Raw genomic sequence first — 72089 nt, forward strand, 5'->3', positions numbered from 1 at the left:
AACTGTCTGTCCTTGGGAGCAGTTTGTAACCTGTTAAGGATGGTTTGATCTGGGAGGTGGGATTGCTTTAATAGTCAACATGCATTTCCCATAGATGCTTGCCTGAGTATACTTGGGACTTGTCCTCAGTGGGTTAAACAGGGAGGTGGGCTCACCCTCCTCTTTTGAAGTAAAATCTGCATTAAATGGCAGTATACATGCCATCACATTTGAGATCAAATGCAAAGAACGCACACTCAGTGATGTCACAATAGCTGAATATTAAAAACTATGATGTTACTTGCATAAAATGTGCATCACGCTATCAAATTAAAGACTCTTTCGATCTACCACTCATATTCGATATAACCACACGTGTAGTATCAATTTGGTTTAGGAATTTGCACAGTGCGGATTTGCAGATTCCACTCCCTGATATTTGTTGTGCTATTTGCAGGCAAATGTCAAACATGGGGCAAAGCTTCATATCTTTTAAAATCACAGCTCACTGCAGGTTTTATTTGCCTCTTCTAATGTACTTTGAATGCCATAGAAAGAGGAAGTGATTGCATATATACATCATGCAACAACACTGACATATATGTTCCCTTGGAATTAAAGGACAAGTGCAGCTTTATATACATGTGGATTAAGTGAATGCAGCAATATTAGTAGAACACATTGCAGTGAAAGTTTGGGGAAAATCAGTCAATCCGTTCAAAAGTTATGAATTTTTAAAGTATCTGTGCAGTCACTGCTGGATGAGAAACGGTGTACTACAGTGTATGATGTCACATGTGTAGAACGATATACATGTAAGGAAAATATAAAGAGAATTTCACAAAATTTTATTTTTTGAAAAAAGTACACATTTCCTCAATTTGTCACTGATGCATGTTAAGGGTAATATTATTCCCCCTGCCCTCTGAAAGAGGCATGTCAAGTGTTCTTTTATTATGCAAGAAAAGTGAAAATATGTTGAATTTCCTTTAGATGTACATTATATCGTTCTACACATGTGACAAGCTGTAGTAGTCTTCTCATCCAGCAGTGACAGCAGAAACTTCAAAAATTCATAACTTTTGAACGGATTGTCAAATTTTCCTCAAATTCTCGCTGATGTGTTCTAATTGCTGCATTCACTCAATCTACATGTCTATAAGGTGAACTTGTCCTTTAAGATACATTCATATACTGTACTGTATATAATATGTACACGTACGTAGTATACTCCAATCTGATTAGTCGACATTAAAGCTAATGACGATCAAGCTTTGCAAATGTGAGGGCGATTTTGTCCCGCAGAAGATATCAATAAAGCATTTGATGTGTTTGACCGATTTCATTTGATTTTATTTGCCTTCATGTATTCAAATATTGACTTAAACCGGAGCTTTACTGTCAGGCCAAAGTATGCTGTTTGAATGGGGCAAATTGACTTCAGTGACATGTGCAACCTTTGGAATGAATTAAGTCAGGTTTCGGTGAAATCCCCCCCCCCCCAAAAAAAAAAAAACAAAACAAAACAAAACAAAACAAAACAAAAAAAAACAGAACAAAACATCAATCTGTGAAACCAACTGCAGGACACATACAAAGTAGTTGCATGCTATTTGCAGCATCTAAAAATTATCACTTTTCTCTGCATTTCAAAAAAAGTCTCTCTTGCAGTTGCCATTCCAGTGCAGTGATGAAGTGGAGGATGAAGAAGAAGAATATAAGAAGGAGGAGAAGAGGAAGGAGATGATAACAAGATGAAGAAAAGGATGGAGAGATAGAAGAAAGAGAAGGAGTGAAAACCTTCATTCGAAGAAAAGGTTTCGAGTCTGTTCAAGTTTTGAGTTTTGCCCCGTATGTAAAAGGCTGCATTTATCTAACTTGACAGAGAGAATCACGTTTCAAAACGCAATTGGAATGATGTTTGCGAACGTGGTTTGAAACGGCATTGCATTTACCTACTCGCAGAAAGGTGATCATGGTCTCAAACGTGTTTCATAATGCCCTTTGAATGGCATTTTAAAACAGTGTTCCTAAATGCGTTTGAAAACACAGATGCATTTATCTATGTAACCCCAGAAAATGCCTCAAACATGTTTAGGATGGTGATTCTGCCTCAGAAAATTTTTAGATAAATGCACCCTAAGACAATACATGTACCTGACTCCTTCCTCTGTGAAATACATAAATGCCCAGCCTATTGTAAAGTGTGAATGTTTCTCTCTCTTCTCTTATCGCAGGCTAATTCCTGAAGTTGTGAACTTTTCCTGGTCGCTGCTTATCACTATGACACAACGCAACTGACTGCACAACTCTGAAGGCGTGATACAGCCCTACAGAAGCTGTTTGTCAGTGCTTCCATGGTGTCAAACTACTGAAAAATTCAGAGGGCTTTGATGTTTCAGTGATCCAAGTGGAGGGAGAGATTCAGCGATGAACGGTAGGTGGAATAGTTATCATTCTCAATGTTTGCAGCTGCAATATTTTTGTATTCCAATTTGGTTGCAGTGATAAACCATTTGTACAAAGACCTTTGCCTATACATTCTGTGGACTTGTAGTGAGAAGACATTTGGTGAAAACCTTGATTAAGAATTAGGTCATTTGCTGTAAAGTTTCCTGGTTCCATGGCACAATTTCCTGGAATGATTGCAAGTGACGTTGGAGTGGTGTGGTTCACAGTTTAGAAGATTGTGCTCTGAGAAGAAAGTTGCATGGCTGGCATGTGATTCTTCCGAAGAGTTCCTTCTTTGAAAAATGAATTCAAAATAGGGAAGAGTATTGTCCAGTTTTATAGGGTGATGGACGTAGCACTGGTGGCATGTTAATTGCAGTTAAACTTTGAATAAAAAAAAAGAAGTATATGCACTATAAGAAAACCTGCAAAACACTTTGATGACTGCATTCATCATTGACATCATTTTTTTATGAATGCATAAAGGAATCTAAATTTTGAAAATGTTCTTACTTTGGTCTGATCTTGTGGCATGCTCAGTGTTTTATTTGATTTTGATGTGTTCAGCTGAGCTAAACTGCACATGAGGACGATTTCTCCTTTAATTTTCTGATAATTGACTATTTGTATATATATTACATCACATACTGAGTATCTCTCTCATGGTGTCTGGAAAGGAGACTATTAGTATGCCACACCCCCTTTTTCCGGAGTGAGAAGGGAGGAGACCCACTTTCTCCTACTCTTCTCTGTGGTAGATCCATTCTACCCCCCTTGTTTAGACTTGTTTTCCAGACCCCATATCAGCTTACTAGTCATACCTGTGGAGAGTCTTTAACAGACTTTTCTTTTCCCCCCAGTGGCAGAAAAAAAAAAGGGGGGGGGGGTGTTGAAATAAAAGAAAGGAAAATAAAAAATGAAAGGGGTGCCTGCACCCCCTTTATTCTTTATTATTTTTCACTCCCCACCTCCCCCCCCCCCCCCTTTCCGGAATTCCTGGATCCACCCCCTGTTTCCAACCCTCTCCTTGGATTGGAACATCTTCAAATTTGCTTTGCGAAGGATTCATCAGATTGTAATGAATGAAGAATTAAACTCATAAAGAATTCATATTTTTCTCCTTTATTATTTTTCTCATGGATTTCAGGAACACAGTAATACATTGGTTCATCACTTTTGATTGCCCGTCACTTTTGTGGATACTGTAAAAGTGGATATTTTCGCGCAACTAATTTTTCGCGCTTGGCCCGGTACGAAGAGTTTCGCATCTTTTTAATTCCGCGGAATCAAGACATCACGCACAGGAACATATGGCAAGCAAAAATATTCGCGTGCTCTTATTTTCGCGCTAGTTTTTGGTTGCGCGAAATGCGCGAAAATTACAACACCGCGAAAATGTCCACTTTTACAGTAGGCCTATATACTGTCTATTTTGTTTATATTTTTTTCTAACAGTAGTAGTCTGCCTCTTTTCATCCACCTCTTCTATCATTACTGTCATTCTCTTCTTCATCATCCTCATCTTAGTATTTGAAGAGTTTGTTCGCAAGAACCGATAAGTCCATTTTTGAAGATTTTGATGTACCGTCTCTCTTATAATGTACAAAATAATACCTTTTAAATGATATATTGGTCACTACATTTAAAGGCACATTTTTGAAATTATGGTCAAGAGAAGCAAAAATTTTCTTATTATTCTGTTTATTTTTCTTGACCTTTATTTGCAAATATCTCCATTTGGCAAATATGGACTTATCGGTTTTTGCGAACAATCTCCAGGGATGCCAAGTTCAAAAAAATTTTACGAGTGAGATTTTCATGACTGGGCATCTCGGCATGCGAATGTGCATGCGAGCGAGGGTGTGGGAGGGGTTTCCCCCCCCCCCCCCCCCCCCCTGTGGCCTCCCACTGTAGGGAGCTTTTTCAATTTTTAGGGTGCGATCAGGTGCATACTTATAAGTGACTATTTTTTACTTATTTTGAAAGACAAAAGGGAAATATACCTTCATTTGCAACTATCACTTTAATCTTTTGAGCTATGCTTATTATTATAGGCCCAAGTTGCAGACTTGGCCCGATGCATGAGAAAAATGGGTGGCATGCGTGAGATCGTGAGATTGCCCCTAAATGCTTGAGTCTCATGCAGAATGCGTGAGACTTGGTAGCTCTGAATCTCTTCATTTCTTTCCAGTACTTTTGGTAGTGTTTGTCTGTTGGTCCACCTTCAGTTAGGACTCATTGAACATCATGCCTGGCAACATTGTCACCCCCTGTGAGTGTGAGAATTCAGATCGTTTGAACTTAAGATGAAAGTGTGCTTGGCGGGCTAGACTACATACATCTCTTATTTTGCAGACACCAAAAATATCCAGCCCCAGGTATCTCTAGGGGGACTTCATCATGGACACCACCCACTCACTGGCACACACAGCCACACACACAAACCAAACATGCATCTACAGCACTCCTAACAAGCAGGAGCTGGCATCAGCAGCAGTCCACAAACAAAGCCTGCCCCTGCACCACTCTCACTTCACTGATCACCTCCCTGCACTAGCCAACCCCTGCCCTGTTTCATCAGGGGTGGCTACTTTCCCCCACCTCCCTGTTCCACGTACCACTAAACCAGGCTTATGGTATGATATTAGCAGGAGAGATGGCCGATCTGTGAACGTTGATGTGAAAGTGATATACGGAAACCCTGCTGCTACAGTCTGGTCACTGTGTCTTATTTTAGATTTTTACTCCCCTCTTTTGGAAGCAGAAGGCTGTTGGAAGCTCCCTTGTGACAGTTTATCCTAGGAGTTTTATCATGCACAGTTTATCAACAAGCTGCCAGCCAGCAGCGAGTGAGCGAAAGAACTTTACCAACACACCACACCACTGGGGTGTCCTACTCAAGCTCTGGTGTCTGGTTTTGAGCAATTTGAGGAGCTAGGAGCGTGAGTGGATAGTGTGTGCTTGTCAACTTGTACAACTAAACCTCTTGGGACAATATTGGGTTTCTCTCACTTCCCTGCATGGTAGCAGGTATCATCTGCTTACAGAATTTTGGATCTTCTCTTGTCGGACAGGTATGTATGAACTTCAGAGTTGCCAAGTTTCCCTGATTGTGCAGGAGGTTCACTGAAAATTGTTTTAAATCTCTCTTCATGTTCTGCCAAGAGAAGTAAATTACAAAGCCTCCATGGTTTGGAAGCTACGATTGCCCTCTGAGGTGCGTGTAAGAAAACACCAGGGAGGTGGAAACACCCTTACCTAGCTTCGTGGTTCACAAAAAGATCGGTCTGTATCTTGTCGTTGGGGATATATGTTCCGTGGAGATTATGTGGTAATCATGTAGAAATGCACACCATGCACACCTACCATTTCCTTCGATGAAAACTTATTGTGGCTACCAGAAATGTCAAGATGGACCATATCTGACAGTTTCATGAGATTTCATAGTCAATTACAGAAGAAAAGTGGCTAATTTTGACTGAAAAGTACGCCGATCGACGGCCATGTCAGCGTAGCATGATGGATGATCGATTAAGTGGAAGAGTGATATAACGATGATAATCGATCTATGTAGTCTGTAATACAGCTGTTTGTTTGGTGTATAACCAGGTGTATAACGACAATAATTACGTCGGCTCGACAGTAAAATGTGGAAGAAAGAAAGTGATCGTGATGCGTCTGATTTTTATCGTTTTTGTTTAATTTTCTCCTGCGTGTGATTGTATATCTTTCAACATTTTTTGCTGACTAAATGATGGACGGATAATATGTGTACAAAACAGTAAAAGATATGAAAAAATGGGAATTATCCATCATGAATATTGCACAATAAAATGGATTTTTACTATAAAACAAAAGCAAATACTGGGGTTGCAGTTTTTGTATAACTTATCAATCAAAAACATATTACCATTTCAATTTAAATATTCTGTTTCTTTTTAGGTAAAATGAGCACTTTATGAGAAGTCCACAATATTAATACATGATTGTATAACATACACTTTTTGTAATACTATTCTCATTAATTCATTAAATTAGGCCTATAAATTATAAAGATTACTAGAAACAAATCCCCTTTGAATTCAACTTCCTTCTCATCTTCTTTTCTCTCTCTTTCTCTCTCCATCCTAATAGCCCAACCTTTTTCTTCCACTTTTCCTTCAACCTCATTCTATTCCCTTCAACACTATTCAATTTAAATTATTATGATCAACTTTTGTCATGATAAAATCAATACTTGCCACAATTTTTAAAGAAAGGATCGATGTCTTAATCCTGGTATGAATAATCGTATCAATAATTTGAATAGTGATAATCATGATAGTGGCAATGGAAACAAAGAACTATCACAATGAATAGCTCACTTGAGCCTTCGACTCAGGTGAGCTAACAATAAGAAAAAAAATATGAAAAAGAAAGTAGGGGCTACACGTATTGCACGAGTCAAGTTCGATATTGTTAGTAAGTGGCTAATTAGAGACTACCAGAATCGATTATAATCGTTGACATCGTTCCCTGCGAAATCGGTGCACTCCTAATATGTCGGAGACTATGTTCGCGACCGACGTACTTTTCAACTTCGATTTCTCAGTTTTCTTACCTTTTCGGCTTTCTAATTCCATGAAAATTCTTGGATATGGTTCAATTAGCATCTCCAATAGCTGCACAAAATTTGATTGACAAACAGCGATGCGCACAATAGGTGTGCATTTCTACATGATTACCGATTATGTCTGGATTCACAGAATCCCCTCCAGTTAAAGTAAAACAAAAATGATTAAAAAAAAAAAACTCCCGACAGACAGATTTGTCTATCCAGCTCTGGGGTCACCGCCGGTTGACTGAAAAATCAGTGTGGGCCTATGTTGTTGGGAACATGTTCCGTGGAGACTACGTCTGGCTGTACGGATCAATCTCTCTTTTTAGAGGAGGAGAACCGTACTTCTCCAAACAGAGAGATTTTTCTGTCTACTGTACGTCCCTGATTGCTTCTTGGGACCACCCTGTTGTTCTTTGACAACCCAGTGCATGTATTTGAGCCTCTCTTGGGACTATTTGGAAAGTTATGCCTCTTTTTGAATGGTTTACGGAGACACGAGTGCCGATAACTTCAAGTATAAGTTTGCTATCTCACCAGGCTGTTGCCAAGTGACAGGTGAAAAAAATCTTTGTTTGAAGACAGTGAATGTCAATAAAATGTAGCTCAAGCTGAAATTCGAAATAGGATACACAAATGCCAAAGAAGAAAAATCACATTGAAAGTCAATATACAGTAGGCCTATCTCTCTGTGATCAATAAAAGGAATATCACTTCCAGGATGTTATGCTTATGTATCAGACGCAAGTGATGAGTACAGGTCTATCCTGGAGAAATTCGAGGATGACTACTCTACCTTTGTATCCTGGTGTGACATTTTATGTCATAATGATTAAAGCATATTGACATTCAAGAGGTTAAATCATTTCTTTATATGCCATCAGACTTTGCTCTGATACTATTTTAGTAGTTTACAACTTTAATATAATTCATACTGTCATTTATAGCACCTTTCTCACTGATCATAGTGTATGGTGTTAGAATTCAGGTTATTATATCTTTTCTGAATCCTCCCAATTTCTGCATTATTTTTTTCATTTTTTTTTTTTAATTGGCATGCAAAATGTGAAAGACAGGACTGTTTGAATAACAGACCTGATTTTCATCATTGAAGATCAAGAGTAGATGTTATATTCAGTCCCAGAAAAGTGATCAATACAGAATAATTCAGAAATCAATTGAAGTGAAATGTTCATGTCATATAGTAGAAAGAGCTAGTGTATAAACTCCTTGTCCCTCCACACTTGTGACTACATATCAGCAGGGAGGTTAGTAAGGTTTTGTAAAGTCTGTGCTTTTATCTACATTGTGTTACACTTCTGTATTTCAACACCTATACCTGCACTTGTTTGATGTCAGATTTAACAGTTACAACATTTTCAAATCAATTAAAACGAGTAAACCAACAAGAAGAAATGAACCTTTGTTGTGTATGTTTATTCAAAGGTGTTGCATACTTTGTGGTCACCACCAGAACCGTTGTATTTGAAGGATATTGCATGCATGATGTTTTAATTCACATTTGACAGCAAAAGAAGTTTATTCAAACAGTGAACTCCCCCACAATATTCTTACCACAAACCAATATAATAATAAAACAACAAGTCCAAACTGTGTGCAGACTTTGATACAATAGTTGCTCCCAATCACAACAAAGGTGGATATCTATATTTTCAAATGTATTTTTATGGAATATAATTGCCATGTTGTCTGACATACACAATGTATCACAAAATGAGATGTCTATATAAGGTAGTCATTTTTATTGTGCGAGGTTAAATTAGCAAAATCACTGAATAAAGAACCACAGTGACAGAATGAAGAATTGATTACTATTCCTCTAGGTGGGTCTTCATCAGCTCGAGCTTGAAGAATAGCGAGCTTATGGGGGATCAGAGAAATAAGCCCGAAGTCAGCTGAAATGTGCAATCGCATCTTCACCAGCTCGAGCTTCAGGCACGGTCGGGTTTAAAAGCTCGATGCTGGCGCATGCGCACTTAAACGAACGGTAGCGGCGTGAACACACTCCGACCTGACTGCCTACGTTCCTGCGTGGTGCGCAGCGCATGCAGTGCCGATGTTTAAGCTCGAGCTGATGAAGACGCGTTAAGATTAGCACGCTACTTTGCAAATTAGCTGGCAATTCTGCAAATAAGTCCAAGATTTCTTTGGCTTATTTTCCAATCGGAATAGCGCGCTATTTCGGTCTTCATTGCAAAATTACCAGGCTATTTTCTGATCGGGCTAATTCTTTGGATCAGAAATATTGCGTTATTCTTCAAGCTCGAGCTGATGAAGATCCACCTAATAAGGGCTTTTTACACTTGTAAAATTTTGCTTAGCCCCGGACCAACGGTGGGGCTAAGGGGGGGCCTTAGCCCCACCGTTGGTACGGGACTATCCTTAGCCCACTTTCTGTTTACACTCGTTTTTGCCAAAGTGGGCTAGCCCCACCGATAGTACGGTACTATCTGGCCCTGCAAAATAGCAGGGGTTAGCACCGCAATTGCGGTGCTAGCACCGCAATTGCGGTGCCAAGCAAGTGAGTGTAAACAGAACGAAAAAATAATCCTGGGCTAAGCGACGGAGACGAAGTCCGACCCTCACTGACCAATCAGAAACGAGGTCATCAAGTGCTGCCGGTGCGTGCGTGTACACAGCGTAATTATGAATATTCGTGTGGTTTGGAAAGTCCTGGGCTAAGAAATACGAGTGTAAAAAGGTCAGTTTTCTCCTTAGCCCCGGACAAGAGATAGTACGGGACTAATTGGCGAGTGTAAAAAGCTGAAAAAATTGGTACGGGACTAACGATAGTCCTGGGTCAGAGAAAGTCCGGGGTTAAGAAACACAAGTGTAAAAAGCCCTATAATAACCCTTTTTGTGCCAGGGACTTTGAACGGTATGGTGTATGCCTACAAGGCTATGAGATTTACTGTACCAATTGGCACTCAAGGTAACAAAGGGTTAAGAAGCAAAGTTAAGGATTCCCTGTTGTAGAGGTAATAGTATTAAATTGTGATTGTGTTGCTGGGGGCAACATTTTAGCATGTTATAGACCGATATTTCATGAATTGTATGCATTGTAGGTCAACTTGGTCCACAAAATCAAACCACTTTGAAATTTATGGCATATGTACAGTACCAGTAATAGAAACAGGTGGACTGGCTGGGACCAAGTAGCTTATTTATAGGTCCTGATGGAAAAGAAAAACAAATTTGAATACTATAGTTACGTTCAGACGACAAGCCTTAACCTCGAGGATTCGTCGTGTGGACGCAGGTCGAAGTTAGGGGGCAAGAGCTTAACCTCGAGGTTTCCTAACCTTGAGGTTAGGGCTTCTGTCTGAACGTAACTATTAACAGGATGGTCCACAACTTGAAATTTGAGCATGTTGCAAGCTCAGAATCTCAGAATATTGCAGAAATTGTATGAGCGCGGAGTGCACATCACGAACATGTAGTAAGCAATATTATTTGCAGCTTATCTATCTTTGTGATGCTTACATTCAATGTTCTCTCTCATGGTTTGCACACAAATATCACCAGATAGTTTGATGTTTTTGATATGTTTTGCACATGTGTTCCACATGTTTGAATACATTTTCTATTGAGCTTACATCGCAAATTCTTGAGCATGTTGAACAGCATGTTGCTGGCTTTTTAGAATGTTGCACAAGAACTTGAGCATGTTGCAGCGACATGCTAAAACCCCTTGTGGACCTTATTGTTTGATTACACGGCCACCACCTCACACTCAGTAGGTCTATGAGAACATAAATATTTACCACACTGTGGCTGTTATACTGCCCACACTTTCAATTACGTCACAGGTACACAGGTTTTTCTCCAGCTGTAAGGACTCCATAATGCATTACCCGCCCACTTTTCTCATTCCACACGCGGTGATGTCATCAGCTTGGAACACAAACCTTGACATTCAAACAAATTCTGAAAGCACTGCCCACTTTTTCCCACTTTCTCATTCAGTGAGAGAAGCCGCATTCATACGCACCTGAAATGGATGGTTTTTGACAGTATTAGCCTTTTGTTTTTGTTATGCGATGAAATAACTGTTTGATTAGCTCTTCTTGTTTGTGGACACTCGCACAAAAAAAGGGGGGTGAAGCTTGGGTCTCTTGCTGAAATGTCCACATGGGCAAGTTGGAAGATATGATTTGTACGGTATGTCCTGCAACATAACAATGGTATAGGACCTAGGCCTATAGTCCCATGTAACTCCTGCAGTGTAACTATCACCACACTTCTTTTCTTTGGGGGCATTCTCTGGTCTTGAGTTTCTGTGGATTAAACAAAGAAAACACATGAAAGACTCAAGAGAGAGAGAGGCAGGTTTAACAAAAAATAATGCATAGGCCTACCTGTGTCTGCAAACACAGACTAGCCTTGTGTTTCCTGTGGGACCATGGGATTTGGCAAGAGGAGTTTCACACTTACACAGAACAGATTTGTCAATGTGACTTTTAAGGAACATTGTATGCTACTTCAGATACATAAATTTTGTCTTAATGCAAAATTTGATCATGATTCTTCCAAGTAAGTTCATAAAATCCCATCGGGGCGAATCCGAAATCTTTTGAAACCCCTCCCACGTGGCGTACGATGAAAATTATTACTCACAACTTTGTGTATTGTTAACATGCATTGTAGGCCCTACTCATCAGCTTGTAGAATACATCTGACTCATTTTACTTCAGTGAACATGGTTGTACTTCCAAAACCCAAACACATGTTGTAGAAATGCTAATGGGAAATGTGAAAATTACCAAAGAGTCTGCTTGTAAGTGTGAAACCTTCTCCTGGTAGGTTGTGGGCTGCTGGGACCAGAACTAAACATAAACACTCTTTTATCACCTCCCCTTTCACATCCACCCCTTGGTGAGCACTTATTCATGGGAGATGCTGTATTGTGTGTGGTCTGTGTTTTACCAGGGAGGTGGACTTGGAGAGAGATTCCACCTCCCTGGTTTTACCATGTAGGCTACAGGCAGTATGGAGTTCACTCTGTAAACTACAAAGTTGTATATTTTCACAACATACAATTGTAGATAACAAGGTTTATTGGTCATTGCCAACAGTGTTTAGCTAGCCACTGCCAACAATGTTTAACTAGCCACTGTCAACAATGAAGGACAGTTAATGTGTTTGCCACTGAAGGTAGTAGCATTGGTAGTGACCACCCTTTTAATAAGTTTGGCATTCACCTGAGAAGGTCAACACCCCTGAAATAATAAGGGGTAAAGGAATTAATGGGCAGTTGGTTTATTGGTAGTTCTCTGTCTATCTGTACTATACCAAATGAGCTATTTTTTGTATGGATTGGATCAAATGATTTGTGATCCTTCAGCAGGAATTTGTGCCAAGCAAAATTTCTGAAAATTAGTTTTTTTTCCTCTTTCTCTCTTTAGTATGAAAGACAATATAGGCTAGTTCCAAAACACCTGAAAATCCTCCTCTGTAAAAATCAGTATTTTGCAATACTACTCCCCCTTTCCTTCAGCCAGACCTGTTTATGATCCCCATACCCTCAATAAATCAAGTTCACATGACTGGGAGCAATAATGTCCCCACCTCACAGGCACTTTTTACACCAGTACAAGGATATCAAGGCCCGAATTCACGAAGGTGGTTTAAATTTAAACCATGGTACAAATTTAGACCATGGTCTAAAATAAGCGTTAAATAGGCGTACCAATACTTGCGCGCATCAATGCACGTTTTTTTACTGGATGGCTGTTAGCGTACGCAATCTGTCAATCATAAATACGCAGAAGAAATATACGTAAACCATGGTTTAAATTTAGACCACCTTCGTGAATTCGGGCCCAAGGGTCCTGTTTACCTTTGGGAGCAGTGATTTAAAAAATGTTCAACATGTCACGTTTGATGCATAGGTCTGTTGTATCACAAAACATCCTACCATATATCATATTTGCAATAAAGCCTAAAATACAAGGAGATATCACTATTTTTCTCATTAAACCATAACTGTCGACGGTTTAGTCTGGGAAATTTTGTATTGTATTTATTGTTCACATTTTGTATGTTTAACATCATTTAACATCGATTATACTTATTCAAATTTTTACATTGGTTGTTTCTATTCCCCACTCACATTTTAGACCTATTTTGAAGCACTAATGCTGTGTTTTTGTTTCATCTGCAAATGGTAAATTATGCCTTTAAACTGCTAGCGAGGTGGGATAAACACCACTTATTTTGAGTGTGAAAGACGACTAAAGTTTTATGGTGTCTTAGCCCTCTATAAATCAACTTCGCGCCACTGGGGAAAAGCGATTTCCCATCTCACATGCAATTTACACCAGATCGAAAAGAAGCCATGCCATGTGTTGCCATACCATGTTCAAGTTTAAGTTTATCTTGGAAGTAAAAATCAAAGATAATGTGTCCATTTAGAAACCCTGAATCATACGTATTTTCACTTGATCTCAATAGACACATGCTGCATAAGGCATGATCATGTTATGATTAATATTTTCAGTCAAAGTCAATAGAGTATTGCTTGTATAGAAGCCTTGTTCACACTTTATAGGGAATGAATCCTTTGACCATGATTTATTAATAATTCAAGTTTGTGCTTGTCTTCATCAAATTGATAGGTCCCTATGGACTTATCATAGACTGAATATCTGAATCTGAAATATTTGGGCATGCAACCCTCCTCGCTCTGAAATGTGAAACTGCAAAATGTGCGAAGACTTCCTCAATCGTGTGTACGGATGATAATTCTAATAGTAATTTTATTTGTAATTGTAATTCTGCATTGCAATCATTTTTCTTGACCTATAAGAAAACAGCTATAGGTTGTTGTTGTTGTTTTTTTGCCACTGCCTTGAATTCATTTGTAGTAGCTGTACGACATATCCAGAGGATATGAAGAGTTTGTTCGCAAAAACCGATAAGTCCATTTTTGACGATTTTGAAGTACAGTCTCAGTCATAAAGTACAAAATAATACCTTTTAAATGATATATTGGTCACTACATATAAAGGTACATTTTTTAAGTTATGGTCAAAAGAAGCAAAAATTTTCTTATTATTCTCTTTATTTTTCTTGACCTTTAATCGCAAATATCTTTATTCGTCAAATATGGACTTATCGGTTTTTGCGAACAAACTCTTCATATATATGCTAGGGTCAACATTGATATTTGACAATAACTTCCACAATTTGGCTGTCTCTTCTCATGATGCTGACTCCAAGACGTTTCCTGCATTCAATTCTTAAAGGGAAGATAAACCCCAAGAGCAATGTGGATTGAGTGAAAGCAGCAACATTAGTAGAACACATCAGTGAAAGTTTGAAGAAAATCGGACAATCGATGCAAAAGTTATGAATTTTTAAAGTTTTGGTGTTGGAACCGCTGGATGAGGAGACTACTAGAGGTTATGACGTATGAATGGACAACAATACCAAGAAAATATAAAGAAAATTCTACAAAAATCAATTTTTCATGAAAATTACAAATTCCATCAACTTGATATTGACATATGTTAAGGGTAGCAATTATTCCCCCTGCTTTCTGAAAGAGGTTGGTGCATTGCTCTTTCATAATTCTAGAAAAGTGAATTTTTGTTGAATTTCCTTTATATTTTCTTTGTATTGTTGTCCACTCATACGTCATATCCTCTAGTAGTCTCCTCATCCAGCGGTTCCAACACCAAAACTTTAGAAATTCATAACTATTGCATCCATTGTCCGATTTTCCTCAAACTTTCACTGATGTGTTCTACTAATGTTGCTGCCTTTACTCAATCCACATTGCTCTTTGGGTTTACCTTCCCTTTAATGCTACTTGCCAAAAGATAGATGACCATTTCCATTTAGGCAGCCATGAATGCTTAGATTAGATCTATATCAATGACTAAATGGCCTTTGATTGCGACTGATTAAATGAATGGTGACAACAACAGATTGAAGTCTAGAAACCAGACTGGTGGTGTCAAATAAGGTCAGATGCTCAACTTTTCAAGGACACCTACCTGAATATCAACACAGACTGTTCATTGAGAATCATAGTCTATTCCTTTCAGACTGCATGTATGATATTTTGCTAATGTGGCACCTGTGAAACTATAGTCGTATATGTGCTACATTAAAGATAGAGGAAGAAATATTTTGAGAGACTGTGAGAATCATCCTATTTCTTTAGTTGTATGAATTTGTGGTTTTCTTGTACTGTAAAGTCTGGGCATTCAGTTATTAGGCATTTTGATAATTGGGTATGCTTGATCTGATGACATTATGTGAAATCTACAGGAAATTTGATTGGATGTGGTTTGTCACAGAATGTGATAAGTTTATATATCAAATCTGGTTTTACCTTTTTAAAAGTTATCTAGAACACTTTTTTTTGTGGTCCAAATTTAGGGAACCTACATTTTCTAGAATTTAAAGATTTGCTGCACGAGAAACCCTGTAGACCTAGAATATGCTCCTCACTTTAGTTCTGGTAGCTTTGCAGTGAAAGTTGGTGTTTATACAATTGTAGTTGGAAAAAAAATCCTAGTAGGTAAGTGTGTAGAAAGTTGGCCGATTTGATAATTCCTTCATATTATTTGCTCTTTAGTTTTGTATCCTCTTCTTTGTCGAGACTCTACCGAGGCACATTAGTAAAATAACCTAATAGACACAAAACTTCTTTGCTTGGTAAACACTTTTCCAGAGGATGTACTTTCTGTTTTAATGAGGAATGTTATTCCATGTTTGTGCTGAATGACTGTCTGGGAATTTGGTGATGTATAAACATGGCTGTAGGGTAAAGGCACCCTTCACCATTTGCAGATGAAACAAAAACCCAGCTTTAGTGCTTCAAAATAGTTCTAAAATGTGAGCTAGGGATATAGAATCAACCAGTGTAAAAATGTTTATAATCAGTGTAATCAGTGTTAGGTGTTGTTAAAGGTACAAAATGTGAACTATAGTTTTCTTGAAATTATTTTCCAGAATATTACTGTCTACAGTTATGGTTTATTGAGAAAAATAGTGATATTTCCTGACATTTTAGGCTTTAATGCTACATTTTTAAATGGTAGAATGTTTTGTGAAATAACTGACCTACACCTACATGTATGAATCTAATGTGATAATGAATGTTTTTGTTTTGTTTTTTGTTTTTTTAATCACTGAACTCCCATTGGTAGGCCTATACAGTGGCTTGAAGTGTCCTGGGCATGCTTTCTGAGAAGATCCAGAAGTTCGAAGAAATACTTTGGTCCTACAGACTCACCTCCTGTTTAGACGCAAGCCAGTTTAGATACCAAAACTTGATAAAGACATGATGTACAAAGAATCATCATATAGCCGACAGATCTTTCAGACGCTATTAAATTTCGAGTTCTTGTCCGAACGATGCTCTGACCATTGTTTCGCTATACGTCGTTTCATTATACGTTGTTTTGTTAGTCAGCATTCAGACATAATGAAGTTCATCGTTCAGCTATACCATTTTGGTATAGAGCACTATACCGTTCTAGTATAGATTTTTTTCTTTGCGTCTGAACACCCTGTCACTGTACAGACAGAGAGAGATAGAGGTAGATGGATAGATAGATAGATTAGATAGGTAGATAGATAGATAGGTAGTTAATTATATAGATAGATAGAGACATAGGCCTACATACATACATTAGAGGGAGAGAAAGAGGAAGGGAAGGAGAGGAGCACTTGATCCAGTAGCAAATAATTCAGACTTGCCTTTGCAGTACTGACGTTAAAATTCTTTAAAATATTTTGTCATGAAATAGACAAGTAAATAGGAAAGAAACAAAACAACTTTTTCATGAATTGGTACTTTGAAGGAATGAAAATTCTGTCCTGTATATTATTGTCAGAAGAAATTCATTTTATCTTTTTCAAATATTATCCTCAAGTTATAGGCCTACTGGATGAAAAGTTGGTGTTCACACCTGTTCGGCAGAGATTAATGTGGCTTAATTCTTATGCTGAAAGCAGCTTAACCTAAACTCTCTCATGGGACTTGAAAAAACAGATGTAGGCCATGCAGCTTACTCTAGTTTTGTATTCATCTTATATAGTTTGACAGGAGACCTCTATCCTACCAAGGGGTCAGTTTCGGTTGCATCAAGAAGCTCCTTGGTTATATTGGCTGACCAATGCCACTAGCATTTCTTAGTGACAGTGTGACCCAGCAGTGACCTTGACGAAGACAGAAAGTAGATCAGGTCCAAGTTGCATGTGGACAATAGCCACATTTACACAGACAAAAAATAGTGGGGTAATGATTGCATTCCAAATAACAAGATTTCATTTATTTATTTTTTTGATGGCCAGTCAGATGGACAGAATTATTCTGCTTGTTGCAAATCACAATAGTTTGTCTTCCAAACTGCATTTGTCCAAACTCTATCAAAATGGCGATCATTGCTCCCTGTGTTTGTGCGGTTTAGACTGTAATGCAAATCCAAAAATTTGTAAGCTGGTAATTAGCCTACATGTATTAAAGTGTAAAACTAGTTTTTGTGGGCTCCTTTTTTTTTGTATATCTGTGCAGTGGGAGTTTTTGAGTACTAGTACCTCACACGACTGCCGGGATGTAATTATGAGTCTTTTGTTTCCTGTGTATCAACTATCGTCAAAGCAGGAGAAATTTCTTCTTTCACCTGAAAATGTCATTGAACTTGTGTACAGCTAAGTTGCTTTTCATAGTGGATTGGGCTAAGGGAAAGAGTGTTTGGGCTGTAATTCCTCTCCATGTCTTTAAATTGTCTTGGGAGTGAAATAGATGTTTTCTCTGTTAACCCATTGAGGACAGTTTGATTTTGCTACAACACGCATTTCACATAGACACCTGCCCAAGTATACTCGGGACTCATCCTCAATGGGTTAATACTGTGGTATTTTGAATTTCATGACTACTTCTGCTTAGCCTTCATGAGTAATTAGTACCGAGGCCCCAGCAGAACTTTTCTTCACAAAGCAAACAGCTCCACTTATTCCTTTGAAGTTTTGTTATGTGAGTAGTCTCACATACAAGCCCTGGTTTCAAGTTGACATTGTAAGATCATAATCACGCAGTCAGCCTTGGACATGATTCATAATGAGGTCTAGCCTGTGAGACTACTTTTAAGACGTTGTCCCCACTAATGTTGATGCTTAGGTAAACCATGAAAGTGGGAAGTGGCTGGTGTAATATAATTTTGTAATGGGATAATTTCTCATTGAGACCAGATCTGGAATTAGAAATCCCCAGTAGAACTTTGAGGTTGATTAGACACACATTCCTGACATACCTCATCAATCAAATCACACTGCAGACCGCGTGTGTTTGTGGTGGTGGACGGCTGCAACTGCAAGTGTAGATCTGTCATATATTGGAACATACCCAGCTTCACTTCCAGGCTCTGTTATTTTTCTTCATATCACCCTCAGTTGTCATTATCATGTGGTGTACCTCATGATCTAGATAGCCAAGTCTTTTAGCATTCTGTTTTTGTCTTTACCTACACCAGTAAAAAGCATGAAATGATGAGCATTTTCAGTGCTTACAGAGCAAATTGCCAGTAAATATAACTTGGTCTGCCTTTGCATGGCTTCGATCATATACCTAACCCTCAAAAAAAAGAAAGAAAGAAAGAAAGAAAGAAAAGATATCTCAGTTGCCGAACTTCATGACATGCATTTCAATTAGGTTTCTCTTTCTTGTTATACACTGAATCATATCTTTTTATAACATCTTGTTTCTTTATCATTTCTCATACTTTCAAAATTTTCCAGCCCGTCCATATTGACAAGAGGTTGACAACTATATAGGATATGATACCTTGCTTGCCAAATGTTGTGAAATATATTCCAATTAGGTTTCTTTTTCTTGGTATGCATTGAGTCGTATTATTTTATAACATCTAGTTTCTCATTTCTCATACTATAACAATTTTTCAGCCCGTCCATATTGACAAGAAAATGACACCTGAAAAATGCACACTCAGATTTATAAGCAATACTGAATAAAGAATGAAAGACTGTCACTCTGTGAAATTGAATTTGAAATATAGACCTGCTTCAAACCACTGTTTTCTTGAGAACCTGACCTACTTTTGAAATGCTAGTTTTGTGGTGCAAAATCAGTAAAACTCTCTCATTGACAATGAGGAAGTCCATATTACTGTTTAATAGGAAGGAAGATTTATGCTAATTTAACATCATGTCCACAAACAGACCTTGTCCTTTCAACCCCTCTTGCCTTGTAACTGATGAAGGAGAGGAGAAAATCTGAGTCATTAGCTGGAGATAAAGTCTAACAGTCAATAGCTTCATGAACTTTGCCCTGATACATTTTCCTCATTTCCAGCTGAATGTTCAATGTCAGTTTTAGTCGGCGACCCGTAGCTGTATAAATGCATTTTGCGTGAAATGTTGCAACATTTCTTTCTACTTGTTCTACCTCAGGTTGTGATGTCTTCTGGATCTAATTTAGGTATGATATATCCCATAAAAAGTATCAACACTGTGTTGGATCTTTTGTCTTGTCCTTCTGAATCCTCTCATCTTTTATCATGTGAAGGATGCTCAAGTTTTGTTTTGTTTTGTTTTGTTTACATTTAGCCACTTGACTTCTGATTACATTTGATGTCTTGTTGTCATACCCCATCCCCCACTTGTTCTAGACGTGCTTGAGCATGAACAGCTGGGAGATGTGGAGGTATCCATAAAAGGTAGGATGTGCTCGATTTAGCCATACATGTTCCGGTAACATCATAGAGCTCTATTCATGTGTTAACCAACTTGCATCATCCAGCTTGCCCGGTATGTCACACCAGAGAAGAGCTGTTGAGTGTTTTTGCTCTTTCTGTTGACTGATTTGTCTGCATCTTTTCCCCGTCTCTTCTCTCAGGAGCAGCAGGCCAAGGAGGTGGAGGAGGAGGTCCTGCTGTCTCCACCCCTCCCAAGCCAGCGCCCAAGCCCAAACCCTTGTCCAGGATACCATCAGGTTCCATCACTCCCCCAGGAGTCTCCAAGGTGCCTCCGAGCCCATCAACAAAGCCCACTGTCCCGGGGAAGCAGAAGCAACCTCCACCTGTTCTGACGAAGCCCAAGCCAGGATCGGTGCCAGTGCCTCCTTCGCCGAAGCCAGAAGGAGCGATTGTGTCCCCAAAGCCCAAGGTGCCCCCACCATCGTTGAGCCCCAAGCCAAAACTGCCTCCAGCCAAGCCACAGTCACCAAAATCACCCCTGGCCACTTCCCAGGCTGGGCTGACAAATGGAGGATCACCACCACCGGTGAAACCAAAGGTTCACAAGCCTCCAGTCAAGCGGAAGTCGTGGATTACTTCTCCACAGCAGTCCTTTGAGTCGCCAAACTGTCCTCCCGAAGTTAAAGCAAAGCCAGACTTGAGTAAGGATCACAGTAATGAGCAAAATGGTGAAATTGACAGAGATGGCACATGTTTAAGTGATAACAAAGTTGAAGCTGCTCCAGTTGTTAAGCCACGGACATCAGTCACAGCTGATATAGCACAAACAATCACCAAGGACATTAGTCCAGCTGAAGAAGCTGGTGCAGCATTAGGTAATGTAAGTAGAAGTGAACGTGAAAGTGCAGCTAAGACACTAAGTGAAGAGGAATCAGTGAGTCAAACACCTCAATTAACTGAGAATACAGACTTGGCTGTTGGAGACGGTGCAATCTCAAGCAGTGACAGCCCGCAGGTTCCAGAACCATCACAGGAATCTGTGCCACAAGCACCTCCAAGGGACATCTTGAAAAGCAGTCCAAGTTCAGCAGTCTCAGAGGACACAACAAACTCGGCAGATCAGGACCATCCTGATCCAGTGGCCCTACCTTCACTTCCCCTTCCAGGCCAAAGCAGGAGACCTGGAGGCACTGAACCAGGTGGAGCTGATGCTGTTTCTGCAGATGACACTGTGGAAGACTCCTTGACACCCAGATCTGAGGAATCCTCTGGAGATCTCCTGGAGACAGAGTCTAGTCTCACTCGAGGAGGGTCAGTGGCCAGCACCATCTCAGTGGCCTCTTCTGTGGACTCGTATGACGTTTTAGGTAAGTTATGCTTGAGAACCTTTTCCATGTTTGAAAGCATTGCTTTTCAAAATCAGTCACTGGCCTCTGCCAGGAAGTGTCCCAAGATATTCATGTTTTCAGGTTGTCTTTCCTTCCGTCTTTCATAGACTGCCCATCTTCACATCCTTCTGTCTATCCATCTGTCCATCTTTTCATCCATAATTGATTGTGTGGACAGCATTACTTTAAGATTTATTTGAGATATCCTAATGAAACTTGGCACAATATGTACATACATCATATGAGTGGGCAAAGTTGTGTCTATCAATTGTGCGCATGCTCAAGATTAAAGATCAAATGTTAAAGTGAAGTTCTTAAATTTTCACTATTTCCCCAGTATCGATGCAATGCCCAAAGGTATTTACTTGAAACTTAGCGTAGACAAGTCTTACCAGATAAAGATTTCTCTAGGGGAAGATCTGGGTCATATAGGTTAAGGTGTTAAGATGTAACGATTCCGATATTTTGAAAATCACTCAAAGTATTGGCATAAAGATCGATGTTATCAGTTAGAGATTACTTGAAGGATTGTGGCAATGGGGTCATAGGGCAAGGGTGAAAGGTCAAGGGAAAATGCTCAAACTCCTGAATAATCGCTCTTTTAAACAATTTTGCTATCCATCCAAATGAAACCTAGTTCAAGGAAAGTGAACACTCAACACATTTTTTACAAACATGTCATTTCAATTATTTGTGAATTAGTTTTAGAACAAATATTAACTTTCCCTGTTTCTGTCTACAGCCTAATAGTAGACACTTTCCTGAGATTTATACCCCAAAAATATACTTTGATGTATAGCTCAGCTTGAGACACCACAGTCAATTTTGTAACAACCTTAAAAGTGGTAGTAAGATACTAGATTTTCTAATAGATGGTGGTACTGATTCAATCTCTCCCATTGTTCCTCTATATCTATCATGAAGGTTATAGTAAGTCTGCCAGTTCATTCAAGAGTCAGAGGTCTTCGCACTCCGTCCGTAGCGTGGGCAGCAGCAGGCGAGGGTCAGATAGTGAAGACGAGTGCGGCACATTTGACATCAACCCCGAGATACCAGAGGAGGAGGAGGAGGACGGGGAGGAAGAAGCAGAGGGCCCAGAGAGCCGGGAAGGAGGAGATGAAATTCGTGGAGTGTCGATTCAGGAGAGGGAATCAGTGCAATCCAAGGCTTCCCTGAGCAACGAGGAAGAGACGCAGGACAGCACTCCTCCTCAACCTCCGGCTCCTCCACCAAGGCACAGTTTAACTCTTGACAATGCCAGCAAGCATGTGCTTCTCAGGTCTGTAGAGAAAGATTCAGTGTCAGGTGATGATGAGCAGCTGAGAGACTCCGAAACTCTGGAGTCTTCTGATGATCAGTTCAAGAACATATGTGGTACAGCTGACCCTCTGACAGGATCATTCACTAAAGCTCATGCTGGAGAAGGGCAAGTGTCCCAGACAAGCAGTGAACCTCCAGTAGCTGAGAGAGAAAACTCTGTCTGCCTTGCGATTGGCAGTGATACATCATTTCAAATCAACGGTGTTGTTAGTGACAGACTTGGCATCGATGACAGTGCAGAACCAGTTGGAGAGGATACAAACAAGTCTGAAGAAAATTCATCAGGGACACAAGAGGCAGAAGAGAGGGAAGTCAGAGAAGCAGTAGACGAGGAAGAAGATCCAGGAGAAGAGGAAGAGTTTGATGAGATGGGAAAGCGGATATTTTCTTTCTCGAGGAAGAAGAAGAAGAGTGCCCTGAAGTACTCTGCTGGTGAGTTCCATGAGCAGTATGAGACATCCAGGAAAGGTGGAACATCACAAGATGATACCGAGAGCAAGGATGTGAAGCAGAAACTGAAGAAAGGGAAGAAATCAGAACCAGAAATAGAAGATATTCATGATGAAGGAAAGGAGGAAATCTTTGCTGAGGAAAGGCCCTCCAAGCCACCCAGAATGCGCCCCTCAGCCACAGCTGAAGAGCTTGAAGTTGGACGATCATCGATATCAGATGTGTCCACCAGCCCACTCCCAGGAGAAAGGGAGAGTCCTCGCCCTCATCCCCCACGTCCTGCTCCAAGGTTATCCCTCACAAACATCAATGTCACAGATGACAGTAAAGATTCTTCCAAAGATACTGCTCCAGTTCCTTCACCAAGAAAAAGTTTGTCATCAAGAAGTACTTCAACCAGTGAGATCTCTCTGCCAACCAGTGTTCTCCCTGGTGATAGAGCTAGTGTGGTTGGGGATGAAGTTTTCCATGAGGAGCAACCTGTGATGGCCGGAAGCATAGGAGCAATTGTGACCAGGGTGGATACGGATGGTGAGGAAGAAATGTTCATTGGTGGCTTGCCATCAAGTGCAACACAGACTGCCTTTGCTGATCAGGATTCAGTCACCAGTTCCTCAGCGGCTGCCACAGAGGTGGAAGAAGCATCCAGTGCTCAGGTCAATCAGACCTTCCACCACTTTGCTACAATCGAGCCAGTTGCAGGTAATGTGCCAGAGGCAAGTCATCCAGCCACTGAGGCAGAGACCGAGACCAAATCAGCAACTCCAGTGTATTCAGATTCCTTGATGACCAGTGACAATCCATCCATCTCCATCAGTAATGCTGAATCGGAGCCCCGCCCTGATGATGCAGAATGTGGCGAGCGGCCTCCTGAGCATCCGACAGAGAGTGCGTGGAATGAGATGGCCGCAGTCAAGGTCGGTGTGACAAGCATGCCGGAACCTCTTGTGCCTGAATTCACTCACATTGAAGGTGATTCCTCGACTTCCAGTACAGCATCGTCAGTAATTTACGGTCCTGCCGCAGAACCCCTGGCTGAATCCTTGGCCAGTGCAGGCGATCAAAGTGAGAAAAACATTGATGTGGGAGATGCAGAAGATGAGGATGAAGACGATGATGATGACGATGAGGAATTGGATGACACCAATCTGTATGACCAGATAGATATCTATGACGACAGCTACAAGAAGAAGGACTGGAAGTACCGCGAATCTGCCGAGGAGCTGTCATATGCAGCTCAGCCAGTTCCTGAAAATGGTGAGTTCGCTTCTTGGTATGGGGGAAGTTTCCCCAAACATAGATGAAGATTCGGAGATTGGAAGAAGTGTTGCAAACATTCTTTTATAATTTGAGAAAAAATTGACAATACCTCCAACAGTTATGAATATTAATGACTTTTGCTCAATCAAATAAGGCAATGATTTACAATGATTACATCACAGATTTGACCAATAACAGAATAAGGAAGTCTGCTTTAGGGTCCATTAAAAGTTGTATACTGCAACACAACCTGACAAGAGAATATAAACAGCTCCGTGATTTACGACATCACTTTGCTCAATTAAACGCATGTGACTTGCCAGTATCTTTGAGGTTGCTCCCTGAACCATTCCTAATGTGATGAGTGATTGTTGGCAACCCTGCTGAGATGCAGAACTGTGATATTGGCCCCTCATAACACCAGTCATTGCTCCTTAAAGGACAAGTTCACCTTCATAAACATAAGGATTGAGAAAATGCAACAATATTAGTAGAACACATCAGTGAAATTTTGAGGAAAATTGGACAATCGATGCAGAAGTTATGAATTTTTTTAAATTTTTGTGTTGGAACCGCTGGATGAGGAGACTACTACAGCTTGTGAGTCATATGCGTACAACAGTATAAAGAAAATGTAAAAGAAAATTCAACATATTTTCACTTTTTTCGCATAATAAAAGAGCACTTGACTTGCCTCTTTCTGAAGGCAGGGGGAATAATATTACCCATAACATTTGTCGGTAACAAGTCAGGGGAATGTGTACTTTTTTCAAAAGATGGAATTTTGTGAAATTCTCTTTATGTTTTCCTTATATTGTTGTACGCATGTGACATCTAAGTTATTCATACACTGCAGTAGTCTTCTCATCCAGCGGGTACTGCACAAAAACTTCAAAAATTCATAACTTTTGAACGGATTGTCTGATTTTCCTCAAACTTTCAATGATGTGTTCTACTAATATTGCTACATTCTCTCAATCCTTATGTTTATGAAGGTGAACTTGTCAAAGTTGCATGCCGTCGACTGAGTCGGGCATGCGAACGTGGCACGTAAAGAGTTAACAGGAAACATTTGGTGACCTGTCTCTTGTTTTTCGGCTCAAACAGATGCAGAAGCAGCCGAGGCCAAAGACACGATCAGCGAGATCTCGGGATCGTCGAACTCCACCACCGCATCGGAGCTGGAGTTCCGCGCCAGCTTTGGGTCACGCCCACACCGCATCCAGAGAAGAACAGGCTCAGAGGACTTTGTCAGACTCTCCAAAATAAGTGAGTCCTTTGGAGCTCATCCGATGAGTTTACATGGCTTTGAATTTTGATTTTGATTTACCTCATTCCCTCTCCCAAAAATCATCCAGAATAGTAGGCCCGTTCTCAGTAAAAGCGTTCAAATACAGAATTTTGGTGTCGCCGACATTCCATGACAGTTTGCGGTTCCCTGAAACCTATTAGATACTATTTAAATGTTTATAATATATCACGAGGACTTTATTTGTTAAAAATAAACACGATCAAATGCGGTTATCTGCCTTTTTGTATAAAATTTTGCTGTTAAACTTCGTTAAGACCCCAAAAACGCAGTGTCGCCGGCTATTTCAGAATTATGTTTTATTGCTCCTCTCCGTCCACAAACACACTTTCCAAATATCATTTTCATGGACGATGAGCATATCATATGAGCTAATCACAATACTCAAAAAGTTCCAAAATTTTTATTGACTTCTTTTTTTATAGCCTTTTGAAACCTGTCGCCAAGTTCACCGCCAGATACGTTACCAGTTTCTTTAGTGTTACAGCATTGCGAAAATAACAAGACTATGCAATGACCCTGTGTATATGAAACCCTGAGGATATACTTCATACATTGCAAGTACTTAGATTTTTTGTGCAACAGCTCTTTTTTGAGAATACGGTACAATGTTTGAAATATCGGTTTTCTACACTTTTATTTGGACAGATACGTGACATACTTTTCACGCCACCCACTGCGACAGATGTTGCAATGTCAGACAAATTGTATATTATACATTACTCCTCGGAATGACGCATCGATTCAACATTAAAGTTTAGTACAAGTGAGAAATATTTGGTAGATATCGCTCTCATGATAATATGATCGACCATATACGTTACCACAGATACGTTACCCCAGATACGTGACCGAATTTTGCTCATTGGTCTTGTGCTTTCTGGGGATCAAATCTGGTCAAAATTCATCCCTACACATTACATGCTTCGTTTTGTTGGACCTCAGGATTATATTCTTACACCAAAAGGACAGAGAGGTGAAAAAGACCAACACTTCCACATGATTTTTCTTTCTGCATCAGTGTCTCACAACTTAATGCCAAGTTTTCCGACAGATACGTTACCACACAATCAAAATGCTGAAAAGAAATTGTAAATGTTTTTACAAACAAATCGTTGTGTGCTCATAAACTCCAAAGTTCTATTCTATAAAACCCAGCCACTTTCATATTCTATGCAACAACTTTGAACGTTTATCTTACAAGACGAAGCTAAGATTCAGCATATCAGTTTTTTGCTTTTCGGATTTAGCAGATACGTTACGTATAATTCAGGGCACCCACGGTGACAAATAATGTTATGTAAAACAAAGTGTTCATAAAACAATTCTGCATAGAATGACACTTCCATAAAAAATTAAAGTTATGTTCAAATGAAGAATATTTAGTAGAAATTGCTCTGTAACTTCACCGACAGATTCATTTACGGTACGCCAGATACGTTACCAAACTTTGAAAGAGTAAAAAGTAGTTTATGAAACGCTTCCGAGAAAAGTTTCAGTGTTCTGTTGCATATTTATTCTAGTGTTTTTCAACATATGAAGAACTACTCAAGATTCATTGATAAGTTGAACAATTATTTATTCATTTTCATTAAAAGGGATGAGCCAAATACGTTAGCATAGGTCAAACAACTGTTTAGCATATCGAGTTCATAGAGACTGTACCTACTTCCTTCTAAATGCCTGCAAATATATATTTTTTAAACCTTGTTTGCATTATCCATCAAAACGTAATGAATATTTATAGTCAGATGGATAAATACATTCAGACGTAAGATGAGAATATTCTGTGAATGAAGAACTCAGCTTTCACATTTAGGGCTCTTTTCCACTACATTTCATAGTTTAAATATTACGTACAATGTTTAAAATGGTTAATTTGGGCTTACATCATTCATTTTTACATCAATTCAAGAGGTAAATAATTTAAACAGGTGATATTTATTAATTCATACACAACTAAAATTATTACTTATATTTTACCAGATACGTTACCAAAGGTGATTCGATGTTTTTCAATAGTTATTTCCCCAGGAAAGCAATTCATATTTGTTTCCTGTGAAATTCCAAATTGGATCGTTCCCTTTGCATGATTTGTGGAATTCGAAACTTTATTTGTAAGCGAAATTTGCTAAAAATACAAAGTGAATCTTAAGGTTACATTTCATTTCAGCAAAAAGCATATTTCAACTTACCACACAGAAATAATTTCTACCAATTGGCAAGGGATGACAACATCTTTACCTCTTGAAAACCCCAATATCTTTAGGGGGACAGATGTCTTTTCCTAAACAGAAATTGGATCAAAACAATAAATTTAATTCAGAGTTAGGAGTCCACTACAACATGTAAATTTGCGGTAACGTATCTGATTGGTGATCAAATATCATATATGATGCTCTATTTCAATTCATTTTTACTCAATGAATGGCCATCATTTAGAATGTTCCAATTTTTGTTTCGTATTTGACCGGTTTTGAAGTTTCCGAAAACACATCTTTGAATGTATTACTTTGTGGTTGATTTTTCGGTTTTACTCACATGGAATTGAACACTTAATCTGAGAATGGCCCAGTAGCCATGCCCTAAAAGTTCTTCATCCAAGCTGTGGTATTCGGTGCGTACTTAAGTCAAGACTGTGCTAAATGTGACATACAAGAAGGAAAAGTATGAAAAAATAATGTTTCAGCTAAAGTAGCAAGAGAAGTTGGTCTTAAATCAAGCTGTTTGGGATGATTACTAGAACTGCAAAGTCAGATTCCTGATTTTACAGGAGAAACGACGACAAATTAGATATCTCTTCATATCTGAACAAGAAACTATGAAAGTCTCCCTAAATTGGGAATCCTTGTTTTCCGTGTAAATGCATCTGACACACAAGTATGGTTATCTCTCTGATTGCTGTTGGTAGTCTCCTTGACTGTTAACCCGTTGAGGACAGTTTGATTTTGCTATAACACGCATTTCCCATAGATGCTTGCCCAAGTATCCTTGGGACTCGTCCTAAATGGGTTTAATGTGAACATTTTGACAATCCTTTGTGTATGATGATGAAGATGATGATAGTGATGATAGTGATGATGATGGTGATGATGTTGCTAGTGATGGGGATGATGATGGTAATGATGTTGATGATAATGATGATGATATGATGATGATGATAATGGCGATGGTGAAGGTGATGATGATGATGATGATAGTGATGATGGCAATGATAATGATGATGTTTTGCTTACCTCTAAGGTCGAGAGCGCACTGTGACACTCTACAGACAAGATGGCACATACGGTTTGAGGATCCAGAAGAGTAAACCTGTGGTAATCACCAACCTGGATTCAGGTGAGAGTGATTCCGCAGTCAATGGAATTTCACAAAAATTCATTTTTCTTGAATATTCAAAGCCACTATAGCTGGCTCTTCCCAGAAGGCATAGAAGGTCAGGAGAATAATTATGCACTTTTGATGTTTGAAAAAAATATGTGTGAAATTCTTTTTATGTTTCCCTCTGTATTATTGCACTGTTGTAATAAATAGCATGAATTATTGTAGAGTTTCCAGTTGTACCAAGCTTTGTATTTTATATATTTCTCATGAATACATTTTCACAGTAAATTCTATGTTTTGTTATAATAGCCTTGCTATTAAGTTAATACAGAGCTACCAGTTATGTCTTTATAGTAATCACTATATTCATTCTGAAAAACAGAATAAGGACATCTTTCTTTTTTAAGAGAAATGTTTTCACTATTTTCTGAAATTCAGTTTAGTGTGCTGCAGTGAGCAATTTTCCCTCTGAAATACCGAAATGATGTTTGCATTAATATTATCTTTCCCCCCCCCCCCTGTATATAAGTATTTTTGTTGGTTTGTTTGTTTGTCTGCAGAGTTTGACTGCCCTGTATCATTTCAAAAATCTGTATCAAGTTTCGTAGTGATTGTGCACCTTAAAGGGATTGTATAGTATTGGTGGAGATGAGGATTGGGCTTTTAACTTCATGCAAGATACCAAGATACCCCTTATGAAATTATACAGAGCATACCATTCTAAGAGGAATTCCAAGTTTATATGATGAAATTCGGTGTTGGAATGGCTGAGATATCCAAAAACAAAGTAACACAAAGCGATCCTAATAAACGGTGGGTCCCACCTTTTATTAGGTTTGCTGTCTGTTTTAGATATCTCAGCCATTTCAAAATCAATTTTCATCAAATAAACATTGAATCCCTCTTAAAATTACATGCTCTTTCATATTTCATGAGAGCTTTCTCATTATCTCACCAAAAATGTTAGAAACCTGGAGTTAGGTCTCAACCAAAACTGTACAATCCCTTTAAAGCTGGTTGTTATAATTTGCCAACAGGTGGTCCTGGTGAGAATGCAGGATTAAAGATGGGTGACATGATCGTTCGGGTCAACGGCAAGGATGTGAGGCAGGCCAAGCATTCCGAAGTGGTTAAGCTCGCTTCAGAAGGTGAGAATTTCACCGAGCATAAAGTCAAAATCAGTCAAGAATTGATGTTGTTCTCAATTTCCTTGCAGTGTGATGCTTTTGTTGAAATGTAAATCATTGCATCTTGCATCATTTTTATCATTGAATTTTCTGTTGTTTGTATTTTTAGACTTTGAGTTTGAATTTGTATGTCTGTGAATGCAGAAATATACCAAACCATACCAATAAATCATTAGCCGCATTCACACGCACAAGATAGCGGGTTACCAATTGTGCTCAGAAACTTAGTTTTTTGCAACCATTCAGATGCTCCAAATTAGCAGGTTAGTGAACGTGCTCAGAGGCTATACTTTTTTTGCAACTGTTTACACGTACAAAAATAACTCACTAATTTGCTATCGACATATATGTAACTGCCAAACTTGCAAACTTGGGCAAGCAGTACACCCCACTGCCTGCGCTTCTCTTTGCCCATTTTTTTTTTTTTTTTTGCACTTCACGAGTGGTATGGTTTGCGTGCTGTTGTTGTGGTGCACTAAAGAGGTTATGGACCACTTCGTGGAATGCATGATGCTGTGATGTGTGCAGTGAAGGATGGAATACAGTAACTCGAGTCTATTTGGTTGACTGTTCACATGTACCCGCGAGGCAAATTAGTCCACTAATTTAGAAATAAGAGCATTTTTTTAACATCGTGCTCATGATCGCGCTAATTTTGGGGTTTTTTTTGTGTCCACTCGCGCAAAAAACTCACGTTCGTTAGCGGCTAACAAAACTTGAGTTTTGCAAGCCGCTAATTTGTGTACGTGTCAATCTCTCTATTGTTTGACAGCTGAGGAGCCCCTGGTTCTCGTCGTCGGTACAGTGGTGTGTAACAGCCTGAACTTTGCCGGAGACAAGATTATCATGAGTGGCTTCATGCACAGACAAGCCTCCACCGGTGTGATCAAGCAGTGGCGTCGACGCTGGTTCGTCCTCAAACACGACAACTGCCTCTACTACTACAAGACGGAGACGGTTAGTGGCCGGCTGATGATGACAGCCACCAGGGGCAATCTATTTACTCCTTAGGTCTTCCAGGGACTGTGGAGTTGTGTTCTCAGCATTACGTAACAGGCTGCTGGATGTTATAGCTATAGAAGTTCATAAATGTATAATATCCTAATGCAGCCAGGAGTGTTGCAAAATGTTAATCACTGTTCAAGATCGGAGTGATAGTATTTTGGATATTCACAGAGTTCTTCATAAGACGTATTACTGATAAGACAAGTGAAAAAGCCGACAGCAACTTCATGTTGGCTGAAATCTCTTGTGATGGAAAGAACAAACATGCAGAATTTTGCTTTTGTATATTTATTGTATCATGTATGTTTCATGCTCAAATATAAGAATTGAGAACTTTGCATATCATTGACTGACAGATTGCAGGATCAACTGAGCTGATATTGACTATCGGTTCCAAAGTCTATTATTCAAATAACGAAAAAGAATATTATTACAATAAATTTCAGTTTTGCTAGGTGTAGGCCTACTTGGTTCTGTAGAAGGGTTTAAAAAAAAAAGAAAAGGAAAATTATATGTTTTCTTTTTTCATGTCTTGACAGTAGAATATAAAAGCATACATGATTTTGGAGGGACCTTTACAAATTAAGGTGCACTTTCGGATAATGCACAATGTATCTCTCCATACTCACTTCACTACAGGAAGCCTCTGTGATTATTGTATGTGAATGTAAGCAGCGTTAGAATATTAATGAGATTCAGTGAATGAATGCAAGCATTGTAGTATTTAGTTTCTTTTCAATTCATTTTGCCATATAGATTCGAAACTTGCATTTTGTAGGCCTACTGGTTAGGAGTGGGGTTTTTTTTTTTGGTACTGACCACATCAAAGTATATTACCTCATCTTATGTAACATGTGTACCTGTGTCATGTTTCATGATTTTGTCTGTATTCTCATACTCCAAAAGGGGTTTGAAAGAGTCCATAAATCAACTCAATTCAACTCAAGTCTGCTCATCACAACACAATGCAACACAACACAACTCAACTCAACTCAACTCAACTCAACTCAACTCAACTCAACTCAGCTTATTCAACTCCATGTCACCTAATTCACCTCAACAAAATTCAACACAACTCAGCTTGTGCTAACTCAACTCAGCTTGTGCTAACTCAACTCAGTTCGATCCTCTATCTCTACAATGCGTATTTGTTTGTATTTGCATTACCAGGACATCCTGCCGCAAGGAGCCATTGTGTTGCAGAACTACACCGTTACCAAGGCTAGGGATGCGGGCAAACAGTTCTCCTTCAAGCTGACCAAGGTCGGGGCTCGCACTCACTACTTCTACACCAGCAGTGACGAAGAGATGAGCAGGTGATTTGGGAGGGTTGAAAGAGAGCTGTCAAGTCTTCCTGATTCTGCATACCCCCCCCCCCCCCCCCCCCCCCCATTAAAATATATTTCTCTTTAAAAGGGAAGTCCATCGTGAAAGTTGGTTTGCATGAATATATGCAAAAATATGAAAGAAACAGGACATTGAAAGTTTGAGCTGATTCTGATCAAAACTAAAAAACACAAGAAGTTTGCAGTTCATTTTGTGGTTTGCAGTTTCAATATATGGTCAAACTGCAAGTGCTAAAGTGAATGCAGCCATAACTTGGAGCTCATTAGAAAATATGATTACCAGGGCATGATCAGTCGTCAAGATACATTCTGCTACCCACAGAGCTGAGTGGGAAGTGCTCTTGTGGAATAAAAGTTGTGTTCTACAAGCGAAATCATTCAATATTTTTGGTCTCAAAATACTGCAAACAGCTTGTCATCCTGGCCAGCCTGGTAAGTTTCTTGGTAGACCCTTTCAATGTATTGCAGGCAGATTCCAATTGATAAAAGATGAATTCTGAGCCCTTCTTATACTCTGTTTGTCTTTAACGTCAACTTCTTTGGCCTTTTTCTTACTTCTCCCCTCAATCAGGTGGGGAAAGGCCATCAGTGAGGCGGCCAACCCTGAAAGGAAGTCGGACATCTGGCTGGACATCAGCACCCACAACGTCAGCCTACCAGCCCTCTCCATCAAGGAACCCGAGTGCCAGGGCATCCTCACCAAGTGGAACAGCAAGATGCGTAACCCGCGGCGACGGTATTGCATCCTCAAGGACGCCTGCCTCTACTACTACAAGGACATGAATGCTCTTCAGGCTCAGGGTAAGGTGATGTTCCTCCATGAAGCAGGATTTATTACCATCCCTTTCATCCTATTGGTGGCAAGTGACAATTATAAGATGAGATGCTTTTATAGTATGCCACACATTCTACAACCACCATACCTTGAGAATCAGAATGTGATGATGTAAGAATCACAGTGAAGGAATGAAAAATATGGTGGTATAATCCTTTTTGATGAAGCAATTTGAGCATTCCTACTTTAGAGATAATGTGCATCACATAATGAGCAAATACAGCACGCCACCGCCCCATTTCATAAAAAATGTTATGATTGCACCTCTTGCTGGATTGGCAAATTCCTATAGCAACAGCCAATCAGGAAGCTGGATTCTTCTTGTTACCATGACAATTGACATTCCAGCAAGAGTTGCTATGGTATCAACTTTTAATGAAATGGGCCCTGATGTGCCCATCAGTATACAAAGCACAGTTTACAAGTAGTTTACTAGTTAGTGAGGTTATTTGGTGTACTCACACCAGCACTCGAAATCATTTGTCTCTAGGTGTGGTCCATCTCCATGGTTACAGTCTCCAGGAGATGGAGCTCAAGGGCAAGAAATTTGCTTTCACTCTGAAGCCGCCTTCAAGTGATCTCAGGGAGTTCTACTTCTGTGCCGACCACGAGACGGACAGGAAAAGGTGAGTTTGTTTTATACAAGACAGCAACTTCTTGTCAGAAAATATAATGAAGACTCATAGATAGAACTCATCATCTTTGATTGACATCCATGGCCACTATTTGCACAGCACAGTCATACTATTATCAATGATAGTTAATATTTATGATGGGCAAATTAGCTCCTATCTCTGAGTTACATTCACATCTTTCATCGACAGTAGGACTAGTACTAGTCCAACTACTAGCTACTCTTGATGATAAAGTGCATTGCGTCTTGTCCAATGACCCGTACACCCCCCTCCCCCCATTTCATGCATAAGGTGCATTCGTGTGAAAGTGTTTAGTTTTTGGTGCAGTTCTTTTGGGTATTGCTGTCATCAAAGTTGGCTAACTTAGAATTAATTTAAGTCATGGCAGCTCTGTGCAAACCTTACAAATAAAATCTCCCAGTGAGAGTGACATTTTTCAATGTGAATACAACAATATCATATCCTGGTTTGCTGAAGGGCATAAAACATTTAATTGTCTTTCTCCAAAATGGAAAATTTTGTTCTCTATTTTGGGGAAAGACAATTAAATGTTCAATTAAAAAATTTTCATGAAGCATTTTATCTGACAAAGTTGTCAGACAAATATGCTCTCAGCCAATCAGATACAAGAATTTCAGTAGCTTGTAACAGTTTGTCAGAAAAATATCCGACCAAAATGCTTCATGAAATGCCCCCCCTGATCATCATCTCAATGATGAAATTCACAATGTTGATCATGTTTATTGTCACAATAGAGTGATATTACTACTGTCAGGATTGTAAACATTGCCTGTATCAATATTTAGTGCTTGTTGTTGCTCTGACTCAAGTCTTTGCCCTGTCTCTGTGTTAATGTTTATCAGGTGGGTCGCAGCGCTGGCCTCATCAATCGGACGCTGGATACAGACAAATGTACCGGATGATGGTGAGGACGACACGGTGGAGATGATTATATGAAGAAGAGTTTCATGAATCTTTGGTATTCCGCGGCTACCAAATAGAAAAAAGTGGATTCATTTGAAAATAGTGTGTGAATGTTTTAACAGACTGCCCCCTCCCCTCCAAAAAAGAGGTAATACTCTGTAAAATGGCTTTTTTTTTAGGAAGTTCCAAATTGTGGCAAATGTCATATTTTTGCAGTTACCACGGCAACTGGTCACTGCGGCCTGACTGATTGAAGCCTGGGTAATGCCATATTCAGAGAAATTGTTGCTGGCCACTATTTTTGTAAAACATTTGATTTTTTAGAAATAGTACGGGGGGTGGGGGGATTTTGCCTTTTTTTTTCTCTCCAGATTACCAACCTCACTCTTTATTGTGCTGGGTGTGAGTTATTGCCATATTTGAGTCTGGTGGTAGGGAAGCTAGACTTTACACCTGTTGTAGTAGCGACCTTCTGCATCTCATCTCAACAAGTGGAACCTTGTTTCATGCTTTATGATTGCATGCATATTTTGTTATGTGAGTGATTACTCTGTGCTGTCAGTTTTATCAACAAAACTAGGAGATGAGTTCACAGTCCTGAGAAAATACCTGACATCTATTATGATTGACATCAATGTTTAAACAAGTATATTTCTGAAATAATGCATTTCAGTTTAAATGCTTCATAAACAACTCTTTGATAATTTCACACTATTCACCTTGGTATTGACCGAAGAAAAGAATAGAATGATTTGGCAGAAATGCTTTCGTGAGCACTATTCAAAGCTTTACTGTATGTCAAAAGTTGCCACCATGAAACTACCAACCACATTATAAAGGTGTTTGATCATACACTTTATTTTATCAATATAAAAAGAATTACTCTGCCGTGTGGCCTATTTTTTTTTTCAAGAATTCTTGAAAGCATATGTTGCTTGAATTTCAGTATTGTTTCATGTTGATGTAGTGAATCAATGAGCATTTCGCAGAAACTAATTGAGAATGTATTCTTTTCCATACTCCTTTAGTTCCCTTAGTGTGGGACTAAGGAGGGAGACTTTCAAACTTGAAAGTATTTTACAGTCGCTGTCTGTCTTTGAGTCATGCAGAGTACTGTACATTTTGTACACTGTAATCGAATACAAGCAGACAATGAGCTATGAGTTTTGATTCACTTCTACAGGACGATTAGGAACTCAAGTTTTGAATAGTGTCGACTAGACCTGAATAAAAATTGCTCGACAAACAACTCAGTGGGGTCTATAGCCTCGTTAAGAGACCTATTCACATCAAGTCCTGTGGCCAAGAGTCAAAACTGGAGGTATACAAATTGGGAAAGCTTACACACATATTTTCTAAGCATGTTTGTTTGTTTATTTGTTGTTGTTTTTTTTGTTCAGAAAATGTGGTACCAGACTTTGTGCGTTTTGTGCACAATAATATATTACAACAGAGTGATGTTCTGCATAGGAAGTGTTGTGTGCTTTCCAAATAAACAAAGGCTTCAGTATGATTACTAAATTCTATTTCAAAGTTGATATGTACTTGTGCCATTTACTCTCTGTGCTAAATGAAACTCTTCTGTTTCCATGAAGGATTAGCACCTGTGGGGCCTGTTTCATAAAGATTGAGTGTAAGTTACCATCAATCGCAAATTGCGTTTCATAAACAAATTTGCGATTGATTGCAAGTAACGTTCAAGCTACAAAAAAGTTACGCTTGATTTCAAGAAAAATCAAGTGTCTTTATGAAACAAGACTTACGCTCAATATTGAACTTAGTGTACGCTCAATGTACGGAGTTACGCTCAATAATTTGAGCCTAAGGCCAATCGCAACTCTTTATGAAACATGCCCCAGGTTTGCCAGGAAGAAGTTATATTTAATCCATTATCTCCAAAAATATGCAGATCCTAGTTTTATTGGTATTGTACAATAGCTCACGTGATTGCTGCAGGCAATGAATTACTAAACCATCTTTTCATGTGACATATTTTTTTCGGCATTTTGTCACACACAGATCCCAATTGAAGGGCATTTCTAATCTCTTATTTCGCATCCTTGAACAGTTACAACATACACGGTCCAAAAACCAAACCAAACAAAATCTGTGACTATTTTGACAATCACAAGGAACCTTGTTGACACTTCCGCATTATTCATGTGTGTGTATGTCTGTTTATGAGACCAACGGACTAAAACTGATAATTTATATTCACACTGAAAGCACAATCATGAACTGCATGAGTCTCTAGGCAAGTCTCCTAGAGACAAATATGCAGGCATATTTGAAATAAAATTCCATGGTAACATGAACATCGTGCTAGACAATCAGAGATTGTGGTCCTGATTTTTTTTTCTTTCTTTTGAGTAGGAGAAATGTGTTTTTCTCTGCTGATCAATTTGTTATGATTACACTCTCTCACTCTCCTTGGTATTTAAAAAGAAAAAAAAAGACAAAAGTTGGCACTTTCTGTTTTGGCAGACTGTGATTTGTGCACTCAGCATGAAATCTGTTGTGTCTGTGAAAATGTGCACGAAAATTGCCATTCAAGTAAGATATATTTAGTAAGGGCTACTGTATAAAACATACTTGATTAGCCAGTCTAATTTTTCTTGGATCAGGGGCCCGTTTCATAAAACTTGTCATCAGTGACAACTACCACATTTCTATGACAAATTTGCTCTCAGCCTATCAGATGCAAGGATTTCAGTAGCTTGTCACATCTATGACAACTTGTCACTGATGACAAGTTTTATGAAACGGGCCCCAGGATTTCCTGACAATTTCATGAGTTGCTAAATCTGCAGTCAAGGAGCACAACAGTGGATGGAGAAATTGGTATCGATCATTTGCTCATTCTAAGGAAGGAGTACATGTGTCCATTCCCACAATAGGTGTGCCAATATTTAAATTATTGTGTACTGCATACCTTACCTACGTGTAAGATTGCATGTGACATTCATGTAGGGATTAGAGTTGATATTATCACATGTTGTTGAATTCGGGAATAAAACCCGTTTTTATTTGCAAAAATAAAATCCCACAAAATATATGATGCATACTGTGCAGTACGTGAAGATGATGGCGGTCATTTCTTGAGTAGGGCTTACATTCTTAGTAAAGTCTTTGAATGTAATGTCTTGATGAATATGCATCCTGTATGAAATACAATGTAGTTCAATGATGAGAAGTACAGGAAACTGACCCCCAAACAGTCAGGTTTTTGGAAGCACACTGCATTCATATAATGCATTGCTTTACAAACTTTATGTACAAAACTATTTGTTCACATGATTTCATTTGTTATCCCCAGCTGCGTCTATATGAAAATATAATGATGTTGTAGTTTTCATGTATGTGGTATGTTTAACTTTACATCTTGATGTCAGGCTGCTATTGTTCTAGTATTGAGATGTCAAAGATGAAATGTTCATGTCTGTAAAAAAAAAAAAAATGTTTATGATAACCATGTAATAAATGTATGCCAACTCTGAATAGTGTATTCATATGATATTCCAGTACTATATACATCATGTAGTAAACTTGTGTAATACTTGTCTAGTACATAGGATAGTCATAATACAGTGTATGTACAGTACTTATACTTCATGTACCATTATTTGTAGAGCATAGTTAATGTTATATTCATCCTTACAGTAATACAGATCTGGCCTTTATCTCATTTTTAGCTCACCTGAGCCAAAGGCTCAAGTGAGCTATTGCGATCGCCCTTCGTCCGGCGTCCGTCGTGCGTCGTGCGTCGTGCGTCGTGCGTCGTGCGTCGTCCGTCGTCCGTCGTCCGTCGTCCGTCGTCCGTCGTGCGTCGTGCGTAAACTTTTTACATTTTCATCTTCTTCTTGAAAACCCCATGACCGATTTTCATCAAACTTGGCAGGTAGCATCCCTAGGGGGTTAGGAACTCAATTTGTTAAAATGGGCACCATGCCCCACCCAGGGGGCCCCCAGGGGGGCCCAAACCCCCCAAAATTAAGGAATCTGTAAAAATCTTCTTCTCTAGAACCAGAAGTGATAGAGCTAAGTTAATACTATGAGTTAGTACATTGATGACTGTAGTTTCAAGTTTGTTCATGGCAGAATCAGGGGTGCCCCCCTTGGGACCCAGGGGAGGGGGGTGGGGAAGGGTTCTAATGGGGCCTAAATTGTACATTTTCATCTTCTTCTTGAGAACTCCATGACCCATTTTCACCAAACTTGGCAGGTAGCATCCCTAGGGGGTTAGGAACTCCATTTGTTAAAATGGGCACCATGACCCACCCAGGGGGCCCCCAGGGGGCCCAAACCCCCCAAAATTAAGGAATCCGCAAAAATCTTCTTCTCTAGAACCAGAAGTGATAGAGCTAGGTTAATACTATGAGTTAGCACATTGATGACTGTAGTTTCAAGTTTGTTCATGGCAGAATCAGGGGTGCCCCCCTTGGGACCTGGGGGGGGGGGGGGGGTGAGGAGGGGTCCTAATGGGGCCTAAATTGTACATTTTTATCTTCTTCTTGAGAACCCCATGACCCATTTTCACCAAACTTGGCAGGTAGCATCCCTAGGGGGTTAGGATCTCAATTTGTTAAAATGGGCACCATGCCCCGCCCAGGGGGCCCCCAGGGGGCCCAAACCCCCCAAATGAAGGAATCTTTAAAAATCTTCTCTAGAATCAGAAGTTATAGAGCTGAGATAATACTATGAGTGAGTACATTAATGACTGTAGTTTCAAGTTTGTTCATAGGAGATCCAGGGGTGCCCCTCTTGGGGGTAGGGGGGGGGGGAGGTGGTTGGAAGGGTCCAAATGGGGGCCTGAATTGTACATTTTCATCTTCTTCCTGAAAACCTCATGATGGATTTTTGTCAAACTTGGCAGGTAGCATCCCTAGGTGGTCAGGATCTCAATTTATCAAACTGGGCACCATGCCCCACCCAGAGGGCCCCAGGGGGCCCCAATTCCCCCAAATTAAGGAATCTTGAAAAAATTGGGCCCTTATTGTACATTTTCATCTTCCACTTGAGAATGCCTCGTCAAATTTTGGTAGAGCTGTGAATAATTTAGATTAGTGACTGCGTGAAAGGTGAACTTGCGATACTCAGGTGAGCGCTAGACCCGCGGGTCTCTTGTTATCGTAGGCTTCGTGGTAAAACATGCAGTACTATAAATGAAGGGTATATTGGTGTATTAACATATGACATATGCAATTGCTGTAAAATGAAAGGTATTACAAACTTCGTCTTGACATACATATGAACTTTGACACTGTGATAATAAGTGCAAGAACTATTTTGAATAGTGTACATGGTATTCTTCTTCTCCCTCGATTCCTGTCCCTCTCACACCACCTTGAGATTGGTGTCATTGTTTGAGATCAGGTGATATGTCGAGAATTGCGCAGAATAGTACACAGTCTACTTTGCCTTGAGAGTTACTGGTTAAAAACTATGGGCAGAGGAAACTCAAAAATAGTGCCATTCACTGAGGGGCACAGTCACACTGTGAGTAGTACTTATGGAGACACTGAGGCCCATGGTTTATCCAGAAACTAGAAATTAGGCAGAGTATATTTGTTTTACATCTGGGATCAAAATTTAAAACAAAAGAAGGGGGTAAGTTGTAAGGTGGATGCAATTTTCTACTTGGACGGATCCTACAGTGACCGCATCAAGTAGGGCGTGATGTCACAATTGTTGTATATTTGTGCCAGTTCACAAAGTTACTGACGAAGCAGGAGGCTATGTCAGAATTGTTTTGTTAGAAATTGTTACATTTCACAGAGTGACCTTAATGGTATGAAGCAATGTGCAATGACAGAATTTGCTTTGTGATGTCATAATTGCTTTGTTAGAAATTGTTACATTTCACGGAGTGACTGCATAAAGCAGCGCACTATGTCAGAATTGCTTTGTGATGTCACAATGTCTTCATGACATCACTTCACAAAAAGTGTACTATTGGGAATATGTCATAAGCAGTGACATTATTTGACAGATATAATGGATAGTATACAATGGAGTGCAGAATACATATAATCATAACATACAAATTTGTAAAGCCCTGATCTGCTCAGTCATGAGATTCCTATATAGCAACAGATATGCAATTAATGGGTAGGTTTTCTTATGTGAAAATGTAAGCCCTGGAGTTGCTTGATCCTATCAAGAAATTTTGTTCAACCCACTCTGTAGATGTACTTTAAACCTAGGAAATTGTCATGTTGTTTTTGTTTTGTTTTTGGCATTTAAGTTATCCATTGCCAACATATTATACAATGTACTTTTCCAGTTAGATGTGTTATGGGTATATGACCTCTTTTTGAGAGTGCTGTATTTATGAGCAAGGATGTTGGAGCAGAAACTCTAACACATGCTTCTTCAAGATGAGTTGTAAGTTTGTTACAATAGAATCTAAAGCCAATGCCTAGTATATCTTCCAGTTTTAACAAAACTCTATGTTTGTACTATTATATGTATGTTATAATCAAAGATAGATTTACTTTAGCTGCAAAATAAAAGCCACATCTTGAAAAGAAAAAAAAAAATGAGGCCCCATCTCATGCATCAAAGTAGAATCCAGATCCAGTAACACTAAAGTAAACAGACTGGGTATCCCAAATTAGCACAGCATATTATGTACCATTGCTAGAGAGTGAAACATATCTGATTACAATTACTAAGGGTATTTTAGGTATTTAAACAAGCCACTGGCTGGGTATTGAGCTGATATGTATTGCTATGCACATTAATGCTTCCTATAAAAAGAAGCAATTCTGAAAGAAAAAATTAATGCTGCCTTTGCTCATCCATGGAATTTCTTACATGCTATGTTTCCCTTCTGCTTTTATGTGTAGTTATCATTTTTTGTTTGAATGTAACCATATTTATATGCTTGCCATACACAGTGACCATTGTCAGTTAAACTTAAGATATGGTCACCAGCTTATGATGTCACTGCAACCTGTCTATGTAAAGAGAATTAAGAGAAGTACATAATTTTCTAAGAGACATCTGCTAGGCATGATACAGTTGTAATCCTAAGTGTATACATACAGTGGACGCTGTATTGGGACAAATAAATAACCTCAAATCTGCTAAAAAAATGTGTAACTATATATTGATGTGGTTTCTTGAGCTAATTATGTGTGTGTGTGTGTGTGTGTGTGTGTGTGTGATGTGTTTGCATTTGCATTCATAGATATGCAGACAGTTTAATGACCCCACATGAAAGTAATTATAAATAAGTACTACATTATCAAATAAAATCAGTTCAAATCAAATCGGGGGGGGGGGGGGGGGGGGGGGACTTTCATCAACGAGTTCGTCGCGGTTTTCACCAACAAATTTGCTATCAGCCAATCAGATGCAGGGATTTCAGTAGCTTTTAACAGTTGTCAGTATAAATCACTGACAAAAAGTTTCATGAAACGGTCCCCTGGATCAAATCAAAGTTTTCTGATAATGTCAATCCATGTCAAATGGATTCAGCATAAATCACAAGTCGGGATGATAATTATGATTTGTGTGTTTTTTTATTTGGAATGATATGACTCTAAATATCTGTAGATGAGTCTTTAAAGAACTAACTGTAGTATAAGAGTTTAAATGCAAAAACAGGTTAATGACATTTTCAACATTTTCATTGTAAGATCATCATCAAACAGAAAAATTACTTTTCTCAATGATACTGCACTTAATAGATAATAAATGTTTTTTTAAGATATTGAAATCATCAAATATTTTAATCATTTTTAGCATAAAGCTTCGATCTCAAATACACATAATTTGATTATAATACATATATGTACCGTATATAGGCCTATAGAAAACATAAAAATTACGTTTTTATATTATATACTATAAAATGAATTTTCGCGGGCATTTTAATTTCGCGAATTTCGCGAGCGCCAAGATTCGCAAAATTAAAATGCATGTGAAAGTTCTTTTCTACACTATATGCATTGAAAGCCACTGGCAGTTTGCGAAAATTTCATGCCACAAAAAAGGCCGTCGGCTCCAATTCACGAAAAATTGATGCCGCGAATATATCATGTTTTAAAGTAGACATGCTACCTATTCTATCAAGCACACAATAAATAATATGTGAGTGTTCTTTAAGCACTGATTATTGTGTCAAATACAGTATGTCAATTTTCACCCGTTCAATATCAAGCATTTGGTCAAGTAAGATGACTGGCAAAAGTTTGTTTTTGTTTTAGATTGTCAACATACAATCACAAAATGTATTCCATGGCACAAAATGCAAACAAATTCCATGTACCAAACATTCCACAGTTACAGCATGCATCACAAAAACAACAAAATTTCAAGTTCAATATTACTAAGAATGACCAGAAACGAGCACAACGTTCTGATGGATCAAGTAGGACATGAGACAGGTTCACATTTATTTCTTTTTAAACAGCTGTATCAACACATCTACTCTTGCTCTTGGTCAAAATGGAATAATTATCACAATCCAGATACCTTGTGTTTCCGTGGACAGGTACATATACAAATCCACAGCTCTATACTATTGAATGGTAGCCTTTTCAAAGTCAGTTGTAGAATACTTATATACCTAGAAATCTTCCTCAACGAATCAATGTGTATTTTTATTCCTATTGTGTAGCTTTTCACAGCTTGTAGCAGATGCATAGGGCCCTGTCCCATGAAATGTTATGTTAAAATGGTGACTTTGAATATACTGAATAATTACCACTGTAAAATTAACATTATGAAATATTGTAAATTGACTGGTTGTTTCTATGGCACTTACTGCTACAGATAAAGGTATCAGTTACTATTGGGAGCAGTGATTTAAAAAAATGTTCAAGTTATCACATTTGATGCACATGTGTAGGTAAGTTGTATCACAAAACATCCTACCATATACAAATTTTACCAAACAAAAAACAAAACAAAAAAAAAACACACAAAAAACACACAAAAAACCACAAACCTAAAATACGTACCGATATATGGAGATATCACAATTTTTCTCAATGACCCACAGCTGTAGACAGTTTATTCTAGGATCAATTTTACTGTAACTTCACATCGATTACACTGATTAACATTTTTGCATTGGTTGTTTCTATCTCTAACTCAATTTTTAGAACTATTCTGAAGCACTTTTAAAAAGCTGGGATTTTGTTTCATCTTTCTGCAAAATAATGGTAAATAATCCCATTAGATGATAATTAATTTAGTCCCATTTTCTGCGCTGCTCAGATTGTCGACCCATAATCAGTTAATGATAAGACTGCCAAATATGATTTGTTTAAATAGTTGTTTTTAGGGACGATGAGGGAAAAATTACATGTTTACATAGGCCTAAGGATCGCAAACACCGAGTCAGAATATAATGGGTTGACGACAGTCTTCATTTCACGGTACCGGTATGTTTGGCAAAGCTGATAACGCCCTCTACCGGCCAGTGTTTATTTCGAGTGCGTTCATTAGTCTAAATAGTCGCAAATGTTCGTAATCGTACACTCCGATGGTATTGTGAATATGGCGTAAAAGAAAATTGGCGGCTACATTATATCATATCAACGCGAAGCTAAGTCTCGGGGCTTTATGTTGATATAAAACTGTCCACTGATATCAATGAATAATCTTGACATGATTGTGATTGAATAACTAGTAATATTCCTCATGTTTGTATGTTGATAATCTAACATCAGCTTCAAAGATTATCCCAAAGAGAAGAAAGATTACATACATTATTCATAAACACAATATACTGTAGTTGTAATCGTTTTCAATGCTGGGATCGTGATGCAAAACATATTGTTACAATAAGAAACTGAAGCGCGCCTAAAACGCACTCTGCACGTATATTTTTTAATAGGTTGTGGTCGCCCAATACACTGCACTCCCGTTATAACGAACACGGTCCATAATGCAAATATCGTTACAACGAAGTAATAATTCAGGTCCCATATTTATTATTGATAACATATCTCTCTGTAGGACGTACCTAATTGTTGCGTTGGAAAGAAATTTCGATATGTTTAATTGAAAAAGCCACGGGTCCTCCCCTAACTTTGTGACCTATCAGAGAAAAGGAGTAACATAAGATATTTATTTCAAATCTCTCTCTCTCTCTCTCTCTCTTTTACAAGAGGTTGCAGAATGATAACGCGCAACATTGCACATCTGGGCCCCATTTCATAAAAGATGTTAGCATAGCAACTCTTGATGGAATGGCAACTTCCCATACTAACAGCCAATCAGGAAGCTGGATTCTGGTCGTTACCATGACAACTGACATTCAGGCAAGAGTTGCTATCATATCAACTTTTTATGAAATCGGGCCCTGGTCACACTTAAGGTCTCGGTTGTAACAAAATGACCCTTGTGATTATAAAAGCAGACATGCTATGGTTAAACAAGACTCCGTCGAAGAACTTGTATCCAAGTAAGGATGAAGATGGGGTTCCCTGAGATCACAAGCAGTGGTCGTACGTCGCCGTCACATACACAGTGCCACATGTTCTTGTCTAAACCCGGAGGTGCTGTACATAACCAGTAACATGAACGTGGTGAGGTTGCCGATGGGGTTAGTCCTGGACCAGCTTTATGTGTACAGATTCAAATAGGAGTTGGACTTGGCGCCAAAATGTTCGTTGTCCGGCTTGATATAGTACCCACAAGTCTCCCGGAGAGCTCCGGAAGATGCTGTTGATAGATCAATTCCCGAGTAAAATGCAGCAATTCGCAATTAACATTGGATGTCCAGTTCGATTTAGCACATAAAAACACTATTTTCATATATTCCTTAATTTCCTTTCAAGTAGTTTACGTAACATCAGTCCTGCATCTTTTAGTTGCCCTCTATTTGCTTTTTCATTGTAATCTTCCTATGATAATTATTTCAAAATTGTCCTGCTATTTATTATCTATTTCTCTTAAACGGTGTTCTCCATCTTATTCTCTTTTATCCTCAATATTTATTTTGATCACTAATTAAACGCCTTAACGTCAATAGTTCGAAATGCATCTAGTTCGTGCATCCCTTTTGCAACCCTAAAAATGAGATTCCCTTCATAAAGTGGTATATTTTGGAGGTAAGTAATTCAGACATTTCCTCAGAATATTTAAACTGGAAACTTCTATGTGATGGAGAGGGAAATTTCCGGTTAACTTATTCGGACCATGAAAAAAAAAAACAAACACAAAAAACGTTATTCTCGGTGCAAAAGGTGATCATTATTCCAGAGTGACATGGGATCAGTGTCTTACTTCTTTGAAAAAAAAAACCCGACAATAACAAACAAACAAACAAAAAAACTTTGAAGTGTATTACTAGTAAGATTTCATACACGATGTCGAAAGGCATTATTCTTCAACCATGCAAAATTTCGTGACGTTTGTAAGGGGATATACGACCTTTAAAGAGCAGGCATGAACGTTTAAGTGCGGTAGAAGTCCTCCTTAAAGAGCGGGCATGAACGTTTGAGCTGACACTCTCCGTGTCCTCCTCAAGAAGTGCGATGACTCGGAGCTGATGTGACGTAAACCTCCCACAATGCATCTGGTGTGGACTCAACTGGCGTTTGAGCTCAGACTGCGAAAAGTCCAGCACAAAATGAATCGAGGGGGTTTATGTCTTTTCTTTCTTTCCTTTCCACTGTAATGGCAGAATGGTCGCTTCATTAATCACAATTATCATGTTGGGAGCTATCCAGGAATAAGCAAATAAAAACTTGTGCTTCTCTTATACAGACTGTCGAAAAGTCCAGATCAAGCTCTTGCTTTTATCTTTACCCCTTTCACCTAAAGGGATTCTTTCCTTTTTTGGTGGGGAGGTGGGATATGTTACATTAGGTTAGTTACTTAGATTAGTTAGAGTAAATATATTTCACTATGACTACAAAAGGCATAACATGCGTTGATGTACACTATCAACAGCCTGATCAAAATATATGAAAATATTGCTTCTAAAATTGCCTTTTCTGTACGAGTACGGCTGCATTGCTTTCTTGCCTGACGTTTCCACGTTTCTGGTTTATTAGTTTACATTAGGCTATTATATTCTGTAAATGAATTGCTTCGGTTTTCACGTTACTTTCGTGTGTTGTGAGTGGTATAGAAGGCTTAACGGTGCACCACGCATTTTTCTTTGTTATGCATGTGGCGCTAAAAAGGGCAAGAACATGCTTGCCGAAACATCGGGAGTGGGTAGACCCTTTTCAGGGCCACATACATACTCAAGAAAGAATACGTGGTTCACCGTCAAGTCGTCTACCATCCAACGTATACCGCCACGGAAACCTTTAAAGATTTCGTTGTTTTGTCACAGTTTCAATAATACAATAATTCAATAATACAATCGGTGCTTTCGAAATGTAAAAAATAATATTATCAATTTTTTTTTCTAGCATTATGAAAGAACACTTGCCCTATACTTCTTTCAAAAAGTAGGGGAATATGTTACCCTTATCTAACATCTATCAATGACAAGTCGAGGTAATTAAATTGTATATGGAATTCTTTTTATATTTTCTTTATCTTATTGTTGCCCTGGAGTGACGTCACGAACTGTATAGTTTTCTCATGCAGCGATAGCGGCACCGAAACTTTAAAATTCATATTAACTGTTTAACAGATTGTCAGATTTGCCTAAAACTTTGGTGTGTTCTGCTGATAGTGCTGCATTTTCTTTAAGTGGCGACATGAGAGACCCTTCAACTTGTTGATACAATGCTTAGGTTGGTACAAATTGCTGGATGGTGCATGCTGACTTTACGTGAGAAGTTTTGAATTATTGTAGGGAGTAAATACTGCCCTTCGGGCTGTTAGTATTTGCGAGAGAAGTTTTAGATTATTGTAGGAGTAGTCTGAAGTTACCACGGGAAAACCAGTTGATACTTACCAGCTTATTGGGCGTTGCCTCATTGGCATCGAGTCGGTATTGAGTGCGGATTGCGGGAATTGCAAAAATAAATGGTCAGATTTACATGACGAAATTAAAGTCCACGGGGCCAATTTTCTCATAACAACTGTTCGCATGTTGTAGATTATTATACTGATTAACAGTTTGTTTTTTTTTACATTGGTTGTTCCTATCCCTAACTTACATTTTAGCACTATTTTGAAGCACTAAAGCTGTATGGTTGTTTGTTCTGCAAACGGTAATCCTTACCTAATAGTACGACCGCTGCAACGAGGAACTCGAATCCAGGAACCTCTTGATTGATAGTCCATGGTATTTCATCGACCGAGCCACAAACAGCTAAGCCGTGTATGCGTATGGCATTGAATCACTGATAAAGGCTAAAACCATGCAGGGTCGTCGATCGGGGGGGGGGGGGGCAATACTGAGAATGTTTGCTTTTCTTACTGAGGGATAATTAAAAAAAAAATCACCAAAAGTGTGCACCAGATCGCAGAATTTCAGGTCTAAAAATGCAAAAGCTCCGTCGTGTAGGAGGGGGCTATCCCCTCCCCCGTCAACTTCGATACACCGTTGTACACAATGATGACGCACACGCGGAACAAGAGCCGAGATGCCGCGAGTTAGTCATTCACATTTCTGAGAATAATTTTGTTTTTCTTACTTTGTTGATAGGAGAAAAAATCCCAAAATTTCACCAAAAGTGTGCACCAGATCGCTGAATTTCAGGTCTAAAATGCAATAGTTCCGTCGAGTGGGAGGGGGCTATCCCGTACCACAGCCTCCTCACCCCCCCCCCCCCCCCCCCCCCTTCAACTTCCATACAACGACGCACATGCAGTGCACGCCGAAAAAGAGCTGAGATGCAGCGAGTTAGTCATTCACATTTCTGAGAATATTTCTTTTTCTCACTTTCTTGGTCGGGGAAAACAAATCCCAGAATTGCATATCTGGCGATATCAAATGCCACTGGTTCATTTTTTTTTTTTTTTTTTTGGGGGGGGGGGGGGGGGAGGTCTTTGTTTTCATTTACTCTGTGAACGGTTTACAGGTATGCCGTATGGCTAAGACTTCATTAGACGCGCATTTTATAGTAACTGCCTAGCGACGCTTTTTAATAACAATTAGGACCTAGATTGTCCTTGATAATGATTCAAATATCATTGTAACATGCTGTTTAGGACAGCACTTGTCTCTGATGAAAACAAGAAGAAGAAGAAGAAAATCAATCATCCGAAAAGGTCGCGAACGGGGCATAAATGAAATCAGTCTGAAAACGGAAAAGTTGAAGAAGTTAATGTTTCGCACGGTTTGTAAGTTGTTGTTTTTAATCAGACAGTGAATTTGGTTACCTAAAATACTATTTACATAAACAGAGATGGTGATCAAAGATTGCAAAGAGCATGCTTCTATGAAATTTGATGACGATGTCGGTATCTAAAAAAAAAAAAAACCACACACACACACACACAAAAAAAAAAAAACTGTCGGTAGCCCGCTCGCATACAGTATTCTTCATCAAATTTCTGTATTTTGTGACTGTAATTAAATATACAACACACCATGCGGCTAGATTATCATGGTAGTCTTGTGGCTTTTACTATAGCTTTGATAATGCTATTGATAATAAATCTTACAGGCAGATATACATTTTGAGGCGATGACAACAAGGGTTATTGTTTTATAATCTAATTTGCATAATGTAGTTGCAACTGATATTGCTTTTATGTGAACACAGATCATGTCAAACATAAAAACTGCAATATTTCCTAATTCCTCTCGCATTTTCACGAAATTTCTACCGTTCTGCTTGATTTTTCCTGACGTTGAATCGTCTTAAGCAGGATTTGCAACAAGATTTCATCACGGGAGGGCGGAAGAGATCGTCAGGGACAGATTTAGTCTGTCTCTTTCGAGATGGCGAACGATCTCCAGACGAAAGACGAGATTGAGCTGGTGAGAGGGAAGGAGAAGAAGAGTGCGAAGAACGAGGAAGAGGTTGTCGACTTTTTGACATATCTTTTCCCGTCTTCCTGATGGCTTCCTGTAAATCTTCGACAGCGAACTGGTTGACGATTTTGGACATTGGGATCACCAAGTGGTCTCCCTCGAAATGGGCGTAGAATCGCGGGGGGAAGCGCATCCACGCGAACCACTTTGGCTCCAAGATGTATACCACCTGGAGGTCGGGCAGGGAGCGTCTCTCGGCGAATTCGAGGTCGGGTATCGCCCGCCTCACGAGCCGATCGATGACGCGGTGTTCGCGCTCCGACATGGTGGGGTCCTTTGCAATGTGCACTGTCAGACGCTCGCGCGAATTCTCGGTTCGCTGAGTGGTGGGATCGCGGTGTGATGCCCGCCGCCGCGGCGGGGTGCTCCCGCCTGATGGACAGACGACTTTTTCGTCGGTCTCGCTGGACTTACCAGAAGGAATACTTACCTGACACTGGATCACATTCCTCGGAGAGGGCGCCATAGATGTTCGAGGCGGTACCTATAAGTATTTGAAAATTGTAGGCCTATATCTATGATTGTACTATAACACCTCTCTATGCACGGTGACATTTTTGGAAATGTAAATCTTAAAGGTAAATCAATAGGGGCCTAATAATAAAAGTAATAACAATATTACAGTTACAATAGTAATAATAAGGTACATTTCTATGACAAATTCACAAAATTTATTCATGTTATGTTAGACTTGGCAATAGTAATATCAAGCCTTCAAACAAAGTTCGTAATCTTGGTGTTGTTTATGATGCAAATCTGACGTTCAAAGACCACATTTCATACAAGTATCCCAATCTGTAAGATTTCATTTGCGTAACCTGGGCTCAATTCGGAGATATTTAACTAGATCAGCAGCAGAAAAACTGGTGCATGCTCTTATTTCGTCTCGTCTAGATTTCTGCAATTCTCTATTTTGCAGCCTTCCACAAAAAGAACTCAGGAAACTGCAACGTCTTCAGAATTGTGTCGCTAGATTACTTACTTTCAAGAAGAAAACTGTGCATACTACCCCAATACTTCGGTCCCTACACTGGCTTCCTGTAGAAAAACGTATTAACTTCAAGATTCTTCTTCTTGTTTACCGTACATTGCACAAGTTTGCCCCTGTCTACTTTCAAAATACTCTTCATCTTCACTAACCACCACGTAATCTCCGTTCATCAAACTCGCTAAAATTACAGGTACCTCGAATCAAGCATAATTGGGGGGATCGGGCTTTTTCATATGGGCCCAAAACTATGGAGTGGCCTACCAAAATCTCTTAGAGAAGCATCTTCCATTGATGGTTTCAAGAAGAATCTCAAGAAATATATTTTCAATTTAAATTGACAATATACGTATATAGGGCTATTGTTTGTTGGTTTATTGTCTTATTATTTTTTGTGATACTGTCGTAACGTGACATGTACTCTGTTCTATAGCGCCTTGAGTATCTTTTTTAGGTAGAAATGTGCTCTTTATAAGAGTCTCACTATTAAAACTATATCAGCATTTCTTCTTCAGATATCAACGAATTGATTAGTGGACAAAGAAAACGGAATTTCCAGAGTGATCATGGGACATAAAAGCCATCATTAATAGAGTGTTATGATGGAATTACGTGACCAAAGCAACCATAAGCACAGTTTGTCTATTATTCATGACCATTCTCATTAATCATCACATGTTCGATAGAATTAATCATCGCTCGTTCGATAGAATTGTGCACCATTCTATCGAACGAGCGAAACAAACTGTGAATCTAATGTTTTTAATGAAATTGGCGTTAGCAAAGGCATTGAAAAACAAACTAACAATCAGAATGATGCATAAAGCCAATACGCCAACGCATTCACGGAATCGGCTTAGGCCCTATTCAGTTAAAATAAACACCTATCCCACATACTGCGCACCTTCGGACTGCCTTTCCAGTTTCAGTCAATAAGCATACAGACTGAAATTTTATTTAATTTCCTTAGTACTACATCTTTTCTATAGAAATAACAGTCTGCAACTTTGATTTAATATGCCTACTGACAACAAAGACATGAATAACGCGAGATGGTGTAACAAAGTGAATAAATCATGTAACGTGTGTGGGCAATTATAATGTCTGGGTGTCTGTGCGTTGTTTTTTTTTCTCTCACTCTCTCGCTTGACTTTCAAAATCAGCCTCCCCAGGCGCAAGTGACGTGTCTAACGACCTTCTGTTGTAGAGAACGTATCGGTAGGAATTCTGGCTGACTTACCAGGTAACATGATTAAAATTGTCTACTCAAATGATTTTGAGTAGACAAGTTCACCGTGGTAGCCTTACGACAGAGCATTTTCATCATGTATGAGTGAAGTTTCTAACATTTTTATATGTTTCTTAGATTTTGAAATAAGGGTATTTTCATATGCACTTCTAGAGTATTATCCAAAACAGATACATCCCTGCACATTATATCATTGTGAGATATTTCTTGGGATTTGATTTACTGAAAATAGGCCCTAATCAGAACAGAATACTTAAACAAATTGCTACGTATAAAAAGATAAAATTACCGTTTGTTTGTGCAATTATCGAAGTATCCTAGTTCTACACACGCGCACGCGCACGCATTGATCTATACACAACTTTGACCTACCTTTTCAAAATCAATGTCCACCGTAAAGTAATGTCTGACTCTCCGAATGTAGTTATCAGCGGGTCTTGGAATGCGGATCGAAATGAATGCAGGCGAGTATAACAAACTGTGTCTAGCCTGTCAGCTTTCCAAAAACACTCTGTAATGATAGGTCTACTATAGAGCGGACGACAAGAAGTAATGCGTTGCTAGGATTTTCGTGCCAAGCAATTAACGCGGGCTGTCATATTGCGCGTAAACTATGCGCTTGCGCGTAGATCATAAACAATGACGAAACAATTGGTTCTCCCTGATGGCACATTTTTCGTTTCACACCATAGCCTGGCGGACGTACGTTGGTTTCACTCTGCAAAGTGTTCTTGTTTTTATGACATACGTAAAAATTCGATTTTTTATCTTTCCTTTTAAAATTCCTTTTCATAGAAGAACAAACAAACAAACAAACGCACATACACACGTCGGTCACAGACACCTCGCAGTAATTACTCATTATAACTCCTCATATTCTGTACACACAACAACGCGCCCATTTTTTAAATTTATTTTTAAACCATGTCCAAATGAAGATAATTATCATCATGACTCTGAGGGGACTTCGAACGTATTCTATCTTCACGATAAAAATGTTTAACCTGGAGCCCGTTTCATAAAACTTGTCATCAGTGACAAGTTGTCATAGATGTGACAAGCTACTGAAATCCTTACATCTGATTGGCTGAGAGCAAATTTGTCATAGAAATGTGGCAGTTGTCACTGATGAAAAGTTTTATGAAACAGGCCCCAGATCAGTCACATCGGAAAGAACATCGTATTTATAAAACAAATAACATGCAGAACAAGATATCCAGATGACTATTTGCTACATGTAATGTTACTTTAGATCCAATATTGGGCAAAGTCCGCATGTTTTTATATACATGGCAATTGCGTATTATTTTTTGTCACGTTTTTTCCATGCCATTTCACCGATACCATACTTTTTCCCCTTCCATGAGTTACGTGTATAGAAACGGTATAAATAGATATTCAACGTTCCGAAAACCACACCTTACCTCTACCCAGCCGTTGCCCATTTATTTATTTGTTTTTGGGTTAGTAATGATCTGATGAAGTATTAAAGAAAAATCAAATAATTTCATTGTATTCACAGGAACATCAAGCCTTGTATGACAATACAGCGTCCATCGGTGTGTGCTTCTGTCTTTGTTCATGCGTCTCATTCAGCTTTAGATTGCGTGCACGCGAAGCGAACGGAAATTGCGTCATAATAACTGCGACAGAACTCCTCTTCTTCAGAGCTTGATTGAAAAAAAAACCCAACCAAACCAAAACAAAACAAAACAAAACAAAACAAAACAAAACAAAACAAAACAAAACAAAACAAGATGCCATAATACTCTCTTCCAAGACCGTGCTCGCTTACTTGGTAAATCTATTCGTAGATAGAAATCGACAAGTGAGATTTTCAAAGACTTTATGACATCACGGGATTACTCTGACATCGGTGACACATTTGCTCCTGCGACAAATATTCCTCCGGTCTTATTTTCTCCAAGGACTTAGAGTTATATAGCATAGGGTTAGGGTTGTGATAGGGTTTTAGATTTAGTTTGATGTGAGGATTAGGATTAGGGTTAGATTTATGTTTGTGGGTAGATTTTATGTTTGGCTTTAGCGTGCAGATATGTTATGGGAGCAATTGTCGCAGGAGCAAATGTCACGGCACCTCTGACATCAACCACATTATTTGTGATGTGTGTTGTGACTTGCGTAACTGTTGACATGAACCTCTGATTGCTACACACACACACACGCACACTTATAAATACACATACATAAATATAAACACCTACACAGTCGAATATAACATTCACACATACAAACACACGTTAGATCCATCCTTAAAGGACAAGTTCACCTTCATAGACATGTGGGTTGAGTGAATGCAGCAATATTAGTAGAACACATCAATGAGAGTTTGAGGAAATCGGACAATCCGTTCAAAAGTTATGAATTTTTGAAGTTTCTGCTCAGTCACGGCTGGATGAAAAGACTACTATAGCTTGTGATGTCATATGTGTACAACGATATAAAGAAAGTATAAAGAAAATTCAAGATATTCTCACTTTTCTCACATAACAAAAGAACACTCGACTTCTCTCTTTAAGAAGTCAGGGGGAATAATATTACCCCTAACATACGTCAGTAACAAGTTAAAGAAATGTGCACTTTATTCAAAAAGTCAAGTTTTGTGATATTCTCTTTTTATTTTCCTTATATCGTTGTACGCATGTGACATCATACACTGTAGTAGTCTTCTCCTCCAGCAGTGATTGCGCAGATACTTTAAAAATTCATAACTTTTGAATCGATTGTCCGATTTCCCCCAAACTTTCACTGATGTGTTCTACTAATATTGTTGCATTCACTCAATCCACATGTATATGAAGGTGAACCTGTCCTTTAAAGATATACAACATATACTCCTATATACATGTGTCCACATGCCAAATGTAAACTGAATCAGATAGACGTGAATTCATATAAACATATGTTCTACTTGAACAGTTCCTTATACAGCTGTGCTGTTGATATGAACCACTGACACATACACACACACTTACAAATAGACAAACATGAATAAATATGCACACAAATACAACACTCATAAATGCAAACACAACTTTCTTCCATCTATATTGATATAAAACATATTCCCTTGAATATGTCCATAAAACAATAAAAATGAATTCATATAAAAATACATCCTATTCTACCCAAAAAACCATATTGACTACAAACTAAATCGATTATACCTTTGAGGTGTATATAATACACACAAATTTCTGCATACAAATAAACTTGTCATTTTCTGATTATGTCATCCATATAAACCCAAAACATATTCGTACACACCAATCACCCAAACACAATAAAACCAACAGTCAGAACAAGGCAAGCGCAAGACATTTCCTTTTCTTCATTATAGGGAGTCAAACATTTTAATAAGTCATAATATTAATAAGAACAACAACAAACAAAAAATGGAATATCTGAAATTAATGACAAATGATAAGTAAGTGGTAAATTACGGATACAGTTCGATACATCAAAAACAAAATATTTGGAGAATAATCTTGATGTAACTCAGTGTGAGGTCTGTGCAGAACGTTATTACAGTCACTTCTGCTAGTGTTGTTTGAGAAAGTAAACAAATGGTTTTTCACTTGTTTACATCAATGATGGTTATACACAGTCAATGAAAGTCAATGAAATTAGCATATCATATCAGATTTTTTTTTTGTCTTGTATCATCCATTACATTCATTTATACATGAGAACAATTAATGAAATTAACTTACTCGACTAGCACTGGTATTGAAACAAACCAATCGACTACAGAGAGAGAGATTATTATACTGTCTGTCCACTACTCCTGTTCATTTCCACAGAGTGGATTTCGAAAAAAAAAAGGAATAAAAAAGAAGCAAGATATCCTCTATAATACTCTTAAAATGTCATCGTCAAAGATTAATTCCACCGACAAAACAATGTTCACAATTTGGTCCCATGGGATATAGAAAGCCAACCATAGTTATTTTTTTCTCTCTTTTTTTTTTCTTTTTTTTTTGACTGTGGTAGGCCACACTGACACACTGGAAAAAAAGAACTGCTGAGATTTTGTCCTACTTCTGAAGCATCTGGCTACAGCTTGGCAGCAAAATAGCAATGACAAACAAACAAAATAATGAAGATGGCCAACCAGCAATGTGTTGGGCAAAAGCCAGCAACTCTGTGAATCTATCTACCTGTGAAACTTTGCGACACGGCTAGAAGCGTTTTACTCGCCAGCGACTGGATCCCAACTTTGTCCACATTTCCTCAACATTGCAAAATACTCCCAGTCTGTGGTAATTTGAAGAACAACATAAGACAATTGAACTCTGCTTTGATAAACATGCTTGAGCTACCATGCATCCTGAAACTTGGTTCCGACAATATTGTAAAATACAGCAGCTTTATGATTTGTCAGAGACGTTCACCCCTTGAATTTTCCAAAACATTCAGAGGCGTGGGAAAAACAGTCCAAATTTCACCTACTACACTACAGCAATCACAAAGGTATACCTCCTCAAATGGTAAGATTGAAGCTCAGTTCTGTTAGCTGCACTTAGGTATTGCATAATATCTGAGCCACATGAGTGACCAAAATGAAAAGAAATTCTGCAAAAGGTGGGGGATCTGATTAAAAAAATTACTTCAAGGGTACCTTAGTGACAATGCACAGACGCAAGCTGTAGAAAAGAATTTGCGAGCAGCACACATGCAAAATGCATGTCATAAATCTCCTTACTGCTCAAATAAAGTAACGTTAAATGTCCCTGATCACTCCAGATCTCCCATTTAATCATGCACCATCATAATTGTATTGTGCTATGCCGATGAACATGACATTATGGTATAACATAGGAGGCAGGTCTGTTGTATGCTCACAAATTCATACATCACAGTGGGTGCATCAGTAATATAGAAGAACTTGTAGCAATTAAATGACATAGAATTGGTAGTTGACTTTTTTTTTTCTTTACCAAACACAGAATCTCTATTTGTGTGTGTGGGTGTTGGGCGTGCATTGTTTTTACAAGGGAAAGGACAACTTGTTTATTCTCCCATGAAGTAATAGAGAGAGGATCCGGGATAGATATGCTCTACAAGACATTCTAAGTCTGAAATATGAAATATGCATTCGCACTGTCCAAGTGGATCCAGACTTGAAGACTGTGGCACGAAAGGAAAGAAGATTGCCTTTTTGGCTCATCAGATTTCTCTGTGTCCTTGTCAGGTGTATGGGAGAATAAGTATTCATTATTTGGAAGACCAATCAAAAATCTCTTTCGCCATGATCACTGAGAATTAGAAGATCTGGAATTTTTGGAGTAATCATCAAAGTGATCACAAAATTGACATGGCTCATATTACCCATGTTTTTGATAACTTTTAGACTTTGTGCGTCAAAACATATATATATATATATATATATATATATTTTTTTTTTTTCCAGATGAGCCTCATCGGAGTTTATCTGAGCCAGTGAATGAGAGAGTCTTTTACATGCTCTGTATGTTTGAAAAGCTACAAGCACCATAAAAGAAGGGGTGTGAAACCTGGTGCCTACCTCATAGATACTCTGCAAGCATGTTGTACTTTGGAATGTCTCTTAGGGTCCCTGACACTATATGCAATTTATCTAATAAAAAAACGACGACGCAACAGCAGCAAAGAAACCGTTATTGGAAATTAATGTAAACCATAAAGGATGGCTAAAGACTCGATACCAGTCGTCCACAGCAACATCCCATCTGGTAATCATCTATCCCCATGGCAACCGTCTCCCAACACATATCTCCACAACATATTATGCCTTTGCTGTGCACCTATGCTCTTGGAAGCTGTTAAGCAAACTACACACAAGCCTTTTTTTTCTTATCAGTTTTTTTTTTTTTCATAAGCTTCGGCACGGTTTTCAGCTGCAATTAATTACCGCATTCCTCCTGTAACAGGAGGTCTGGTAGGTGAAGAAGTCTCTACCAACCAATCATACGTAATGACCATGCCTATTATTCATTCCTCCCCCAGCATTTTTGTTTTTTGTTTTTGTTTGTTTGTTTTTTTGCATTTTTTTTCTATACGGTTTCAAAGAAATTGATACATGCTTTTTTTTCCACATAGTGTCTGTTCAGCTTTCTTTACACACTCCATCTGTTATGCAATAATTGGCCGTGAAGCGTTTTGCGGGGGGTTACTTGAAAATTTTCCCCCATTACATATGCACTAGCATGAAGTAAGGGAAGGCGAGTGACATCGGTATCTAGACTAGCCGATGCATGCACATGCTGACAGGTTGATATTTCTCGATGAGAACTCATAAAGTATTTGCATGAAGACTGAGAGTTAAAAAAATGTCTGCCATTTTTGCTTTTCAGTCTTAGAAATGGCACACTAAATGCAGCCCAGAGATATTTGTTTTTGTTTTTTTGTCTTTCTAGATACCAATATGTCAGTGGACATAGGTCATAGATACACATACTCACATTAAAACATTGAAACTAACAATAAATAGGTACCAACCCATTTTTTTTTACTAATATAAGATGTCATACATAAGTTCTGATATAAATACATACATAAATACATTATACCTGATACATAGTTTTACATATAAATACACACATGATGGAATAATGCAATATTCAATTGTAACATATACATTTATTGTCATAATTTGGGAATTCTTAAATGATAATGAATAAACAACATGTTTTTGTCTAGCTTTGTTTCAATCCATAAATGAAATACACTTGATATCATCATCAAAAAAGTAGTAAATAGTTCATAATATCCATTACATATTTGCATATTCTTCATATATAATACTTGTATATATCAGTTGAGAGTCAGAGGATATTGTACAGTCCACAGCTGAATTTTATGCTGGAAAAGAGCTATACAATATGCCTACATTTTAACCTACATACGCTACAGCTTGCGGCTACTTTTTAAACGGAACACTATACTACGGACAGCTAGTCTCACAAGTTGTATCGAGTAGGTTTATACTCATACAATATAAGCATTATCGCGCTAGAGCTAATCTGACCTGACGTACCAATCCGTTTGGTTGCCAAAGTGTGCCATTGTTCATGATGAGACCAAAAACTGACATATTCATTCACCAGTAAAATACAGATATGCATACTGAGTATCAAAGGGTTAGCCTAATATAATAATATGTATTCTCCAGAGATATATTATACTTTAGCATAGTAAACTGCCTATATCTTGTTCATATATACACATGTCAAGACAATCGGACACGAACACAGTGCTCATAGCTTACAATATTGTCAGCAGTTAACAAATAAATAATACATGAATTGAAAATCCTCCATATGTCATTGTGTTCACGTCTACATATTAGCATCTTCTCTCCACAAACACACACACACACAAACCCTTTCACTCGCAAGCTTCTCTCACACTCTCTCTCTCTCTCTCTTCTCTTGTTGCTCATAGTATACACTCCATCCCCATATACAAGTATCTATGTTTAAGAAGGTAAGAAAATCTGGAATACAAATGACAAATAGATTGGAAAAATGCATGCTAAAAAGTTTATATGCAAATGCGTTTCTATCTCCCCTCTTTTTGGTCTTTTTCCATTTTGCTTTTTTTTTTCCTTCTTCGTGTGTGAGTGTGTGTGTGTGTGGAATGTAAAGAACATTTGTTTTCTCAAAAAAGGGAATACATTCTACACCTATTTGTACCTCCTAGGTTTTGAAATTGTTGAATTGTAATGCCGTCGAGGCAAAAGGAAGCAAGTACATAATATCAACATATCTCACTTTATCATTTACACTCACACTCTCACACGAGAAAACTGTCCACGCGTACAGAACAATCCGACGTTTTGATACTAACTTCCTTTTGCCAATGTAAGGCACCGCAGGTGGTGAATGAACATGGCTGCAAAATTTTAGATTTCTTAAAGGGATAAGATACATTTTGTGGTCAGCTACCCAAGAATTGTTGGGGGGGGGGGTGGGGCAAAACCTAGGAGATGTCCAAGTTCTGATGTTCATTCAAGCTTAGCACAAGCAGTCTACGCACGACCAATCAGTAATCAGGATGCCACGCACTGACCAAAAAGATCACTCCCTCGTTGCTAGGAGCGGAGTCTATCTGTGATGCTAAATTCAAATCTTCGGACATGTTTCTGTTCCGCTGAAAGTCAGAAAATCAAGGCCCAGAAAAACATTAATTTCTTGCCTTTCCTTTGATCATTTAGCTTCGATATTTCGGCAGATGATAGACGATACATCAGACTACAAAATTATGGCAAAAACAGAAATCCTACCGTTTTGACCGATTTTGACGATCTGACTTCAAACTCGATTTTCTCTGCTCAGGTTTCAGCAACTTTAAGATCCTGTTGTTGTGGCGGGTCACATATGCAATTGGTGACACATCAATATGACTGAGATGACCATTTTGAGGACCCCCCTGTGCTAGAAATGATTAACCCGCTGCAGAAACAAATCAGTGGGATTTTCCACATGCTTGTCCAAATCCCTTAACGCATCTTCAAATAATCTTTTTTTGCTCATTATTCTGATTCAAAATACATCTTTCACAAAGAATATATATATATATATATATATATATGTTTATCCCCCCTTGGGTTCTCAAGAATGCAAGTCCAGATTTACTCAAAGTTCATGAGATAATGGAGTGTCCTAGACAGTTAGTAACATTAAGATGTGGTTGCAATTCTTGATTATTTTTTTTTTAAGGTCAACTGGGCTTGGGTAGCTTCCCTTATTTTTTAGAGTTTCAAGAACAGTTCCTCGAAAAATGATGAGCTGGAGTTACCTAGTGCATCATGTTTTGCTAATTTTGTCCAATTCTAAGTATCAACCTAATCCCCTTCTTCTACCCCCCTTGGACCCCCCCCCCCCCCCCCACTCCTTAGTTTGTCTTTCTTTATGGTAGTTAATTGCAGTCCAATGACCCAACTCTAAATGCAGCAAAATGTGCTGGCTCCAGTGTACATCAGACGCCCTTGGTCTCACGTGCGCATGTTTCTCTTTCTCTCTCTCTCTCTTTGGTAGAATACATTGATTTTATATAACTACTGCGCCTAAGTCTGTTGAAGACATGTACGTCACAGATAAATCGAAAAAGAAAAACACGTTGTTCGTACAAGATTCCCAGTCTTGTACACAGAAAGCCACTTTTGCAAATACTCAACTTCACATACAATGATCTTCCTCATATTCTTCTTCTTGTTTTTTTTTTAATAAATAGAACAATTTTCAGAAAAAATACCACATGTCTTTGCACATATTAGCACAGTTTGAATTTTTTCCAACAAAATAGACACTTAGTGATTTAGAATTGGTATATGACTGTAATATTTTCATTAGATACACTGAAAAAAAAAATCTGATAGAATGGCATGCTATGTTTCTCATGAAAGAAAAAAAAGAACCATTCTGAAGCACTATAAGCATTTATCTATCAGCTCCATAGCAATTGACCTACTTGATACTTATATTTACATATAACATTGAGATATATATATCATATATATATATATATATTTACACATTGTAGTTTTCATGATGGTCTTATTGCGTTGGAAATGTCCATTTTAGAAATACAAAGCCAGATTTCTAGGAACACCAAGAAACACACCGTCCTAACAGCTCTAACCGCCTACCATCACGAGCGAGCGTAGGGGATGAAGTCTGCTATCCGACACTCTTTCTGCCGCTAACCACGAGACTGCGACACTCTACGGCTTGCTACGTACGATGGAAGGAGAAATAAACTTCCTACGCTCTGTACTAACATCCATTATCGGTCTGAGACCTAGCGTACTGCCATCTACTCTACGTTCCATAGAATCTCGTTTTGCGATGCGTAGCGCACACCGTCACAGACACGAGCACTCTTCAACTTCTTCTCTTCTCCGTTTCACATGATTAGATTCTTGGGTTTCCAGCACCCACATGCAATATTTCTTGTCACTCACGAAAGAAGAAGTTGAAAAAAAATTCAAGTTTAATGCCTCTTTGAACCCCATAAAACACAGCATTAGACTGCCCTGTTTAGTTTACCTACTTGCATATGAGGAAATATTCCAAATGTGGGAGGGGTTCTACAAATTACTTGATCATAGTCCCACCAATCAAAGTTCATGTAAATGTTTCTTCCAAAGGCATAGCATACAAATCATCCCACAATATAAGTCTGAGACATCATGACCATCAGTTATTTCCTTTGATATATATCGTTTACGTTAATACCTTAAATGTTCAAAGGAATGCACTTTTGAAGAATGTAACTTACAGAATAACTCAATGTGTAACATACGTGATTATGGATCATATTTTAACTACTTTTTTCTACTCTCTTTTTAATGTAGAAAACATAAATGGTAGAAAAAGGAGTATACATTTTCGATAGAAAAAACAAACAAACGAACAGCCGACAACATTGCGGTATAATAAGCTTTCTTAATGGTCGTCTCAACCGGTATGCACAGATTCTCAAACATATTCACAAGAATGGAAAGGGGAGTAGGAATGTTAATATATACTGGTAAAAGGTAGATGGTAGGCTCCTCTGCACATATGACTGGAATATTTGAAGGTGATTTTTTCCCCCCTGTTACTTTATCCTTTCTATAAAGCATATGTGGTTTCTGCATGCCTCTGCCAGAACACATCCCGTGTCGTTTACGTCCTCGATTGACCCCAACAAATTTTGGACACAAAATCAAACTTGTGGTGGCTGCAACAAAATCAGAAATATAGGAATATCCAAGAGTTTTTACACTTTTAAATTATATATCCAGAGAGACTGCCACTCATGATGCACCCAGCATGGTATGATAGAAATGACCTCAACATCTTTTCGCATTCTTTTTTTGTGGCTCTGTACTACTGTCAAGTTAGGAATGGAAAGTGTGCATTATTAGTTTTATAAAGCTCAAAGAACAAAGTGTACATGACAGCTTCAGAGAGATATTTCTATACTTGAATTTTTTAGTCAAGCCATTGGCTCCGAAGTTTGAAGTTCTCTACTGACGAGGGACCGCTGTGATTAACAAGTGCATTAATGGTGTGATTCGGACTGCTCCTGCACTATCATCAGAGTAATGTTCCCACTGACAAAATTTGATGCCATGACAACCAACTGCGAATGACCACTGGTTGGCCAAAAAAGACCTGCCGGACCATAGGATGGTCACTGCCTAGCACTTTAACACTTTTATAAAGAACCTCAAAAGTAGAATAATTACTTATGATATACCAAAACAAGACTGAAAAATCTAAATATTCAGATGTACTGGTGAACCAATCTCGGACCGCCTCTCTGGATCACATGTCCCCCTATGACGCCATTGATTGTGGGGGCTATGTATAATACCTCTTATTTTGCTGGTGCCGAGGTTTTACAATTTTTTTTTTCCGTTTTCCGACTGTTGGGTACTTGAGGCACTTTACTGGTATTTGATACCAAGAGGTATTGTGACATGCAGCGAAACACATTTACTGTTACAAGATCCTATCTCCTGCACCTCCAAAAGTCCTTTCAAGACAGGAAAAGACATTTCTGGAGCGACCCTTCAAGCTAATCTTATTGCAAATGTTCCCCTACTGTTGTTTTTACTATTATGGTTTTTTTTTCCCCCATCTTTGAAATTGTGCAATCATTATATAGGTAGGCAGTATTATGCATATTTTCATTTTTTATCTTGTTCCAAAGATGACTGTAATCTGGGAGACATGGTTACATGCTGCACCTCAACCCAGCCAGTGTCTGGGATGGTCTTAGCTGTTGCCCCCCGTGGGATGACAGCCTCTAAACACGGTCAAAGAACTTGTCATCCTTGCAACAATAATTAATGTGCTGTATGAAACAACCTCAAGAGATTAAAACTTTTAGGACTGTTTGGGAACCTGTTAAGACTTGTGATTGATCTAGACAGGAGTAAGAATGAGAGAGGACAGTTCATGTTTGGGGGCAACTTTACCCACTCCTTGGGCAAACTTTCTCCCACATTTGCACACTTCTACTCTCGAGGCAAGGCTGCAAGAATTTGATGATGCCTCATTACGTACGTACGAGCTCCGGTGCTGGGAATGTCACTCCGCAGTCGATGCCCTCGAGCCGACCACAGAACCAAACGACAACCTCCAAACTCTTGAACATCTCAGCAGGAGAATCTCCTGTGCTGCCCCCATCCAACAAAAACTTGAAATGAATGATGAAAAGAAAAGATGACAGGAACCGCCACGCCTTGCCCTTATTCCGGTGACGCTTCCTTTCTCTTGTCGCTCTTCCCCGTCGTCCTCGATTCATTCACTACCAACGAACCAAATCTGTCGGGGAAAGTTAAACAGCAGCAAACGGACTATGCCAAGAGGGATCAAACCCAACCCTCGACCCCTTCTCTCCTACCACAGGGAGGGGGCTCACTTTGCACTGACCAGCGACGCCATGGAGCCCTCCAGCGAGGAGATGGAGCCCCGGTGGTGTATGTCCACCACAGAGGACGTGTTGAAGAGCTTGTACCAGCCCATAACCTGATGCGAGAGGTCCAACTCATCCAAGAGGATCTGTGCCACGCCCATGAAGACCTTACGCTCCAGGCGGCCGTAGTCGCCCCAGACGGTCAGCTGCAGGACCTTGCCCCGGTAGTCCTCCTCTATGAACTTGAGTGTCTGCTGGTAGAGTGGGTCCAGCGTTCGTCGCGCCGTCTTGGTCTTCAGCTTTGCCGCGCAACGCTTTCCCTCCATCAGATACACCTTCACATAAGGAGCTGGGAGGAGGAAGAGACAACGCACAATAAAGTGAGAAGTGGAAGAAGATGGGTGGGGCAAGATGGGTGAGGAAAGATGGGTGAGGGAAGATGGGAGAGGGAAGATGGGTGGGGCAAGATGGGTGGGGGAAGATGGAGAGGAAAGATGGGCGGGGCAAGATGGGTGGGGGAAATGGGTGAAGGAGGATGGTAGGATAAAATGGGCAGAGGAAGATGGATTGAAGAAGATGGGTTAAGAAAGATTGGTAGAGGAAGATGGGTGAAGGAGGATAGACATGGTTGGGGGAACAGGGTAGGGATCATTACATTGTCATACAGTATCAGTAATATTCACTTTGTATCAGATGAATATATAAAAAAAATTATGAAAGTGATGAACACAATTTCACAGCCACTAGCACTCTACTCGCTTGGAGCAAATCTCTGCTCAATTTTATTTCACTCTAAAACTCTGTTAACTGACTGTTCAGATGAGATATGTATGAGATTTGTGAAACACATGAATATGCAAATATATTAATGTCACATATTCATGTATACACATGCATGCATCGTGATGCATATACAAAGAAATATAGATGGAAAGATATATCTCCAAATTTACCTGGTGCTATCTTAGTGCCAGGTTTGGCCATAAGGCCCCTGGCCCGGATGACCTCAACCTCCAGGCTGCCCCGCTTGTCCACCAGACTGAGTTGGATGTCCCCCATGCAGGGCGAGCCCAGGGCCTGCCGCCCCACCAGCTGGGAGGGGCCCAGTCCGTCCAGGAAGTCGGTAAACTGGCCCTCGCCTCCGAATCGGAAGTTGGCTGGGAGCCACAACCTGACATTACACGAATGAAAAAAACAGAACAATGCAATGATACAAGATGAGAACATGTTATCTTATGGAGATATGAAGTTCCTATTCATATAGAGCATTGATTTCGAGGTGTATTAGATATAAACACACGCATAAAATATCTATCTTTCTGTCTGTCTGTCTCTCTATATATAAATACATGTGTGTGTGTGTGCATGAGTGTGTGTGTGCCATTTCTTTACTATTTTCTGTATTAGATTTTTAATTCAAATCCTTAATTTCTTTTTTGGTTTCTCAGCTAATTTGAGACTATTTTACATTATGTTTGAACTAGGATCTTTGAGTTTGATAATAATGGAGTCACTTTCAAGGTTTCATTTGAGTGCATGGGAGAAGTCGTATGTGAGCATAGCACTAGAATGTACACTACTATAACAAATATGTCACGCATTCCAACAGATTGGAATTAACTCTTGGCTTTTGTTTACTTCTCTTGTTTTTTTCATCTCTCATTAAAGTCGATGAATGAAGAAACTATGCATATAACCTTTGACCCTTGAGTCAACACGTGACCATAAACTCCTTTTGACCCTTTGACCCTCGTATGGACGAGGATCGTGTGGAGTGGCAAGCCGTACTCACCCACTAGAGCTATCACTGCCGAAGCTGCAGACGCTTCCGTCGTTGCTCTCTCGACTGGCTTGCTTCTGCAGCCGATCTCTCATCTCCATGGGAAGCACCTCCTCGCTGCGCTGGATGCTGGCCCGCGGCTTCTTGCCTGCATGGGAGTGAGAGAATGGGATATCGTCAGGTGAACTTTCACCTTCCCAACCCATCATATGGGATGGGCTTCGAACAAAGCCTCACTCAAAACTCACACGTTTCACCAGGCATTCAACTGCTAACTCTCTTGCAGGAGTCTGCAACTTTGAATGTTTCTACAACAGATATATGACACTATACAAATGCTGAGAATCATCATTATCATAATCATCATCACAATCATCATCATCATCATCATCATCATCACCATCACCATCACCATCATCATCATCACATGCTGGGCTATTCTAGGGGCTCTGATACAGTGGGATGCAGTTATTTCGTCCAGATGGATATTATTTGTATTGAATGGACATTACTGATTAGAATCCACACATCTTTTTTCCTATTATATGTTTATATCTACAGACCAAAATGCCCACCTTTCAAGTGGATTTTTCATTTCCGATTTATTTTATATCATTATGTTGCCTACATATTTTTCATTGTTGTATGGCTACTTTATAACTTTTGAAATACTAGTTATTAAATTATTACCAGAATGTAATTTCTCTTTCTACATTGTTCATTTATCAGTTATGTAAGCATGTTTTATTTTGTTGATTGGACATAAACTTTGTTGAACTGACTTGAAATAGAATCACTGACATTGCAGCTTCTACATGATAAGATGGATGGGGGGGGGGGGGGGGGGAAGTGGTCGGAGGGATTAGAATGGGCGGAGGGGATGGGGTGGGTGTGGTCGCCTTCTGACATCTCACCTGCCAGGTTGGAGGTGCTGTTGCTCTTCTTGGAGAGACCGACCAGAGAGGCAACCTTGGCGATGCTGCCCCGCCTCTTCTTCCCCTCGAAGCTGCTCTGCTCGGCGGCCGAGTCCGAGATGCTGCCCTCGTTCTTCTCGTACATGTACATATCGGTGCTGCTCGTGCTGCGGTTGAGGGGCTTGCGCTGCGGGGCGGGGTGGTGTTCTTGCATCTTGGCTGTGAAGGCACTGTACACATAAAAACAACAAGAATAAATGCAAATACATTTACTATATACCTTCAGTGAATAGTGATTTTGTTTTCATTCGATTCTGAATTTGATTTGAATCTGAACTCTTAGTAACTTTCAATATAACACACTCACTTTTGATTTCAATTGTTTAAAATTTCAGATTCAATTATGAATATATAACAAATGTAAGTTAACAATGGACAAAGCTAAATATTTCTAACATTAAACTTGAGAGTAGCATGATATGCAAATTATAATTTCTGTCAAAATACTGAATGCAAATCTAATATTTGTATAACAGTAACTGTATTCAATTAACCCGTTGAGGACGAGTCCCAAGTATACTCGGGCAGGTGTCTATGGGAAATGCATGTTATAGCAAAATCAAACCGTCCTCAACGGGTTAACGTAATGCAATATTACTATACTCAGCTACTTGCATGATTTGCATGACTTGTTCAAATATCAATTCAATATTCTCAAGCATAGATTTAATGTCAAAGATATTACACATACACACAAATGCACACAAATTCATATTTATGTTAAACCCAACATGAAATCATAAAACACATACACATACTCACACACACACACACACACACACCACAGAAACACAATCCACTTCTGCTCTCATATAGCTTTTTTTTTGCACACATTTTAGTAGATTCATCATAGTCAAGTTTGTGAATCAAGAAGTGTCTTAAATAAAAACACAACAAAAATCTGATGCCCAGGGAAGGTTCACCCCTGGAAATATGATACACTTAACCCACTGAGGACGGGCTGATTTTGCTACAACACGCGTTTCCCATAGACCCTTGCCTGAGTATACTCGGGACTTGTCCTCAACGGGTTAAAAACAGTCTGAAAAAAAAAGCAACTTCAAATATCAAAGCAACAGGTTCAAGAAAAACTAAAGGCTCAAAAAGATTTCGATCTAGTACACATTGGTGCTTTTTCTAATATTTCAACGAGCAAGAATATTCTGCCACAGAACTTTAGGTCATTCCTAGGTGAGATATGTAACTGCCCCATTTTTACAAATTATTAAAAAACAAACACACAATCTGTGATTTGCAAGATGGAATTGTGAGACCAGGCAGCCTTTGGAAATCGCATCCCCGGGTTTGATCAGCAAGGTGCAGATATTTGATGAGGTGTTGTTCAGCATATTCGTGACAACGTCACGACAAGTGTTTCAGCAATCAATAGAACAAGGGCGGTGCAATGGTACGTTGGTGTTTGGTTATTTCTTTTCTTTTTCCTGCCCTGTAAATCTGCCATGGACACGTGGCATGAGGAGATGGCGGAGTTTCCCAGAAAATCCCACCCAGTTTGTTTTGTAACGCCAGCACAGCTGTCCAACAGGTGTCTAGGATATTCCTCTTGTTATTAACCCTCTCCCTCTCATTCTCATGTCCATAGAGCAGGCATTCTGCCAGCATCGAGAATCATTGACTTAAGGAATCAACATATGAAAACATAAAAAAAAAGAACCCTGGGCAAAGATGAGGAATTCTTTCCTACCTGAAGAGAGAATTCAAAGATGAAAAGCATGTCATGTTGCTAGGTGTTTGATGAATCATTGTTTGTTTGTCTGTTTTTTAGCAGTTTATACTTCATGGAGCAACGGGAGTATGCTGTGATTAGGAAATGCAATTTTGTTAATAGTTCTTGTTAATGTGGGATGAACTGGACTCAATGCAGCCTGCTCTATTTGCAAGAAAAGGAAAAAAAAAAACACCTTGCAGATTAAAAGATACCAATCCAAAATCTAAGAGTATATCAAAAACCTAATAAAACTGCCCACATACCCAACCCTTCCACCCCCCCCCCCTTCCCCATTAGCCCAGATCCCAAATCCTGTTTTGGAAAAGAGAACATCAGAAATCCCATCAAATGGATAAGGAAGAAACAGTAAACTGTACTTGGCTAGAGTGTACTTGGACTGGTGTAATCTTGAGCATATTCAATTCAATTCAATTCAATTCCATTCAATTCAATATACAGACAGTCATATTTCATACACACATACACACAATGATCCTTCCCCATCAGTAAAAGAGAGCTGATTATTAACATATTAATAAATCAACATATCTGGATTCCTGGAAAGGGGGACTTTTCATCGATGCATGCTGATATACCAAGCCAGGAATTCATCCTCTCGCTACTTTAATTGAGAATATAAAGAGACAACTTTTTTTTTTTTTTTTGGTGCCACCATCCACACAAATATCAATTCATCACTCCGGACATACAATATTTTCCCCCGCTGCAATAACAAATCATCTTAGATGCATCAAGAAATTTAATGAGGCAAAAATACGGGGGAGGGGCGGGGAAATTGAGGGGGGGGGGGTAGAAGGCAGGGAAAGGTGGAAAATGTAATTACGAGCTGATCTGGGAAAATGCATTGAAGCGGAAAGAAAGGAAAGTTAAAGCCCCATTTCTCTTCCCCCATGTAATCCTACCAATCCGGAACAAATAATTTCCGCCGCATGCTAATCTGTTGGGTGGCCCTCGGATTTTCCCTGAAAACGTTCTGTGATACCGTGAATTATCTGAGATCATCTATAATTCACAATCGCTCATGTGGGAGTCTTTAAAGGTATAAATGATAGGAAAATAGACAAACTCTGCTTCTTTGTCACAGAGGGAATTGGAATCAATCTAAAATGATGGGTGTTTCTAATTACATCAGCAAAGTTGCCATAAATCATATCTATCATTAGACTTTTTTTCCCACATGTACAGTTACATACTCATCAAAAACATTGCCATACATATTACATCTCAAACACAAATACTCTGAATGCTTTTAGCTTCGAATTTGGAAGATGTTCACCAAAGTTGAAGGCATCAACAAAAGGTATGTAAGTCCACCGAGCAGATAAACGCTTACTTCTGACATTGACAAACTCAGGGACTTATTCTACCTTTTGTGACCCTCACAGAAACCATTTTGCCACCGCATCAAGCAGAACTAAGTACCAACGCCTTTACGGCAACTACTCAACGCAAACATCTTCCCTCTCTGACCAACAAGCAATTTTTTTCCTTTCACGTGAGCTAGCTCAGGTGTGATCGCATCAGATCACACGCCGGTAATTGAAAATTCCGGAATGTCGTGGAATCTAAGTCTCGGGCATCCTGAGTGGTGGCGCTTTCCAAGGACTGAGTAATGAAGCGGGGAGACAGTCTGACACATCATACAGGCAGTTAAAAATCAGTGCTTCTCTGAACGATTAATTACGGCGGTGAAATGATTTATTAGCACTGTCCTTTAGAAGCTCCAAGCGGGCAACAGTGGGTTACTGTATAAACCTTGTGACACAATTACAAGTCAAAGTCACCATTGACAAATATAGCTGTAATGTGCCCGGAAGTGTGATTAACGATCGTTCACAATTAAACCAGCTGGAAGGACGTACGGCAAACCAATCGTGGTCCCGCCACTCCTTTGCCGGAAACTCTCAAAATCTCCAGCATGATTCTTATGCTGCATTTAATAGGCTAAGGTCTAATCATCACCATATAAAACTATTGATAAAGAGAGAGAGAGGGGGGAGGGGAATAAAGAGAAATATAAGAAATATATACGAATGAAAGAGAGTACTTGTCTGGGAAGTAAAGAGATAGGTGAATATAAAATCCTTTTTGAAATACTATTATACATTATATCAAGAGGAAACGTGAGGAGCCATGGAGATATATGTACACTGCTCTGCTATGTGTATGCACACACAAACACACACACAGGCACATTCACATAAATTAACATAAATACACATACAGACACACTTATACCTGTATATTATTGTAGGTAATGCATATACATTAATATAATGAGACAGATAGATAGATAGATGGATAGACAGATAGGTAGATAGACAGATAGATAGACAGACAGACAGATAGATATACAGACAGATAGATAGATAGATAGACAGACAGATACATGTAGATAGATAGATAGATAGATAGATAGATAGATAGATAGATAGATAGACAGAATGTGATAGACGGATAGATAGATAGACAGATAGACAGATAGATAGATAGATTGACAGATAGATTGACAGATAGATAGATAAATAGATAGACAGATAGAGAGAGTGAGAGAGAGAGAGAGAGCGAGAGAGAGAGAGAGAGAGGGAGAGAGAGAGGGAGGGAGAGAGAGAGAGAGAGAGAGAGAATGAAAGACTGAGGTGATTTGAGGTGATATTGTCCCAAAATACATCACTAGCATCGATGGGACAGATTAACTCATCCACTTAATGGTGCGTGGGCGTCAGGAAATGTAGGCGGCTGTAAGCCTCAAAAAACACTGTAGTACATGAAGCCTTGCTGATAGTGAGTGCCCATCCAAAAACAATTAAACCACAATGACAAAAACAGCAACAACCTGAGCACATTTTTTTTTTTGGCAAATATCAAAGGTATTATGACGTCACAAGTCAAATTCTCTGTGTAGTTTTCCCCCTTGCATGTAAAAATAGCCTCCAAGTGTCAGTAACCTTTGTTGGGTCTAAAAAGAAATAAGCCAAAGCCACTCAAAGTAAGTGGGTGGACTGAAAAAAGATATCAGCTGGTTTAGGGTGACAATTGCTTGCAAACATTATACATATATTCAGTTAACTCGAAGGTGTTAAGTTAAGGTGAATTAAGAAATGTTTTATTCACACTCGATCACGTAGGCTGACTTTCAAAATACAGATGAGTGCTCATCTTTCCATAACAAGTTTTACAGGAATGCCTGTTTTACCTGCCGCTGGCAAAGCCATATTAATGCAGTTAGACACAAAATTACTTGCCAAATACAATTTGTATGCTTTTCTTACCCTACGGATTAATTTACATGCACACATACACACACAAATATTATATTACAGT

General features: G+C 39.0%; 2 protein-coding genes across 2 annotated transcripts; one reads left to right on the top strand and one right to left on the bottom strand.

The window, feature by feature from the left end:
- Positions 1–2131: 2131 nt before the first annotated feature.
- LOC139711998 (uncharacterized) lies at positions 2132–34934 on the top strand. Its single transcript, XM_071623839.1, has 11 exons — positions 2132–2416; positions 19920–21086; positions 22032–24134; positions 25245–25406; positions 28690–28785; positions 29808–29918; positions 30730–30914; positions 32133–32278; positions 32880–33109; positions 33634–33769; positions 34642–34934. Exons 1-11 carry the CDS (start codon positions 2410–2412, stop codon positions 34733–34735), a joined length of 4437 nt encoding a protein of 1478 aa, XP_071479940.1. The 5' UTR covers positions 2132–2409; the 3' UTR covers positions 34736–34934.
- A 29190-nt stretch (positions 34935–64124) lies between these two features.
- LOC139711996 (regulating synaptic membrane exocytosis protein 3-like) lies at positions 64125–67168 on the bottom strand. The gene is made up of 4 exons (XM_071623838.1): positions 66956–67168; positions 66054–66189; positions 65215–65432; positions 64125–64610 (listed from the first exon to the last, which is right to left on the bottom strand). The coding sequence occupies exons 1-4, from the start codon at positions 67104–67106 to the stop codon at positions 64264–64266; spliced, it is 852 nt and encodes a 283-aa protein (XP_071479939.1). The 5' UTR covers positions 67107–67168; the 3' UTR covers positions 64125–64263.
- Positions 67169–72089: the final 4921 nt, after the last annotated feature.

This window comes from Diadema antillarum, unplaced genomic scaffold, assembly GCF_040938485.1.
Source record: "Diadema antillarum isolate AM-2024a unplaced genomic scaffold, OU_Dant_1.0 seq00001747_RagTag, whole genome shotgun sequence".
NCBI classification, from domain to species: Eukaryota; Metazoa; Echinodermata; class Echinoidea; order Diadematoida; family Diadematidae; genus Diadema; species Diadema antillarum.

What these genes read in the sequence shown, in the direction of transcription:
- LOC139711996 (XM_071623838.1), bottom strand. Translation starts at nt 67,106, where the DNA reads ATGTACATGTACGAGAAGAACGAGGGCAGCATCTCGGACTCGGCCGCC. An exon ending in CAGCACCTCCAACCTGGCAG is followed by an intron (nt 66,190 to 66,955) that starts GTGAGATGTCAG and finishes ACTCCCATGCAG; the next exon opens with GCAAGAAGCCGCGGGCCAGC. An exon ending in TGGCACTAAGATAGCACCAG is followed by an intron (nt 64,611 to 65,214) that starts GTAAATTTGGAG and finishes TCCTCCTCCCAG; the next exon opens with CTCCTTATGTGAAGGTGTAT.
- LOC139711998 (XM_071623839.1), top strand. An exon ending in TCAGCCAGTTCCTGAAAATG is followed by an intron (nt 24,135 to 25,244) that starts GTGAGTTCGCTT and finishes CGGCTCAAACAG; the next exon opens with ATGCAGAAGCAGCCGAGGCC. An exon ending in AGTGACGAAGAGATGAGCAG is followed by an intron (nt 32,279 to 32,879) that starts GTGATTTGGGAG and finishes CCCCTCAATCAG; the next exon opens with GTGGGGAAAGGCCATCAGTG.